This window comes from Equus quagga, chromosome 12, assembly GCF_021613505.1.
Source record: "Equus quagga isolate Etosha38 chromosome 12, UCLA_HA_Equagga_1.0, whole genome shotgun sequence".
NCBI lineage: Eukaryota > Metazoa > Chordata > Mammalia > Perissodactyla > Equidae > Equus > Equus quagga.
In genome coordinates, this window is record NC_060278.1 from 27,312,960 (window position 1) to 27,385,048 (window position 72,089).

The 72,089-nt window shown below is 39.1% G+C and overlaps 2 protein-coding genes across 3 annotated transcripts; both read left to right on the forward strand.

The window, feature by feature from the left end:
- Nucleotides 1-12,152: 12,152 nt before the first annotated feature.
- LOC124248708 (aldo-keto reductase family 1 member C15-like) lies at nt 12,153-24,571 on the forward strand. Of its 2 annotated transcripts, XM_046679084.1 has the most exons (9): nt 12,153-12,320; nt 15,001-15,168; nt 16,062-16,178; nt 17,090-17,167; nt 17,971-18,093; nt 19,732-19,841; nt 21,355-21,520; nt 22,417-22,499; nt 24,355-24,571. In XM_046679084.1, the coding sequence occupies exons 1-9, from the start codon at nt 12,234-12,236 to the stop codon at nt 24,395-24,397; spliced, it is 975 nt and encodes a 324-aa protein (XP_046535040.1). In that variant the 5' UTR covers nt 12,153-12,233; the 3' UTR covers nt 24,398-24,571. The 2 variants fall into 2 exon arrangements, with proteins under 2 accessions (XP_046535040.1, XP_046535039.1); XM_046679083.1 differs by lacking the exon at nt 15,001-15,168 and having other exon boundaries at nt 12,166-12,320.
- Nucleotides 24,572-29,749: 5,178 nt separating this feature from the next.
- Nucleotides 29,750-44,179, forward strand: LOC124248139 (aldo-keto reductase family 1 member C23-like protein). Its single transcript, XM_046677995.1, is given in 10 exon segments — nt 29,750-29,767; nt 31,773-31,940; nt 33,314-33,430; nt 34,704-34,781; nt 35,230-35,287; nt 35,290-35,351; nt 38,115-38,224; nt 39,593-39,758; nt 42,374-42,456; nt 44,137-44,179. Coding segments are annotated over 10 exon segments (903 nt in total).
- The last annotated feature ends 27,910 nt before the right edge of the window (nt 44,180-72,089 follow it).

Below are 72,089 nucleotides of genomic sequence, written 5' to 3' on the forward strand. Positions count from 1 at the left end.
TAAATACGTCATTACACTGCCTTATGTCCTGTAAAGTCTCTGATGAGAAACTTGTTGATAATCTTATCCAGGATCCCTTGTGCCCAGTGAGTCATGTTTCCTTTCCTGCTTTCAACATAGTTCCTTGAATTTGTTTTTCAACAATTTGAACATAATGTATGTGGGTGTGGATATCTTTGAGTTTATCCTACCTGTAATTCTTTAACTTGTTCTTTTTGGATTTGTTGGTTATTCATGTCTTACATTCAGCTTGGAGAGTTTGCGTTCATTATTTCTTCAAATAATCTCTCTGTTCCATTTTTCTTTTCACATTTCTTCATCTTTTTTTTCCTTCTGTTCCTTAGGCTCCACAATTTCTATATCTTCTTGATATTATCATATTATTCATATTTGATTTATCTGGTTTCCTGTACTTCTTTGTCCAAGTTTCGCTTTGTCAATTTCAGCATATATAAGACAGTTGTTTTAAAAATCTTTGTCTACTAAGTCCAATGCCTGTGCTTGTTCAGGAACAGTTTCTGTCAATTTTCTTTTTTACTGGCTAATGGTTTTGTTTTGTTTTTATATTTTTTTGTGTGTGCTTAATTAGGTGTTAGAAAAAACAACCACCTTTCCCACTCTTTGCATATTTGTTCTGTATCCTGACAATGCTTCACTTAACAGCTTGGCGTGCTCCTAGTCTTGGGATCAGCCCAACGTGACAGCTGAAGGTCTATTCAGTTCTTTTCTGAGCCTGGATCATGCCTGGCCTGTGTGTGTCTTTTTCAATTCCCCTGAATGGATAGCTGAATAGATGGCTCCCACAAATTTGCATCCCAGCTTCTTCTCAGGGCTTTATATGGTATATTCTATGTCTCCACTCTTAATCTCTTGCCCTTAGCATCTGTGCATCTGTAGTCCCCCTGCAGCTGTAATGAGCCATTCCAGCTGCTTTTCAGTTCAAGCTTAGAGTTAGGTGAAACAGACAGCACTTTCAGGCAGCCACCAAATAGCTTAGAACATTGCAAACCAGATTCTGATCACTCTGGTTTGAGGGAGGTAACTGGGAACTGGGCTGATGCCTCTTACAGACCAAGCCTGCACTGTGCCAGGCAGGGGGAGGGGCAAGGGTGAGTAAAAACATGATGAAATTTCCTACCACTTTGAATCTGGCATTTTCCTAACTGATGTTCACTTTCTTGCTGTAGATCTTTGATTGTTTTCCAGAGCTGCTACAAGGTTATTTCAGCCAGTTTCTACTTGTTTCCTTATGTTTCCATGGGAGAACTCAGAGCTTCCTAGTCCATGATTTTGTTGACATCACTCTGTGTGTTCAGTTTTAAATGGCTTCATAATATTGCATTGTATCAATCCACCCTAATTTCCCCACCTCTTCATAAGTTTATTGTAATTTAAGTTGTTTCCAGTTTTTTCTTTCATGAATACTGTTGAGCAAGACAATAAATTTTATAAAATATTCATCAGTTTTTTTGGCGGTTACATCAGGAGAGTTTTCTTAAAGTTATATAATTGGTTGAAAGATATAAACACTCTAAGATTCTGTTTGCATACTGCAAATGATACCCAAAAACTGTTAATAATTAACTCCAATAATGACTTTGCCAAAATGTCTTTATTGAACAGGCTTTTCAGGATTGCGCTATCATTCCCTTTTATAATGGTATATTCTTTTTATAAAGCAAAGGAAAAAGAAACAAAAATAATTTTGCCAATGGGAAAGATAAAAAGGGAAATTTTCTTTCAATCTGAAGCTTTAATTCTTCATTGAGGGCCAACTTTTTGAAAAACGTTCATTAACATTCCTCTAAATTGTGTGTGTATATATTTATGTATGTTTATGTGTGTGTGTGTGTGTGTGCTGTAAAATAGTTTCTTGTTTCAAATGATGTACGATCGTGAATGTGCTTCATAATGGCAAAAACCAAAAAAGAGATTGGTATCTGGAGGTCTCTAGTCTAACATGCGGTCAATAATTGTTCAGTAAATCTGTTGTAATGATTTACTAAGGAATTTGGATCCTGAATTAAATATTTACTTGTGCAAGAAATTAATCATTTCTTTATTGCTATATAATAGCTCATTTACAGTCCTCTTTGTTAAAACCTAACCAACAAGTTAACTGGTTCTAATTGTCTTCTCACTCCTTGTGTTACTGCTTTAACCTTGCTCCTCCTACAGCGTTCTAGGGCAAGGTGTCAATTCTTCATCCTTGTTATTACTTTTGAATGAAGTAAAGAGGTAGAATTGGACCTTGAACAGAAGTGGGAGCAACATGGACAAGTCACTAGGCTGAAAACCAAAAGTTTGCCTTCAAATTTTGTCTTTAGACTGGTTGTACGACAATTGACTAGTGCTTAAGGTTTGTCTCACTTTCCCATTTATAAAACAGAAGGAAATATTCAAAGAGATGTTTTGGAGACAGATGACAGGACTTGTTTACTTTGTGGTGCAAGCTTGGATGAAGAGGATGGGAGAGTCAAGGATGCCACTGAAGCCTCGGCTTTGGTAAAAATCTTCATGCCTGTACACCTATGGAAAGAGCATAACCAGCAGAGGACAGTTAGACCAATTATCTATCTCCTAATAACATCATTGAATAAAGGAAGCTTCTGAAATACTTAAGAAGAAATGGAATATTATTCAGCCTTAAAAGAGAAGGAAATCCTGCCATTTGCAACCACACGGATGAGTCTTGAGGACATTGTGCTAAGTCAAATATACCAGACACAGAAAGACACATACTGCATGATCTCACTTATATTTGGAATCTAAAAAGGTCAAACTCATAGAAGCAGAGAGTAGAGGAGTGGCAACCAGGGGCTGTGGGAGGGGGCAGTGGGACAAAAGGGAAGATGTTGGTCAAAGAGTACAAACTGTCAGTTATAAGATGAATAAGTTCTAGAGAACTAATGTACAACATGATAACTACAGTTAATAGTAATGTATTTTATTCTTGAGATGAAAAGGAGGATTGGCTATCGGAAGCAAAGTTGCAGACTGGCACTGTGAAGGGAGAAGACGTATTCTATACTTCAAAGGTGCTGTGTCTAAGGTGTGTGTGTGTGTGTGCACATGTGTGAATGTGATTGTGTGGAGATGACAATTATATCCTGAGACCAGTAGTTGTTTGGTGAGTTATGCTTATTTGTACAAATTTCTTCACACATATTCATGTATTAAATCTAGTCTCAGAAAAAGATGATGGTTTTCTCATCATTACATTGCACAAATTTTATGATTTTAAAGTCAAGTCACTTCACTTTTCTGAGCCTCAGACCACATCAGTGTGATTTACCTTGGACTACTGAATCAGACAGAAGTGTGATTGGATTATAGCCTTCTTTATCATTCCAGTGACCTACTAAAATTTCTTAACATTCTGCATCTCAATTCTCACCTCCATCAGTAAGAGAGAGCAATATACGAGGCGCTCTGTGTGTGAAACAAGATGTTGCTAAAGTGTCTTGAATTGTGTCTAGCACATATCACTATGTTCAAAGTACTTTTTCCCTACAATTATCTAAACCAAAATGATACTAATTTTTCACCAGAGGGATGCACATTTGATAGAATTAGGCAATGTTTGTGAACTCCTTTACTGTAAATTCCATCAAATAGAATTCAGATAATGGGCATGGATATTATTTGAAACAGGTTTTATCTTTTGGATCAATTACCTCCATTGTTAGTAGATGTATTGATGATATATCCAAATAGATAATAGAGTTTCTATGGATGAGGCAGATCAAAAGGGGATGCACAAAGGAAAAAAGCATTTTTTCTTTTGGTCTTCAGTTTCCAACCAGTAGAAAAATGTCTAATTCTTAGGTGAAACAAGAAAAATAAAATGGATTGACATATTAATGCAAGACAACTTCCATTCTTTAATCTGTGCAGCTTTGGGCCACTTTCCTTTGACTAGAGTTGCTCCAACTAGCCTTAGTAAAGCCTCTGAAAAATCTTCAACTGGACTATGTTGATCTGTGTATTATTCATTATCCAAAGGCTTTGAAGGTTGGCAATTTGCATGGTCACAGCTATTCTACTTCTTGTGTCAGAATGTCTATCTACTTGCATGGATGGTTGCGTTAAGATTGTCCTTAGAAGGTGTGGAGATCATTACACTAGAGAAGAACCCCCAAAATAATTCCTGATTAGCTTTTTATGTACTTTTTTTTAATCTTTATTTTCCTTTGCATGTATCCAAGAGAGAAGAGTTCAACAATCTGAAATCCTCTGCTCCCAGAGCTTGAGAAAATAAAAATAGGCATGTTCAACACACACTCCTGAGTATCACTCCTGATCTCTTGTGGATTTCATAAACACAGAGTTTCTTGCAGCTCTAGTGAGCAATGAAACTTCCTTACATTTGAGCTTAATGTGTTGATCTCCTCTCTGGCCTCTTAAGTTGAAGGCAGATATAATGATGCTCCACCTAGGTGGGTCTAAAGCTAGCAGCCTTCACAGGGACTTGTGAGACCTTATCTTCACTCTTGGCTATCTTCACAATCGAATTTTGTAGACTTCACTTAGCCATTAGCATTTGTGTTAGATAGAATTCTTGATTTTAAGTTGTAGAAAGCTACTCAAGCTATCCTATGCAAAAGAACTTATTAGACTATGTAAATGGGAAGTCCAGATAATAGGTAGATTAAAGGATTTGGAATAGTTTTCAGAAATATCTCTTTTTCCTTTAACTTTGCATTACTCTTGGCTTGCTTTAGTTTTGTCACAACATTTTTCCATTGGTGGCAAATATGGCCTTGGGAGAATTCAAGGCTCATGGTCATTAAAACTTGAGAGTGTCTCTAGATCTTCTAGCATACATATTAATCCTTAAGAGAAACTCTGTTGACCCTGTTTGGTTCACGTGCCTGCCCTCAGATCAACAGATGTTCCATGTGATAAGGAACTCTGATTGTCTAGGCTGGGTCAAGATTATAATAGTCATTCTGGGTATAAGGCCGTGTAACTTACTGTCATTGCCAGTGAAAGGGAGGTCTTTTGCAAGAGGAATTTATAAGGGGAAGAGAGGGGTAACATAAGACACTATGAGTCCCCTTTCAACATCGGAAAATGGTATTTATTAAAACATGTAAAGAGTGTAAGAGATTAGAGGAAATTTTTCTCCTACAGACATTCCTTACAACTCCATATGCAAGTCAGTTTGCAAATATTAGTATCTAGAATGTTATACCACCTACCTCACGGAGGTTTAGTATCCTGGCCCTAGATGTACCTGGCAGCCTGGCTAAGTGTGGAGAAATCATTTTGTGACACCACTAAAATGATGACTTGTATTCCAGCAAGGGGATTAACTTTTTCCAGAAAGTGAACATGAAAAAGTAGTATTTCACACAGTTGATCTCTGTGCCACGTGGGAGGTGAGTGGTTGAAGGAGAGAGCACAGAGGAGGAAGACAGAAAAAGGGGATTCTGGTTCATTTCTTCCACTTATGAGAATGGGCTCTGCATCTTCCAATTTAGCAATTCCTAAACTTTGAAAAAATGAGCATGCTGTAGTGGTGTGGAGGAAATCATTACCAAAATGTTTATAGAGAGGAACAGAGGTGAAGTATTTGAGTCAACGAGGATAGGCATCTCTTTCTTCAATGTGTAAGACTCTCTCCAGTTTTTCTAAGGAGAAGAGAGTAGTTCTTATTTTTGCTGTCACTACGTTGTTTCCCTGTTTAATTTACTATTTTTTCTCTTCTTGATAATCATGCTAATTGACTCCATCATCATATCTTTTTTTTTTCAGGAAAAGTTTTGCTCTGTGCTCGCACCTCTTGTTAATCTTCTTTTTTTTTTTTTTCTTCCCCAAAGTCCCAGTGAAGAGTTGTATATCATAGTTGTAAATCCTTGTAGTTCTTCAATGTAAGCTGCCACCCCAGCACGGCTACGGACACACGAGTGGTGTGGTTCTCCAATCTCAGGAACCAAACCCTGCTGCTGAAGCGGTGAGAGTGCAGAACATAAACCACTAGGTCATCAGGGCTGGCTCCATTTTCGGTTCTTAACAGTTTTCCTTTTGATAGATTTTTCTTGCATTTATTCTGGATCTATAGCCAATTACACAAATGATTCTCCACCACCTCGTCCACCCCAGGCCGTGGAGATGACAGCTGGAGAGGATCCTGAAAAAGTCAAGGCTCAAGTACATACTTCAAAACTCTTAGAATTGTTCATATGGGCACGAACTCAAATTAAAAAAAAAATGGAAGAGAGTTTGGCATGTAAGAGAGACTCATTAACTATTTACTGAGCTGAATTCTGGTTAGGATATGTTATGTAGCCCCACCTGTGCTAATCCCAACTTTTGGCTAAGGTGACTTGAATCCTGTGAGTGCTGAAGAATTTTAGCCATTCTCCAAGAGTAAGTTATAACATATTGTAGCTACCCTCCGCAGTTCACACTCTAACACTTACATAATCCAGTGTTCTGGCCCCGTCTGCATGGAGTAAAAAATGAAGGGGCCCAGAATGAGCCTCTCAGAAATATGCCACTTTGGCATGTGAATTACTTTGAGCTGAGGTCAATCAAGGCCCCAAACTCAGAAAGAGCTTTTTACTTCCCACTTTAACTACTTAAATAATTTAGGTAGAGGGCCTGGTCCAGGAACGGAACTATCAGCACAGATAAATACAGAGCTGTGGGCTAGCTGTGGGAAGCTGGAGGGGAGCCTGACAGGGCCTCTTTGTTCCAAGTCTTCTCTGTGTGGATTGTCTTTGCATGCATGACACACATTTGTTTACCTACCATTTGCTTTTATCTTCCTGTGAATTGTCTTTTTTCCCTTTGTAGCTCCAGATCGCTAAACCCTATTCCTTATCTCAGAGTGGCATATAAGCCTCAATTGTCTGACTGTCAGAGAGCCTCTCATGTCTTTATGGGAACCCTTATGTACATAACTAAAATTTGTTTTTCTCCTGTTAATCTGCCTTATGTTAATTTAATTAATAAATCAGCCAAATGAACCTAGAATGGTAGAGGAAAATGTTTCTCTCCTACAGAAAGGAGGCCATATTTCATCAATACCCAGTTTAGGATGATAGGTCAGGGTCAGCTTGGTTGATTGATGCTAAATCACCAGCTCTCGGAGCTCTTCCTTACCCTTTTCCGGAAGCCATGACCAGGAGGGCTGATCTCTGCAGGCTGGGGCCTGGCTTCCCTGTCTCCTGGTTTCCAGCTGGGTTCGGGTATTAGGAGGCACTGATGAGAGACTAGAAAGGGAGGGAGATGTTGGGGTGATATCCCTCCTTTCTGAGGGAGGCAACAGCAGCTTCCATCCTTCCAGTAGTTCTATTCCCACCTATTGGGAAAGTGGGAGATTGTTATGTCTTGGAAGGCAAATGAAGAATCTGTTTCATGGAGAAGAGTCAAATGCTACTAATAGCATAAGCACAAGCAAGATGAAGACTGAAACTGACCATTGGTTTGGAATCTAATACTCAGAATGCAATGTGACCGGATCAAAGTTACAACAGGGGAATGGTGGCACAATAGCCCCTTGCATCAGGATGTAAAATTCCTTAGAAAGAGAGAAGAATGTAATTGTCCTGTTAAGGCTGGTATCAGGCTGTAGATAAACCGTAGACACTGTAGAGTTAAACTGTAGAGTTTAACAGTACAATCTTACCCACTTCTCAGTACAGTACCTTCACGGTCTTAGTTTATAATTCTTTCTCAGCATATGTTGACATCATCCTTGTTCACGCAGACAACTCAAGCTTCTCAGTGATTTGACATTGTCAGTTACCGAGAGTTTCTACTTGGACCTACATGACACGAGCTAGCTACTTCCACCTTTAACTCTTAGAACTGCTTCATCTCTGAAATCTTATGTTTAACACATTGTGCCCTGATCAGTTCTCTCACTCTGTGGTTTCTACTACACCTCAATCTATCAAGTTATTGATTCATCAAGAATTGTATTTGCTGAGTCTATTTTTCCCCCTTTTCATCCTTTTGGTTCCCATAGACGTTTACACATTCAAATTAGGTTATGTATTAAATTAAACTGAAGTAAAACCAGACTCTACTCATCCTCTACATTTCTCTTTTAAACAGATTGGTGCAGGGTGAGGCCTTCTTTCACCTCCTAGTCTGTCCATGTACCAATAATACAGGACACATATTTCTAAAACCGAGACAACTGCTCTGCTTTTATTTATGTGGACCCTTTTATCTGAAGCTGAGGCTCCCTACCCACTGGAGATTTCCATTCCTTTCACTGTAGCAAAGCCTAGGTATCACTATGTTTTAAACACTCATCAAGGAGTTCTAAGTGTGTCCAAAGTTACAGACATCTAATCTAAACACAATCAGATTCTGACTACCATTTCAGTGGTCAAGGTGTTTGCCTTCCCAACACCCATTGTGCTCCAAATAGTTTGTTTAGATGGCTCATGTTAACTCCACTGCCTTTGACATGTAATTGCCTTGGGAAGAGGACTGTGATCCAATCCTAGTCTGTGACACATGAGAGGAGCTGCACTGGGGGGCTTCCAAGAGAATTTCCCTCACTTCTTAACATAGCCAGCCCCTCTCCTTTGACTGGATATGTCCTGTTGAAATGTGATGTCTGAAATTGCTATGCTGTTATCACCCAGCCAAAGGATGATACCAGGACACAGAGGAAGGAAGAACCAAGAGAATATTGGAGAACATCTGGACCTCCTGTGACTGACCCAGAGCTGGCCCTTCCTCTTGACTTCTTGTTATGGGGGTAACACATTTCTATGGGGTTTAAACCAACTTGTGATAGGCTTTCTTGACCTGGTTGTAGGCTAACTGAAACAGTCATTGAAGTTATCAATTTTCTCCTTACCACTCCCTGCACTGTGGGCCCAGCCAGGAGTTTCACAATCTTGAAAACTGCAGAGTCATCCTCTGAGAACAGGAGCCCCAGTGGATTCTAAGGCTTTGATGATAGTATGGGGTGATTTTATTAAAATAAAAAAAGATGCGGTAGAGGCAGGGATCCCGCAAAGAGGCTCAGATTCCCTTTATTCATCTTGAAGCCACCTTCAGGGCTTGTTTTGTTCTTCAGACAAAACCCACCCCATGACTCAATAGTGAGTCAAGCGGATTGTACTTCACATTCCATGGGTTAGGAATTTCATCACCCAGCATAATTCAAACTTTATAGATATTCCTTAAACTTCTCTGTTTATTCCCCGAAATTTCTCCCAAGGCAAAAACAATGCCTCATATCCTCTCTCCACCCTGTCTTCCTTCTATCCCTGCTCCCTTACAGCCTCTTCCACCCCTGCCTTTTCCAAAGCTATGTTCTCTGACCTTTGGCCTGGACAGCCCCTCAGCCCCACATGCCATACACATAAGCCTCTCTCAAGTTCAAGTGTACTCTACTTTTGTTCCCACAGAACACCATATGACCCAGTTCTCCTGCCAGAGAATCATTAAATGAAACAGACCACTTCCTAGGGATGAGCACTGCCGGCAACATAATTTTATTTTTTTAAACCATGTCCAGATATCTTTTCCTGAGAAAATGTATGGTATTCTCTATACAGTGACAATTCTTCTGTAGGGAACGGGTGAGGAGAAAATAAAGCAATTATTTACTGGTGGCACGTGAGCATTACTTATTTATAACTTGAGGATGCCAACCTCTCCCTCTTCTCCAGGACTGGGAAATCCTGAGGTCTCTGGACATAGAGTTTTCTTGTTCAACTTGATTGTACAAATGAGGGAAAGTTTGAATCCTTGCCAACTTCATTAAGCTGGGCTGGTCAAATGCAAGCCCCAGTGGACAAGCAACTTTCTCCAGTGAACCTTGGGAGGCTGGAGGATTCTGTCTGGTCATTGTATTAATAAGGGAATGTCCAGCCTGGGCCCTCTGTGATACACAGTGTATCCTACCAGTCAGAGCCTGGCCTAGGATCCCCAAAGGAGCAGCATGCTGTGGATGCAAAATGGCCATAAACATTCTGTAGATAAGAGAGATAAAGTGAGTTTTTCTTGAGCCAAGCTGAGCATTATAACCTGAGAAGATAGCTTCCACAAAGGAAGAAAGTGTTCTGGAGAGCATGGTGTCCAGTACACTTTCATATCTTTTTAGAACACAGAACATACATTAAACATGCCAAGGATACATATTCAAAGTTTCATACAGGTATTTAGTTAAAAATCAGCAGGTCAACATGACCCTGTTGTGTGGGAAAAGGAACTTATCTTCAGGAATACTGGTGGGTATGCGAAGGGAGGTATGGATTCCTACCTTAAAAGAGTGAGTTCTTTTACTTTGCGATAACGTTTAATGCACTCTTTCCTTAATGGTTAGAGCAAATGTACAATATATGTTTGATAAGCCATAAGTCAGGCTTCTTTACTTCAAGCCAGAAAGGTTTGAGCCAGAATAGATACCACATATATCTCCATATGTGAAAATCTTTTGGCACCACCAGGACTCAGGTCCCTTCTGTCCTTCCCTCCAAGTGTCCGTGTCCAGTGAAGGCAGAAGTTGCTAAGTGTCCCAGGCTTTTCCTGCTGCTTCCAGTCTCCATGAGACACCTATCCATACCAAAACCCACACAGCTTCACATAGTCCTTGTCGTCCCTACTCATTCTTTGTCTGCACAAGTGGGACAGCACATTATAGAAGGGGTGACATTAGTGCCTGATAGCCACAGGCATATTGATTGTAAAGTAATCTTCCAGATTGGAGATGAACTAGAGTAGCTGCTGACCGCAGTCCTGGCTTGCTGGAGGAGTCCTCTGTGGTGTTGAACTTGGTTCTCCTGGTATCTCTGTAAACCTGCATCTCTTCTGGTCCACGCCCTCCCGGAGGACACATCAAAAACAGCTCCTGTTAGCTACAGGTAGCCAGGGTGAACTCCCTGGTTGTTGTCTCCTAAATCCCTAGGTGGGCCCAGAAATATGAACTTTCATCAAAGGTTTAGAGATGAATGTGGTTATTTTGGGTGTTCTAATATTTGGGAAATCTTTTTTATTTTTTTGGTGAAGAAGAATGGCCCTGAGCTAACATCTGTTGCCAATCTTCCATTTTGCTTGAGGAAGATTGTTGCTGAGCTAACATCTGTGCCAGTAGTTTTCCATTTTGTATGTGGGATGCTACCAAGGCATGGCTTGATGAGTGGTGTGTAGGTCTGTGTCCAGGATCTGAACCCGTGAAGCCTGGTATGCCAAAGTGGAGGGCACAAAAGTAACCACTACATGATGGGGCCAGCCTCTGGGAAGTCCTTTTCAAAGACTTTGAGTAGTTTGTGGTTTTTGTTTAGAACCATCCAAGAATGCCTACCAGAAATATTTCATAAAGCATTCCTGGCTTCTCATCTTTAAGGAATTGTACTGGTGCAATGGGCTGTTGTGTGACCAGTCCCTGTTCTAACGCTTGCCCCCGTCACACTGCATTCTAACAATTAGATTCTGAATAAGCATAGGAAGGAAGCACTGAAAGGAGTAATAAAGGACAGGAGCAGGACACCTGCTCTTAGGATAAGCAACAGTTCATAAGGCTGAGGGGAACAAGGGGGAATAGAGGAGGCTACGCCAGGAGGGGCAGTAGCTGAAACTAAGGCCCAACTGCAGAAATTCATCCTTGATCTCAGACCAGTTTTTTCTTGTAAAAAAGATTCAAAGAAGCAAGATACAGAAATCAGAAGGGGAAATGAGTTCTTGAAACAGGGAAAAAGATAATGGAATCAGGGATGGCAGCTCTTAAGGCATTTTGTTCCATGTGTGCTTGGGACCATGTGTTGGTCTTTGTTCAAGACATTCTGAAGAAGTCTTTTTGATGGGATTGTTAACAAAATGGAGGATGAAGTATTTAACTAAAGTACTATGATGGAATTAGTGTTTAGAAATGACAAGTCTACCGATTATTTTGCATCTTGTAAAGTAAGTCTGATGTAATTATCAAGCAGAAATTGACATGGTTAAATTTGTTTTTTAACTTAGGAGTCATGGATGAGCAAGGCTGAAGAGAAAATTCAAATTCCCATAACATGCATGACATTTCTGCATGTTATTTCTGTAAGATATGCCTGCAGAGACCTGAAAGAAGTATAGGGCAGTCAGTGGCCTGATTCTAGTTTCCTTTTGAGATCATTGGCCTCTGCAATCCCAGCCCCACCTATCTTATTGTGCTTAGTCGAAATAAAGAATGCTGGAGCCTTGTCTTCTACTCAGCTCCCAGTAAGGGAAAGGAAAGAAAGACAGAACCAAGTCAGCCAGGACTGTGGACGGTGATGGCCCTCAACCATAGTCGCTCTGTGAAACTGAATGATGGGCACTTTATGCCTGTGCTTGGATTTGGCACTTTTGCTTCAGATGAAGTAAGTGGAGCCCAGGGGACTAGAGGGTTGAAACAACCCTGGAAACAACCTGGAAGGGTGGTCAGTAGACTTGCAACCCCATGCCTGGTACACTGTGGGTGATTTGGACTGACTCTTTGAGCCTCCGTTTCACCATCTCTAACTTTGCACTAAGTAGGATGACAAGCAGTTGACTCTGGGGATTCAGAGGCTGGGAATTTTGAGGGTGGATTATCATTATTATTGATGTGGTGACTTAGCATATGTTGAATGTTTACTATGTATTTTGAGTACTTTCCACGCACTGTCTTGAATTCCTCAACAACTGTCCTAGGTAAATTATTATTATTCTTGTTTCTTACACATGTGAAATCTAAGCTCAGGCAGCTCTTCTTGCACTCACTGCTGCCTCAGTCAGAGTCATTCAGCTCTTTATTACAGCTCCCTCACGGGCAGTGGGCACAGAAGGAAAGTACAAGTAACATGACTACTTTGTAGCAGCTTTGCTTTCGGTTCTTCGGGGCTGGAAGTATTTGCCAATGGTTTCCTTATTTCATTTCAGAAGGCATTCTTATTCCAACTGTTAGGTATTAGAAAGGAAGACTTAAGAGGCACAAACTAACAATGGAGACAGAATTGTGCTTTTCACCAAATGTATTCTTTATACATCCACATGGTGAAGCTGCAATGCACTCTAAGTGTTACTGTCTGGTCACGGTGAGGTAGGGGACGCTTTGGGGTTGCTTGGGAGGGTTGCCCCCATAAATAATGGAGATTGATATGCTCCATCTTTCTATGAAATATGACATGAAATATCAATAGCTAATAGCTGTCAGACAGGGACAATTTGTTTGCAATGACATAATTATCATTGTATCCACTAGTATAGCTTAAGCATAGCATATGTCTTACCTATGTTATATCCAAATTCTATTACTGTTTTAAAGACAGATATGGACCACAGAGAAAAGAACATATAGACAATGTTACATGGGATCCTAGATTGGTAAATCCAACTCTCTGTAGCCCCTCCATAGTAATGCTGTCAGAAGGACTGTGAAAAGAGATGGCAAACACATTCATAGAATGTTACCAGCTTCACTAAAGATGAATTGCTTGCTTCCATCCCCAGTAACATGGAGAGTTTAATATTGTCAACTTGCCACCCAGGGGCTGGCTTGTCTCCCAGAGGAACTGTACTTTACCAAGACTTAGTGTCAGTCTTTGTTGCTGCTGACAGGTCACTCATCTCAAAATAGTGGTAGCTCAAACAGCCTTGGTAAGAAGTAGCTTGTGCAGTTGGCCCATGCATAGTCTTAATCCCTTTAACCATGGCCATTTCATTCATGGGCCCAGGGTGTAAGTACTGGAGTGGTCATGTATACAGGCTAAGTAGCATCCATTGGACAAGATCCCCTCTTTACCTAATTATTGGTGGTCTCTTCTAAAGACTCTGGTGGTCATAGAATTCCCCCAGACAGAGTCATAGGTGTTCGCAGTTGGAAGCCTGTATCACAGTACACAGATATGTTGAGTCCCAGGCAGATATAGGTAGAGTGATGACTGTGTCTGTTACAGGATAATACATTTCTCACTTAATCCTCTCCACAATCCCCTCAAAGTCAACTATTATTCTCCCTTTAATCCAATTGGTACACTTTATTTCTTTTTAATTCTTTTTAGTTTTATTGAGGTAAAACTGACAAATAAAATTCTAAGGTGATTAAAGTGTATGGCAAGATGATTTGGTACATGTAGACATGGTGAAAAGATTCCCTTCATCAAGTTTAACACTTCCATCACTTCATATTTTTTTTTTCTTGGTGAGGCTATTTAATTTCTATTCTCTTAGTAAACTTCAATTATACCATATAGTGTTATTAACTATGATTACCATGTTATAGATTAGTCCTAAAATCTGATTTTTATAATGTCTGAAAGTTTTTATCTCTTTACCACCCTCTCCTCTTTCCCCCCAACCTTCAGCCCCTGGCCTTTCTCCTCTCTGTTTCTTAGAACTGGAATTTTTTTTTCAGATTCCACCACGTGGTATTTATCTTTCTCTGTCTGGCTTATTTCACTTAGTATAATAGCCTCCAGCTTGATACAGGTTGTTGCTAATGACAAGCTTTCCTTCTTGTACAAAGCTGAATAATATTCCATTGTGTGTCAGGCACACAGATGGCCTGTAATAAAGGCTTGTTGCATAAGTGTTAAATGAGAGCATTGGGGAATGAAGGATAAAAAAATCATAAATGACTTTAAGAGCTCATTTTGGTGGAAACTGGATGGAAGAGGTGCCAGTATTATGGACTCTTTTCCAGTTCTACACTAAAAATAGATATTGACATATGTATCTTTAGAATCTATATCTATATCTCTCTCCATCTATATATGTCGAAGTTTCATCCCAGAATCAGAAGATTTCCTATGAGTTACTTCCTTACAACTAATTCTTTATTGACTGAGACTTGACTTTTTGTGTTCTATGGTGAAGCCCATTTCCTGAATTCATTTCAACTTAGAGGTCACATTGGAGTTTGGTCTTTGCCCCCGGAAGACAGGTTTGTTACTAAGGCTTGCAACATCAAACAGGGGAACAGGAGACATGGAGAAACAGCTGGTGAAACTCTATCAAGGAAATAGATTGCTTCTCTCTAAGTCAGGTGGATTACCAACCCTCCTGATTCATATTTCATAGGTTCCTAAGAGCAAAGCTTGGGAGGCCACCAAAGTGGCTATTGATGTGGGTTTCCGTCACATCGATGTGGCATTCTTCTATCAAAATGAAGAGGAGGTCGGCAAGGCCCTCCGAGAGAAGATGGAGAATGGCACTGTGAAGAGAGAGGACATATTCTACACGACCAAGGTGCTGTGGGTGGAGTGACTAGAGGCTGCTGTCAAGATCAGATATTTTATTTTTTTTAAAAACCCCACAACTTGATGTTTATCGGAATAATTTATTTACCTTCTAAGATTGCAGAGACTCCTTGCAGAAAAGCATAAAACGGAAAAAAGCTTGCTTTGCCCTGAAATGTGTTAAAGGTGGGGCTCAGTTGTTCAGCCTCTCTGAATATCAGTCAGCATGCATATCTGGAGCATCAATGATGATACTTTTCTTCTAGAGCTGGTGTATGAATTGACTGAGCCACTATGGAGTGAGTGTACACCTTTTATCTTTCAGCAGATCCTCTCAGCACATATCCAAGTCATGCTGACGTATTATTCAGAAAAGGGAATCAGACTGGGAAATACTTTTTTCAAGTCAGCATTGAGTTTGCTGAAATGTGTACAGTTTTCTTAGGTGGAAAATCCTGTTTCCAATGTCAAGAGAGCTGAAGTCTCTACAGAATGATCCTATGTATGTCAACATCAGTGATAAAATTGTTCTTAGAGCGCAGGCCTCTCAGCAGAACTGTTTCCTGGCATTTATTATAAAGGACTGTAAATTCCACTTCCCTTTGCCTGGCATTTCTTGGCTCCCCTTCCAGAGATGTCTTTTCTAATCCTTGAAACACACAGGTCACTTTTCCTGGGCCATCCAAGTATTATTCACAGTTTTCTTACAGCCACTCAGGCAAATCCCAGGTCCCAGTAAGGAGCTCATTTATACTAGGTCACATAATTTTAGCCCCAGAATTTCTTATTTTTAGACCACTACAGTGGTTTGTGTGCACTTCTCAGTCTGAACTACGAGGTTTACTTTGGGTCCCCAAATGTGGGAAATCATAAGACATTTAGTATTTCTTTTGGTCACTGCAGCTTTGGAGTACTTTCCTTCGACCAGAATTCGTTCAGCCAGCCCTGGAAAAATCACTGACGAAACTTGGACTGGACTATGTAGATCTCTTCATCATTCATTGGCCAGTTGCTATGAAGGTCAGCTTTTGCTTTCCTTGTCACACCCAAGAGTATTTCATCATTGCCTTTGTACCTCCGTTCTCTTATTCCGGCTGGGTTTTCTCGGTTTTTACTGAGAGAGGTAGGTTTGAGTTTGGCTGATAGAATTGCTAAATGATTTATGTCTCTCCTTAATAGCTGTGCCACTTCCCCACCAAGATTTTTTTATCCTCATCCCGTAGGCTTCAGAAAGATTGAAGTTCAGTATTCTCACTGCATCCACCTCAAAGAGTTGAGGACGTCACCTTACTTGTCTAAGTGATTTGCTATGTCTGTAGTCAGTTAGTGATTAGGGTCCTCAAGAAAGTTGAGTTACAATAGACTGCAGAGATGCAGTGGGAAACTCCCACCTCTTTAAGGGAAAGTCTCTCCAATTTGGACCTCTCAGCCCTAACGAAGAGTGAGGTACTCTGTGATGGTCCATGTTGTATAGTTAGGTTCGTTTGGGCTTCACTGATTCAACCTCACATCGTAGTGGATGTTCACTGCGCAGACCTGTGATCCTCACTATCTCTGAGTCGGGTAATCATAAAGCGGAGCTAAAACGCATTGCTCGGTAGTAAAGATAAGTCGAGTCATCCAGACCAGCCTGTCCTAGGGAAGTAAAATCTATTACAGCCCTAGGAGAATTCATTCTTAGGTGAAGTTCAGTGGTGGATGTGGATAGGAGGGCAGTGTCATTGGGAAAGAGGTGCTTCACTGTTGTGTCTCAACTGCTGATAATCTTCCTTTCCCGCATCTCTTCTCTTACGCAGCATACACACACACGCACACGCAAACACTCGGGTTAGCCTCTTGAAGGTTTTGGGACCCAGCTCCTTGGGCACCTGGAAGTTAATTTTTTTAAAAAAAATACCTCTTCTTCATCCTTTTCCCTGTCTGTATTCCAGCCTGGGGATGACCTTCTGCCAAAGGATGCCAGTGGGAAAATTATCTTCGACACAGTGGACCTTCGGGACACATGGGAGGTAAGTACTGCCACTGACACCTAAGAGGCACTGGGTGACAAGATAGAAATCACTGGTTGGGAGTCAGAAGAAATGGGTTCTGGCCCCATCAGTTGTCTAACCTTGACCACATCACTGTACTTCTCTGTACCATGATTTTCTCATCTGTTAAGGAAGGGAACTGAATGAGATGACCTGTAAGGATTGTTCTTCATCTGAATTTCTATGTTTATAAGTAGGGGTTCTTTGCCCCACTGATTAGGTTGACCATGGGAGTGCTGTAAGGGGATTGTCAGAGGAAACTCAAGAGGAGTTAGAGCGCCTTCCAAAGATGGCTAAACAGGCCCACCAGGGATGGAAGGCTATGTCTGACTTAGCAGAAGGGTGGACTGAGGGAGAGTGAAGCCTGCCCTTATGTAGCCTTTCCCACCATGTTTTTCACCATTCTAGGAAAGAGGAAGCAGCCAAACCCTCTACTAGGAAAACCTGAGAGTTTCTCTTTGCTCTTGACTCTGACACCATTTGCTAAAGAACAGTTAGATGCCTAACAGGAAAATAGGCACATGGAAGAGGGCAGGGAGGGGAACTGAGAAACATCTTCATGTTTATTTATCATCCTGGGTGTGCATGTAATAGAAGCAAGGAGACAAAGTAGACATGCATAGCAATAAAGTATATTAGGAGGTAATGTATTCAAGCAATAAAATGGGTTCAGTCAAGTTGTGATAAATATGATGACAGATTTCCTGTTTTTAAAATGTTCACTAGAAAATGAAAGGGCCAAACTACATGAAAAGTTTACCACACCTTTTCCTCCTCTGCAGGCCCTGGAGAAGTGTAAAGATGCGGGTTTAACCAAGTCCATTGGGGTGTCCAATTTCAATCACAAACAGCTGGAGATGATCCTGAACAAACCAGGGCTCAAATACAAGCCCGTCTGCAACCAGGCAAGCCCAGAGTCCACCAGAGTTTCCTTGCTTTCCACCCTTCACATGTTCCTCCTTAGCTAACAATCCTCAAGTTCCCAGCTTGATGTCAATTGGTGTAATGATAGTTCCTTTTACTGCCATAGGAAATGCCAAAGAAGGAATAGGTTGAATGGCATGGGAAGAGTATTGTTTCAGTTCTTCAGAGGTGGGTTTGAGGTTCCTATGAGATGTCCAAGTGGAGATGCTGAGTTGGAAGATGGTGATACTGGTCTGGAGCTCAGGAAGGTGTTTAAGACTAGAGGTACAGATTTTCGAACCATTTCCTTATGAATGGTAATTAAACTCACAAGAGTCGATTCCCTCTCCTGGAAAATTTCATAGACGGAACATGAAGAGGGCAGGAAAGTCAGCATTGAAGGACAAGGCAAAGAGGCAATGGTTAGGAGATTGGGGAGGAGTGATCAGACAGGGAGAGAGAAAATGAAGAGAGTGTGGTGTCAGGAGAGCCACCGAAGAGGGACAAAATGGATTGCGTGAGCCATAGGGTGGATGCTGTCATGGAGCAGACAATCCAAGAGGAATGGAAACAGTTATTGCATTTAACGACATGGAGTTTGTGGGACCCTTGCAGGAGCAGTTACACAGAGGTGAGAAAATAAGCGAGAGAAAAACCAAAACAGTAGAAAGTGAGGAAATGAGTAATTATAATTGAAGGATGTAATTTCTAAACATAACACCCAATGCTGTCAATTTTTAAACACTATGACATTGTACATGTCTAACAAAATGTCAAACAAAAAAAGCATTTTTGCAAATGAGTTTGAAAATTATGCAAGAGACCATTCAAATATTTCTACTCTATGTCTTCATTATTTCATTTCTAGGAATCTATTTGTAGAAAATAATTCAAGATATGTTCAAATATGTCCCTCTCTTTTTCCCTCCTCTTCCTTCTCCTCGTCTTCCTTCTTCTTTTTCTCTTTCTCTATAATTTCTTTGTGAAAAAAACTAAGACTTTTTTCCTTTAACTTTTTCCACACTATTGGTATTACTGATTGATCCCAGTGATTCAGTTTGATGTGAAACTTTTGTACCAATGTAAATTGGAGGTTACATCTAAAGACTTGATCATATATGTATGTCATTGTGAATTCATGAATTTTAACAAATATGATATTTTCCTATCCAGTGTTGTTCCTTTTCTTATTGATGATCCAGTTGTCAGAATTTTATTGCCTCTTCACGTGAGCTCCTGGTTCCTTTGACATGCCTCATCATCTTTCCAGTCTTCTTCACTTTCTAGAGTGTATAATTTTCTAGGGTCAGTTTGTAGCTTTTTGCCCAGACCAGCTATCAGCCATTTTTCTAAGTAATCTTGGTTTCTCACAGTAGGAAAAGGCATTTAGAGGCCACAACCTGGTTCTGTGGGTCTTTAGTCATTTTAAACATTAGTAAAAATATAAAGAGAATTGTTTAATTATTTCTGAAAACCAACATCATTTGCAGGTATTTCAGAAAGTGCATGGGCAAAAGTACCAATCTGAACCCTATAGTATGTGTATTAACCTGATGTTAGATATTCCTTCAAAGGACTTTTCAAATGTACGTGTTATTGCATCATGGATTCTGATACCTTTGGTTCTTGGCAACTTACAGGTGGAATGTCACCCTTACCTCAACCAGAGCAAACTGCTGGAGTTCTGCAAGTCCAAGGACATTGTTGTAGTTGCCTACAGTGCCCTGGGGTCCCATAGAGACCCAAACTGGTAATGAGAATGTTAGGGTTAACGTATGTCAGCAACTTCATTGATGAAGAAATCCTTTTTTTCAAGTTTAGTTTTAACATTTTATCATGGAAAGTTTCAAGCAAAAAAGTGGACACAATACTGTGATGAATGGATAAAGAAGAAGTGCTATGTATACACAATGGAATAGTACTCAGCCATGAAAATGATGAAATCTTGCCATTTGCAACAACATGGATCTGCCTTGAGGGTATTATGCTAAGCAAAATAAGTCAGAGAAGAAGAAAATCAAATACTGTATGATCTCATTCATAAGTAAAGATAAGAACAACAACAACAAACAAACATGTAGATACAGAGATTAGATTGGTGGTTACCAGAGGGGGGGGAAGGGGAAGGGAGGAGGGCAAAAGTGATGACAGGGCACATGTGTATGGCGATGGATGGTAATTAGTCTTTGGTTGTTGCACATGATGTGGTCTACACAGAAACAAAAATATAATGATGTATATCTGACATTTATATAATACGATAAAGCAATGCTACCTAAAGAAAAAATAATAGTGTGAATTCCCAGGTACCATCTGTGAACTTCAGCCATCACCAACATTCTTTCATTCTGTTTCCACTACGTGTCCACCTACTCCAAACCCCACTCTGAATAAGATTTTTTTTAAAGTCACTTAATGGTGAAATTTACACAGCTTGTCTTGCAGGAATTTAGCAGTCTAATTTTGACAAGTGGATATACTGTATAACACAACTCGTATCATGAAACAGAACTTTTCTATCTCCCAACAAAGTTCTTTTGTGTTCCTCTCCAGACAATTCTTCCTCATCCCAAGGTGACCATCTCTATGATATCCTTTTTCTTTTTAAATTTTTCTTTTTTTTGAGGAAGATTAGCCCTGAGCTAACTGCTGCCAATCCTCCTCTTTTTGCAGAGGAAGACTGGCCCTGAGCTAACATCCGTGCCCATCTTCCTCCACTTTATATGTGGGATGCCTACCAAAGCATGGTGTGCCAAGTGGTGCCATGTCCTCACCCAGGATCTGAACTGGGGAACCCCGGCCGCTGAAGCAGAGCATGCACATTTAACCGCTGCACCACTGGGCCGGCCCCTGATTTCTTTTTTCAACTTAGATTAGTTTGCTATGTTATAGTGCTTCACATACAAAAGAAGTCATAGACTATTTACTCTCATGTCCACCTTCTTTGACTCAGCATAACAACTGTGACATTTATCCACATTGTTGCAAATATCTAGTTCAGTCCTTTTTACTGCTGAGTAATATTCCTTTGCATGGACATAAATATCACAGGTTGTTTCTCCATTCACCCATTAATGGACATATTAGTTGTTTCCAGTTTGGCACAATTGTAAATGAATCTCTGCAAATATTCATGAAACGCTTTTAAAATCATACCATAATGTACCTATTTCTCTCAATTATCTGAGGAACTTGGGGAAAATGTTACTCTAGATTTTCAGTCCTACACTATTCAAATATGAGTTCATGATTTTTGTTTTCAGGGTGGAAAAGGACAGTCCATATCTCTTGGAGGATCCAATCTTGAATGCTGTTGCCAAGAAACACAAGCGAAGTCCAGGCCAGATTGCCCTGCGCTACCAGGTGCAGCGGGGGGTGGTGGTCCTGGCCAAGAGCTTCAATGAGAAGAGAATCAAAGAGAACTTCCAGGTACAGGCTGGACAGTCTCTCCAGAGTGAGGACTGGATGCTGTATTGGGTGCCATCTCTCTTGTCTTTCAGTACCCAGCCGTGTTCATTCATTCCCATGCGTCTCTCCCCTGCATGCTCTGGGGGCAGCTTGGAAGAAAGGGAAAAGAGAGCACTGGCCTCAGAGTCCTAATCTTTAAGTCCTCGAGGCCTGGCTTTGCTGCTTCCATATTGTTTGACACAGAGCACATTTCATCAGTGTTTTTTTTTAATCTGTTTTTTTTTTCATCAGTTGTAAGAGTCCTATGCAGAGGAACTTTTAAAAACCTGCTTCCTCTTCTTCCCCTTGTCTACCTGATGAACCCCTATTTGCATGTCAATGTCAAACCAAATAGTATTAGCTGCTTTGTTTCTCCATTGGGACACCCCAGCACAGTTGTTGAACACCATGGCACTTGGCATGGCTCTGTTAGTGAGTTTTTCCTTATTAAACGAGAATTGTTTGTTTATATGTCACGGTCTTTTCTAGAATTTGACAACCTCTAGATTCTGGGGAAGGAATAATCTTACTAAAGTTGGGTCAACTAAGCAGGTATTCTCTCCAGATTGTCCAACTCTGGCATTGTTTGTAAAAGGGGGATATTTTTCTTTTCTGTTGCAAGCAATTCACTTGGAAAGATTTGGGACTGATGAGTTGTGAGCCTTACTCTTGTGAAGTGGTTAGAGGAGAGGGAGTGGGCAGGGAGAGGTGGAAAGCCCAGCAGAAGAGTTCTCCGGCCAGTAAACCTGGAAGCTGATGACAGGGAAGGCTTCCCTGGATATCCTCCTTTCTCCATCAAGTGGGAAAGTCCTCAAGATCTCAGGTGGAAGACAGCTGCCTTGGGGGAGAGTTTAACGTGATCCTCTTCTTGACTTTAGATTTTTGACTTTGAATTGACTCCAGAAGACATGAAAGCAATTGATGGCCTCAACAGAAATTTCCGATATGCTAAGTTACTCTTGTAAGTAAACTGTAGATTGTTTTTCACAGACTGTTTCTGTAGCATGCAGGTTAGTAGAGGAACTAAGCTTCTCTCGATCAGGAAGACAGACCTGATTTCCAGAGTAGGAGTAAAACAGGAGCTTACTGTAGACCTCAGACCAGATCTGACTCCTGGGTGGCTCAGTCTCTGATCCAAGAGAAATACAAGTGGGGCCCAGGACAGAGCACAAGTAAAATTGCCAAAATTTCCATCATGGGGAATTTACTCCCTTTTTGCCCCTAATCTCTGTGTCTGGCGAGCTTCCACACAGGGCTGACTTACCCATTCAACATGGAATGCACAGTGCCTTTGCTCCAGTATAATTTTAGGGGACCCATAAAATATTTCATCTTTAGTTACTTTTATAGTCAGGAGAAAAAAGTGATTATATTAATAATGCCTTCATAATAATGAAGCCAGCCTGGATGCTATTCATTTTTATCCTAACACAATAGTAAAATGCAATATTAATATTTTTTACAGAGGAGGAGGCTCAGGAAGTCAGATGTGCTTAGGTGCTGTGAAAGTAATGCTGTGGCCCTGCTTCTGCTTTCTCTTCTTAGTGTCCACTGGCATTTCGCCTTAACGGACATTCCTGTCCCCAAACACCATACATTTCTTCCAAATTTATCTCTTCGTTGGCCTTTTTTCCCTATCACAACTCTCATTTCCTCAGCTGTGTTATCTCACCAAACTGAATTATAAATGGGTCATGAACTTAATTGACACTAATATTGGTGACTGATGTGTCTCCAGTGGCCCACACCAAGATAAGATCCTCTGGATTTCTCTGTTTCTTAAGTCAAGGCTTTCTTCACAGTGGCCTTTGTCCTTCAGGAGACTCTCCCCTGGGACCCTCCATCTCCTTTGACTTTAACTTGTTCACAAACATAGCATTCCAGTTGTTCAGTTCCTGCAGGAGCATCTCAGGAGGAAGAGAAAGAAGACTAATTGAACCAAGAAGTTTGGAAGAGAGTTTAGAGATAAGGGGAATAGTATTTTAGTTATAGAATAAAGATTTACTTCTAAAGAAAGATCTCAAAATTCTCCTTCTGTTAAAACTAAATCGTGATTCTGAGAAAGTACCTTTTCTATTTCCAAAGACTTTTAATTATAAGTCTATCATCTCCTTCATTAGGCTGTGAACACATACTTCCACTCATCCGTCTGGCCCTATGTCAACAGATCAAGTCCTGCCCCATAGAATTGCTCAAAATGAAGTCTTCAATGATATTGAGTTGAAAAGGAGAAGTTTAAAAAGGAAAATAATAACATGGAAACAAATCGAAATCAACAGTAATAACAATGATTGAATAACAAATATTCTCATAAATTATAAATTAAGAAAACAGTAGTCCCATTTTGTAGGTGTGGTTATGTAGATGTGTATGTTGTCTCCACAATAGAAGTTCCTTGTTGGAGGGACCCTGGATTTCTGAGGGTGATCGGTATATACTTGTGGAAAGAATGTGTGAAAAACAACAGCAAAATGCTTACCGTCATCACTCTCATTGGCTAGGGACGAGAGTGACACCTGCGGCTGAAATGACCACAACATTTTAGCTGTAGTTCTTACTTATAAATAAATATAAATCGTAATTTAAATCAAATTACCTGTCACTTCGGCATTTCTCTATGTGGGGATGTGGGAATCGGGCACGCAGGTGGAATGTGCACACGGACAGGGAGCCTGCATGGATGTGTGTCTGGGTAGAAGGAGGGATGTGTTCGTGAATTTAGTTTTGATCCCATCCTGACTGCATCCTTAGAGAAACTCTCTCTTTGACAGTGTGAAGACAGATTTAATGCATTAATATCCCTCCTTCTCTTTCAGTGCTGTTGATCATCCTTATTATCCATTTTCTGAAGAATATTGACCACGAGCTGTGCACCATGAGCTCTAAGAATTTCCTGTCTAAGTGTGTGGAGAGGATTTCTGTACTTGGTGGAGGTGATTCAAACCAATGTCTGTAGTTTCAGGGTGCTCGCTTTCCTTTATTCTCATTTTCATTTCTTTTGTAATTTATGAAATAATAAAGACTTAAAAATAAGTATGTTTGCTTTTCTTGATTATTAAAATAACACATACAAATTACAGAAAACTTGAAAAATAAAAGGGAAAGTAGGGAGAGTAAAAGTAACATAATTAATCCATTTAAAAATTCTTGAACTTTTGGTGCATTTTCTTTCATGATTTTCCTATAGAAATGTGGGGTGTGTGTTTATTTACAATTTGAAATGATCTTCAATACACAGATTGTGTACTGTTTTTTCCTTAACATATAAATATTTTCCAAAGCTATCAAATATTATTAAAAATTTCAGTATCATATTTCTCTTGTTGTAAAGCATTGCATCTTATTAATTTATTTAATTCGTTAATCATCTGCCTATGTTTTGGCATTTTGACTCATTCTTGTATATTTTTTCATTGATTCATTTATTCATTCAGCAGAAACCTTATTGAACATCCTTATGTGCCAGACATTGTCTTATCAATCAATAAAATAGACAAGAATTAAATTGAGATGAGAAGTGTCTTGAGTTTACAGGCTAGTGGAGGGGGAAGAAGATCATGAATGAAATAAATACTTAACTGTTAGAAATGGGTAGGTGTCTGTTGGGAGATAATTCTGCAGATCTCATACTTCTGTACCCCTAATAAGCAGAGGAACTCTCTACCCTGCATTCTACTCTACTTTTTCAAGATGTTTGTGCAGCAAACAGCCTTGGAATGTAGAGTTAGTGGCTCCCTCCAAAGAAATGGAAGTTGTGCCTGCTGTGAAGCAATAGAAAGAAAATATCTCCCTCTAGAGAAAGGGCAGGGGCAAGCATGCTCAGGGCCTGCTAGAGTGCATCCGAGTTCCCTAGATTCAGGTTTTCCTCCTGTAAGCCAACCTGCAAGATCAGGTCTCATGTGGGCGCCTTCAGTTCACCCTGTAGAAATGTGGGCTCAAGGACCTAAAGCAGGAATCCTTAACGTGGGAAACATTTTCACAACATCTGTTTACCAAACCCCCACATTGTAAATCATAAACTTATACAATGTTATGTGCCAACTATATTTCAATAAAGCTGGGAAAAAATGTTATCACTTTGGCTACAGCAAATTGTTGTGAGTAATAAATAATGGTCCTTCTTCTCTGACCCACAAGGTTCATGACTTCTACCAGCATCCATGAAACTGTGGTAAGTTAATTTATTAGATTGCAAGTCAGGTTAAAATCTTAAATCCTTAGTGATGCTTCATAGAGATATGGAGAAAAAGTAAGCAGGGAGGAAAAGAGATGGTGATGGACAATGGGAGTGCCGGGTGCTATTTTAAATAAGATGGTCGAAAAGAACTTCAATGAAAAGGTGACTTGAGCAAAAATTGGGATGAGACAAGAGAGTGAGTTATGTGGATGTGTCAGAGAGAATTCCTGGACATGGAACAGAAAATACTAAGGCCAAGAAGAATCAAGGTTCCTATAATACGTAAGTGACAACACGTAGGCTAATGAAGGTGATGTTTAGTGAGCAAGGAAGATAGTAGTAGAGGATAAGTTCCAGATCTGCAATAGGGGACTTTGTCATGTTGGCTTTTGAAAGGCCTTTAACTTTTCTTCTGAGCAAAATGGAGAATGATTGCAGAGTAACTACATGAGCTGACTAGCTTAAATGGATCACTCTGGATGTTGCATTGAGAAAATACAAGGCAAAAGACCTCTCTGTTAGGGCTTTCTGCAAAAATTCAAGTGAGAGATTGTGTTGGATAGATGATGGTATGAGCATTCAAGGTGGTCAGATGTTGTTAAAATATGGATATATTATAAAAATCGAGTCAAGGAGGCTTTCCAACATATTGGATATGTTGTAAAAGGAAAATAAGGAGTCAAAGTTGACTCCAGACATTTTAAGATAAGGAAGTGGAAGGAAGAAGTTGCCATTTGATGAGATGGAGACAGTGTGTTAGGAGCAAACCTTTGTGGGAAGATGATGAGTTTAATTTTAGATATGTGTGTTTGAGATGCCTGTTAGGTATCCAGGTGAAGATGCTGTGTCGATAGTGGGGTATGCAAGTTTAGAGGAGAGGAGAAGTCTAGAACAAAGATATATATTTGGGATTTGTGAGAATATAGTTCTCATTATAAAGCTACAAAGGAGGATGATCAGAGATTAGATTAGATGAGTAAGTGTGGACAGAGAAGAGAAGAGCCATGAGGGATCCCCTCATTGAGGATTTGTTTTAAAAAAGTGGAGGAACCACCAGAGGAGTCTGAGAAGGAGGGGCTAGTGAGGTACGAGGAACAGTGGGAGATTGTTCTGTCCTGGAATGCAAATGAAGAAACTGTTTCAGGGGAAGAGTCAAGTGAATAAGTCAAAACTTGTTCCATAGAACAAGTAAGGTGAGGACTGAAATGGACTCTGTAATTTGGCAATTGACCTTAACAAAGTCAAGAGCTGTTTTGTTAGAAGGGTGGAGACAAAAGCCTGAATACCGTGGGTTCAAGAAAGTGTGGGAAGAGAGCAATCAGGGACAGAACATAGACAATTTTCAAAGAATTTGATATAAAGAGGACCAGAGAATTAGGCAGTTGCTGAGGAAGAAAATGAAGCCAAGTGAGGATTGTCTGTGATGGGAGAAATAACAGCACAACCCTCTGCTCTAAGACGCCCTAGTAAGGAGACAGAAATCGATGATGCAGAAGAGGGAGGGGAGACTTGATGGAATCATCTATGTATTAGTTTCCTGTTGCTACTATAACAGATTATCACAAACATTGTTGCCTGAAACCGTGCAAATTTATCTTATACTTCTGGAGGTCAGAAGGTCAAAATCAGCATCAATGGGCTAAAATAAAAGTGTCTGTGGGCCTGCATTCCTTGAACCTCTAGGGCAAAATCCATTTCCTCACCTTTTCCAACTTCTAGAGGACAACTTCATTCCTTGTCTCATGGACTATTCCACCATTTCCAAAGCCAGCTGCACAGCGTCTTAGAATCTCTTATCTACGCTTCTATCATCACATCTCTTCTTTGACTGACACCCTCTGAGGTTCTACTTAAAAGGACTTTGTGAATACATCAGGTTTCCTGAGATAATCTAGGAAATCCTCCCATCTCTACATCCTTAATCACATCTACAAAGTCCTTTTTGCCATGCAAGGGGACATATTCACAGGTTTCATAGATTAGGGCATGGACATCATGGGGACCATTATTCAGTCTGCTATACTAGTTCTGTGGTTAATTTGGGGCAACTAAGCTTCAGTTTCCTCTTCTTTCTAGTAGGAATAATTATATCACCAGGTGCTAAGTAGTAAAACTGTAGATTTTCATCTCAGATATCAAGAAGGAGGCCACATGAATGAAAAACTGTCCTTTTAAGGCTGATATCACTTTGACTTTACCATCTTACCCACTTCTCGGTACACTCCCTTCTTGGTTTTAGTTTATAATTCCGTCCCAGGATGTGTTGACATCATCCTTGTTCATGCAGACAACTCAAGCTTCTCAGAGTTTCAACGTCCTCAACTCCTAAGAGTTTTTACTTGTACCTACACTATGTGAGGTAACTACTCCCACGTTTACTTCTTAGAACTGCTTCATCTCTGATCTTAACTCTAACACATTCCACCCTGATCAGTTCTCTTATTCTGTGGTTTCTACTACATTTCAATTGATCAAGTTAGTGACTCATCAAGAATTGTAATCATGAGTCTTTCTCCTTCTTTTTCTCCTTTCAACTCTCGTAGAAGTTTGCATATTCAAATCAGCTTAAGTAAGAAATTTCAGTTAAATCAAACTCCATTCATTCTCTACACTTCTCCTTTAAACTGATTGGTGCTGGGTGAAGCCTCCTGGCTTTTTCACCTCTTAGTCTGTCCTCGTACCAATCACAAAAGGTAAATGTCTCTAAAACCAAGATAATTGTTCTACTTTTACTTATATGGACCCTTTATCTGAAGTTGAGACTCATACTCACTGGAGATTCTCGTTGGTTTAACTCTAGTAAAGCCTATGTTTTAAAAACTCACCAATAGTTTCTAAATGTGGCCAAGATCTGAATTGTCTAATCTAAAGACCACCACATTCTCACTATGATTTCAGTGCTCAAGGTGTCTGCCTTCCAAACACCCACTGTACTCCAAATGGTTTGTTTAGGTCACTCTTGTTAACTCCATTGCCCTTGACATGTGATCGTCTTGGGAAGAGGACTGTGACCCTATCCTGTTCAGTGACACATGAAAGGAACAGTGCTGCAGGCTTCTAAGACAGTTTCCCTCACTTCCTAACACAGGTGGCCCCTCTCCTTTGACTGGATATGTGCTGTTGTTATGTGATGTCTGAAATTGCTGCCCTGTCTTCACCCAGCACAAGTATGATGCCAGCACACAGAAGAAGGGAGAGCCAAGAGAATACTGGAGAAGATCTGGACCTCCTGTGGCCAATGCCAAGTTGGTTCTTCTTCTGGACTTCTTGTTATGGGGCTAACACATTTCTATGGGGCTTAAACCAACTTGAGAGAGGTTTTCTTGATCTCGTTGTGTCCTAACTGAAACAGTCATTGAAGTTATCAATTTTCTCTCCACCACTCCCTGCACTATGGGCCTGGCCACGTGTTTCACTGGTGAGTCATCCTCTGAGAACAGGAGCCTCAGTTGACTCTAAGCGTTTGAGGATAGAATTGGGTGATTTTATTAAAATTAAAAATGATGCAATAGAGGCAGTGATCCCCAAAAGAGCCTCACCTTTTCCCTTCACTCTTCTTGAGGCCACATTCAATGCACATTTTATTCTTCAGGCAGAACCCACTCCATGACACTATAGTGAATGAAGTGGATTGTAGTTCAGATTCCATGGGTTACGAATTTTATCAAACACCATAATTCAAACTCCATGAATATCTGCTTAATCTTCTCTGTTTTTTTCCCTAAAATTCCTCCTAGGACAACAATAGTGCCTCATGTCCTCTTTCTACCCTGGATCCCTTCCATCCCTCCTACCCTTCAGCCTCTACCATCTCCTCACTTTCCAAAACAATGTAATCTGCACTTTGGCCTGCACAGCCCCTCGGGCCCCTTGCCATACCCTGAAGACTCTGTAAAGTTCAGGTGTACTCTGGTTTTATTCCCATGGGACAGCCCTTGATCCCACTCTTTCTGGAGAGAAGTCATTAGACAAAACATGTCAATTCCTAGGGATGAGAACTGCTGGCAACATAATTTTCTTTATTTTTTTAAACCATGTCCATATATCCTCTGGTGAGTAAATATTTACTGTTCTCTGTGCATTGATAGTTCTCTTGTAGAGAATGAGCGAGGAGAAAATCAAGCAGTTATTCACTGGTGAACACAAGCATTGCTTATTTATAGCTCAGGGATGCCCTCTTCTTCTCCCGCTCCTACAGGACTGGAAAATCCTGAGGTAGATAACCACCTTTGATTATTACCTTTAGTCACGCACTGCCCCTCATCTATTGTTCCCACGACGACAAGAGTTAGACCACCTCGTGTGATTTTTTCCTATATAAGTGTACCCTGTCCCCGAAATAAATTGGACTTGCTTGCAACTGCGTCGAGACTCACGTCTAGCACTTACACTTCCGCCGACGCCGTCTCTCCCGCGGGAACCTGGACTCTGCCGAGGCTGGACCCCGGCAATTTGTGTTGGAAGGTCCTGGAGATGAGGTGAATGACAAATTACGGGAGAGAGTTGCTGTTCTGCTGTGGGGTAGCCTGCTGTGTGCTAGTATATAAATACTCTACCTGTAGTTTCCTTTGGACTTCTCCTATTGCTTGGGGATTTATCCCAAACGGAAAATATAATATCATTTGAGAGAATAAGGCACAGCATTCCAGGGCAAGAATTCTTGGTGCTTGTTATTACTTTCATGTGAAGCAAATAGATAGAGTCTGACCTTGGAAAGGAGAGGGAGCAAATTGGACAAGTCACTGGAATGGAGCCCTACAAATCGTGTCTTTAGACTATTCACTTGTATGACAAGGGGCTAGCACTTAAACTTTGTGTCTGACTTTCTCATCTCTAAAACAGCAGGAAATATTCAAGGAGATGTATGGAGACAGATAACAGGACTTGTCTACATTATAATACAAGGTTGGCTGAAGGAGAGGGAAGGGTCAAGAATACCAGTGAATCTCAAGCTTCAATAAACTTTTGAATACCCTTCCAGCTAAGGGAAGAGCATGACCAGCAGTGGACAGTTAGACAAATTATCGAGTCCCTAGCAATATCATTTAAAAAAGAAAGTTTCAAAAATTATTTAGAAAGAAACGGAATATTATTCAGGCTTAAAAAAGAAGGCAATCCTGCTACTTGCAGCCACAGGGATGAAGCTGGAGGACATTGTGCTAAGTAAATTAAACCAGACACAGAAAGACAAGGATTGCCTTATCCTAATAATATATGGAATCTAAAAATGAGAGTAGATAAAAATCTACTTGTAGGAGTAGAGAGTAGAGGATTGATGACTAGGGGCAGGGGGAGGGGGTCCCTGAAAAAAATGAGGAAATGTTGGTCAAAGGGTACAAACTGTCAGTTATATGATGAGCAACATCTGGAGCACTAATATACAGCATGGTGACTATAGTTAAAAAAATGTATTATATTTTTGAGAATTGCTAAGAGGAGAGGTCTTAAGTGTTCGCACCACAGACACACAAACGTTAATTATCTGATGTGATGGCTATTTTAATTGGCTTAATTGTGGTAATAATTTCACAATATATACATATATGAAACATTATTTTGTACACCTTAAATATGTACTTCTTTCATTTGTACACAATTTTTATTCAATTTTATTTCATTTGTACACAGTGTGCCTATGCAATTACACGGTTAGAGGACTCTTCGAAGCTTTCACCCTGTATCTTGAGATTTCATTCAATGTACCTTTTCCTTTTGTTGATTTTGCTTAGCAACCTCTCACAGTATAAATCATATCCACAACTACAACTATATGCTGAGTCCTGTGAGTTATATTAGCAAATTACTGAGCATGGAGATGGCAGTGGGGACCTCCAATGCTTGTGATCAATTAGTGATTGCCCAGGATTAAAGAGGTACCTGTGATGCCCAATTTTTATGACTTATCAGGAAAGACTCAGGCAAACTGCCCTAGGTTCATGACCACATATGCAGAACTAACCTAAGACAGGAGGAAAAGTTGATTTTTGGAAAGGTCAAAGTTGCCTTAGCTATCTCTCAATCTTGTGGATATCTAACTACTACTTGCTCGCTCAATAGGTTCCTAAAAGCAAAGCTGTGGAGGTCACCAAATTAGCTATAGATGCTGGGTTCCGCCACATTGATAGTGCTTATGTGTACAATAATGAAAAAGAGGTCGGACAGGCCATCCGAAGCAAAACTGAAGATGGCACTGTGAAGAGAGAAGACATATTCTACACTTCAAAGGTGCTGTGTATGTGGTGTGTGTGTGTGCACAAGTGTGAACGTAATTGTGTGGAGGTGACAAATGTAAGGTAGGAACAGTAGTTATGTGGTGAATTGTGCTTATTGGTACAACTTTCTTCACATATATTTACGTATTAAATCAAGTATCAAAAAAAGATGACGGTGGCCGGCCCGTGGCTAAGTGGTTAAGTTCGCCCGCTCTGCTTTGGCCGCCCAGGGTTTCGCCGGTTTGGATCCTGGGTGTGGACATGGCACCGCTCATCAGGCCACGGTGAGGCGGCGTCCTACGTGCCACAACTACAGGGACCCACAGCTAAAATATACAACTATATACTGGGGGGATCTGGGGAGTAAAAAAGCAGGAAAAAAAAGATGAAGGCGTTATCATCATTTCTTTGTTCAAATTTTATAAAATTAAAGTAACGTCAGTTTACTTTTGTGATCCTCAGATCATAGCAGTGTGACTTATCATGGACTATTGATCAGACAGAACTTTTTTTTTCCAAACTCTTTGTTTCATTTTTCTTCTTTGTTTTTTTTTTTTAAAGAATTGCACCTGAGTTAACAACTGTTGCCAATCTTTTTTTTTTTTCTTCTTCCCAAAGCCCCCCAATACATAGTTGTATATTCTACTTGTGAGTACATCTGGTTGTGCTATGGGGGATGCTGCCTCAGCATGATATGATGAGCAGTGCCATGTCTGTGCCTGGGATCTGAACTTTTGAACCCCTGGCCGCAGAAGCAGAGCACCAGAACTTAACCACTCCACCACAGGGCCAGCCCCCAGGCAGAACTTTGAGCAGATGATATCTTTCTTTATCATCTGGGTGACTTACCACAATTTCTTAGCATTCTACATCTCAATTCTCACCTCGATCCTTAAGAAAGAAAAATACGTGAGGTACTTTGTGTATTAAATAAGATATAGCTAAAGTGAGTTGAATTGTGTGTCCTGCACATACTGGTATGTTCAACGCACTTTTTCCCTACAATTATCTAAAAAAAAAAGGATACTAAATCTTCCCCATATGATTGAAAGTTCCATAGAATTAGTCTATATTTGTGAAATGCTTTGTAAACTGTATCAAATAGAATTCAGATAAAGAGCCTTGTTATTGTTTGATAATAGATTTTATCTGTTGAGTCATTTCCTTCCTCTGTTAGTAGATGTACCGATGATAAATTCAAACAAATGATAGAGTTTCTATGGGTAAGTCAGATCAAAAGGGAACACAAGAAGGAAAAAAGTATTTTTCCTTTGTGGTCATCAGTTTCCAACCAGTTGAAAAATGTCTAATTATTAGGTGAAACAAGAAAAACAAAACTGACTAAAGTGTTAATGCAACACAACTTTAATTGTTTATCCTTTGCAGCTTTGGGTCACTTTTCTTCGACCAGAGTTGGTCCAATCAGCCTTGGAAAAGTCTCTGAAAAGACTTCAACTGGACTACGTTGATCTCTATCTCATTCACTTTCCAACAGCTGTGAAGGCTGGCAATTTGTGTGGTCACACCTATTTTGCTTCTTGTGTCAGAATGTCAATCAACTTGTTTGAATGGTTGGGTTAAAATTTTCCTGAGAAGGATGTAGGGATTATTACACTAGAAAAGAATCTCAAAATAGTAATTTCTAATTATATTTTACTGACTTTATTTGAATCCTTAATTTCCTTTCCATGCCTCCAATACAAAAGACTTCATCAATCTCAAATTCTCTGCCTCAAAAAATTTAGAAAATAAGAATAATGTATTCAATGCACAGTCCTGCTTATGACTCCTGAATCTCTTGTGATGTTGTACAGACAGTTTTATGCAGCTGTGGTGAGCAATGAACTGCCTTACACCTGTGCATAATGAGTTGCTCTCCTCTCGCACCATTTCAGCTTGAAAGCTGATCTGGTGGTGCTCTCTCTGGGTGGGTCTAATACCAGCAGGCTTCATAGGGACTTATGAGCCCTTGCCTGCAGTGTTGAGTACCTTCACAACGGAATTCTGTGGATTGTACTTATCCATTAAGGACTGTGCTATGTAGAATTCTTGATTTTAAGCTACTCAAGCTATCCTATGCAAAAGAGTTTATTGGATTATGTAATTAGGAAGTCCAAGTTGGATAACTTTAAGGACTTGGAATAGTCTTCAGGAAAGTCTCCTTTTCTTTGCATTACTTTTGGTTTGCTTCATTTTTGTCACAACATTTTCTGTTGGTGGCAAATATGGCCCTAGTGCTCTTCAAGGCTTATGGTCATTAACACTTGAGAGTATCTCTGGATATTTTGGCATTCAGATTAATCTTGAAGAGAACCTCAATTGACCCCTTGTTTGGTTCATGTGCCTGCCATTGGTCCATTGAATGTTTGGAGGGATAAGGAACTCTGATTGTCTAGCCTGGGTCAAGATTACAATCGTTATTATGGAAATAAAACAATATCACTTACTGTCATTCCCAGTGTAAGGGAAGCCTTTTTCACGAGGAAAATATAAGGGGCAGAGAAATGTAACATAAGTCACTGTGAGTCCCAGGTAAGACCTAAAAAAATGGTTTTTATTAAAATATATGACTGTATAAGAGATTAGTGGGAGCCTGTCTCCTAAAGACATTCCTTAAAGCTCCATATGCAAATCAGATTGCAAATATTACTGTCTAGAATGCTGTACCACCTACCTTATGGAGCCTTAGTGTCCTAGCCTTAGATGAACCTTGCAGACAGGCTAAGTGTGGAGAAATTGTTTTGTGACATCACTGAAATGACTGCTTCTATTCCAGCCAGGGGAGGAGTTTCTTCCAAAAGATGAACATGGAAAAGTAATATTTGACACAGTGGATCTCTGGGCCACATGGGAGGTGAGTGCTTGGAAGAGAGGCCACAGAGAAGGAAGCCACGAGAGGGGCAATCTGGCTCATTTCTTCCACTGTTTAGAATGGGCTATGCACCTTCCGAATCAGCAATTCATGGACTTTAAAAGACCTGGTATGCTGTATTGACGTGGAGGAATTCATTACTGCAATGTTTATAGAGAGAAAGAGTGGAGAAGAACTTGCGGCAATGAGGCTAGGCATCTGTTTCCTTCGATGTGTAATACTCTCTCATATTTTCTAAGGAGAAGACAATAATTATTCTTGGCATCACTAACTTCTCCTGTTTAATTTACTACGTTTTTCTTCACGGTTATCATGCTGGTTGGCTTCATGTCATTTGTGACAGTTTTTCTTTTCATCAGATTTCTCTTACATTTATTCTTGATCTATAGCCAATTGAACAAATGATTCTTCACCACCCTTTCCTCCCCAGGCCATGGAGAAATGTAAGGATGCAGGATTGGCCAAGTCCATCGGTGTGCCCAACTTTAACCGCCGCAGCTGGAGATGATTCTGAACAAGCCAAGACTCAAGTACAAGCCTGTCTGCAACCAAGTGAGCACCCTTGGCTTCCTCTCCTTTCTATGCTTAACTTCCTTCTTCTTGCAGTACTTTCGGATGTCTATTTGCCCTCCCCTCCTATTCATCCTACCTTTATGGAATAGAAGTTCCTAGAAAGCATAACTTCTGTCTAGAAGGGTGTGAACATAACCCATAATTGTACCTGTGCTTTATAATATCTTAATGAAAAAAGTGGTGATATTTTATTTCTTAATTATGTGTAAGAATTTAGGGAAGGTTAGAGGAGGGGACAGAGGGCTAAAATAGCTACCAGGACCTTCAAAGGAAGGTGACATTGCCCTGAGCTGTAAAGGATGGTCACAGATGGGATGGGTGACAGTGATTTGTAGGGAATTGTCTGCAAAAAGGAAGGCCATGAAAACGTGGAAGGCACAATAAACAAGGAAAGAGTGAACATGAGATGAGTTAGACGTTAGGGGTTTGGATGCCTGAATCCTTTGTCTTGGGATGTCTGCTTTCAGAGGTCTTTGAGTAGGAAGCATAAATATGATACAAAGTAACTGGAGACTCTGAAAGTCATCTAGGCTAGCTTGATGAAGTAAATGGTTTCTGTTGATACTCATGGTGGATGAAATCCACATTTAGGAGCATTTAGCAGGAGCATAGAGCAGACCTTGTGATTTGCTCAATCTTATTTTACTTCTCCTCACCGATTTCTACCCTTACATTAACTGTTTAGACACATTATGCTGAGTCTCTCTTGGTGCTTTTATTTTTTCTAATTTTATTTTCATTTTTTCTTCCTAAGAACTCTTCACGCAAGATCTAGCCTGTTGACAATTTTTTTAGTGTAGCCTACAATGTAATATTGTTAACTATGGGGACAATGTTATAAAGCAGACCTCTAGAACTAATCCATCTTGCACAATAGGAACTTCATGCCACAATTAGGAACTCCTGATTTCTCCCTCCTCCTAGTTCCTGGCAATCAGCGTTCCGCTCACTGATTCGATGAGTTTGACTATTTTGGATTCCTCATATAACTGGTATCATGCTGTCCTTGTCTCTATGTGAATGTCTTACTTCATCGACCATCATGTCCTCAATGCGTGACTTTGAGTCAAGGAGTAATAGTCTTTGATTGGAAAATGTGGCTTATGAAAGGCAAAAATTTGTCATATAGTGATATAGTACTATTGATTTTAAATTATACATGTTAAAAAAATTCATGCTACGCTAGCATTAGTTTGCTCCCAACTTTTATTATGAAAATTTTGAGACATTCAGAGATGTTGAGTATGATAGAGAACATCCATATTTTCATTCCTATATCTGAAATTTTTCGCATTTTGCCACATTGCCAAATGTATCTATATATATGTGGATCTATCTACATGCATACATGTAATATTTTTCTGACTCTCTATAAAGTAAGCTGTAGAAATGACTATTCACCCCCACAGACCTCGGAAAGCTTATGGTCTACTATCCTTTCCATATTCAAACTTTTCTATGGTTTTTCCAATGTGTTTTATAGATCTTCTTCTCCAATCATAGGCTGATTGTGGGTCACATATTATTTTGATTCATGTTTCTTAAGCACTCTTAGCCTAGAGGGTCACTCAACACTTTTTTTTTTTACCGTGACCTCCAGATAGGTTTATGTCAAATATTCTGGATTTACTGGTGATTCTCTTGTGATGCTTATTAACTTGTTTCTCTATTCATAGATTCTGTAAGTCAGAAGTTAGATCTGAATGCCTTATCACATTAAGGATTAACATTATTGGCAACAAAATGTTCTTTGCATTCTGTGTCCTTCAAATCACACTGAAGTAGGAAGCTTGTCATAACAATTTGTCCCGCTATGGGATATGCCAATTTTATTTTCTTGATCAAGCTAGTGATAGCCAGGTCTCTTCTTTGTAAATGTGTATTATCCCCTTTCAAATTATATAGCAATCTGTTTGGTGATAATTGTCATCAGGGCAAGGCACACTGCCCATAAATTTTCATGTAATTTTTGAGTAGCTATCAGTGATTTCACCCTGGATTAATTATTTAATTGGGATATATACATCATTTTCAATTTTAAACACTATCTTTAGTTTTCTTTCCTGAACTTTTATTGTAAAATGAACATTTCTTCAGCAAGTCAGGTTTAAAATACAATTATTCTTATAAGGCTGGGTAAAAGCTTAATTCCTTCCCTTTAATAACCAATGTTCTCAGAATGCAGGTACTGTAATAATCACCATCATTGGGATGAATTATTTTTGTTCACTCTCTCTCTCTCACCACTATGGTCTCATGTATTTTTATTTACTCTTTGTTTTATGGTTGCTTTTAGTCATTATTCCTTTTGATGTTCTAATCTACTGAACGTCACCAGTGGGATCCCCATCAAACTGATTCTTTTGTCCTTTAGACATTCCTTCATGGCCCTTTGACTTATTTCTTGCTTTCCGGCACAATTTGATGTCCAAAGCTCAAACAGTATTTCTCCCGTCCCAGATGAGAAATTAGCCATGTCTTCTTGTAGTGTACAATGGTACTGAGTAACCAACATCTGGTCTAGACTTATTTGTTCTCAGGAACATCGTTTTCATTTTTTTATTCCTTCAAGGAAGAGAGATATAATATTTATTTTGTAAAAATCATTACACGATGTTGCTTTTTCCAGTTTAAATTTAATTAAATTGTATTTCATTTATCTTTTTATCTTTTTAACCTATCTCTTTCATATTAATATTGCCATTTCATATAGTCTGACACTTCTCTCTTGCCATTCTACAGGTGGAATGTCATCCTTATCTCAACCAGAGCAAAGTGTTGAATTTCTGCAAGTCAAAAGATATTGTCCTAGTTGCCTATAGTGCTTTGGGAAGCCAGCGCACAGAAGGATGGTAATGAAGACAACAAAGCATTTACCTACAACACCAATTCTTTTTCCTTTTGAAGCCCAAGCACATAGATGTATATACTAGTTGTAAGGCGTTCTAGTTCTTATATGTGGGATACTACAACAGCATGGCATGATGAGTGCTGTGTAGATCAGCGCCCAGGATCTGAACAGGCAAACCCCAGGCTGCTGAAGCGGAGTATGTGAACTTACCCACTGGGCCTTGGAGCCTTCCCTTAAAACACCACTTTTGATGATTTTATTTTTTGGGGAAGATTAGCCCTGAGCTAACATCCACCGCTAATCGTCTTCTTTTTACTAAACAAGCTTGTTCCTTAGCTAACATCTATGCCCATCTTCCTCTATTTTATATGTGGGACACCTGCCACAGCATGGCTTGATAAACAGGATCTAGGTTTGTGCCCAGGATCTGAACTGGCAAACCCAGGCCACCAAAGCAGAACACGTAAACTTAACCACTACGCCACAAAGGGGACCTCTTGATGAAATGTTTTTAATCATACCATGCTCAGTTTCTGGGATTAACTCTCAACCAGCTTGGAGAAAGAGAGAGGGAAGGAAAAGATCCTTCTCCTTTATAATCCTATCACCCAGCCAATGCTTTTACAATATAATTGTCCCGTTATAGATTTATCAATAACAAATGTTGGCATTAAAATCTATATGTAATCCAAAAATTGAAAAAAAGACATAAGCTTAAGTCATGATTTAGATATTTATTAACTAATTACCATATTTCCAGTGACACATTCATGAAGCCTTACTTACTTTATGTCTCAAATCAGGATAATAATATATAACTCCCAGGTTCATCATGTGAGAAAAAAACCACAATCTGAATCATTTTTGTAAACTTCTATAGGAATATTGCACACTGTAAGTAATGAGAAAATGAATAGTTCTCATTTTGTCATGACTCAATTTTTATCAATATCTTAGAAAAGTTAAAATAAAAACTATAGCATTCTTTTTATTTCCCTTTCTCCTTTCATACTCTCATTCATACTTTGTGGGATATGAGCAGAGAAGGAAAACAGCCACTGACAAGTAGAGAAAAAATCCATGAGTTTGGAAACCTTGGTCTGAACACAAGCATGCATCAAAATGACTAGAGGGCTTCGTAAGCACAGACTGGTAGGTGCCACACCTGAGTTTCTGAATCAGGTGGTCTTGGATGAAGCCATGGAATTTGCCAGCCCAGCAAGATCCCAGATGATACTCATGCTGCTCGTCCAGGGACCACCTTTGTGAATCAGTGGTGTAAAGTGGACCACCTTGGTCTATTTGGGGAGGCTTCTAAAAAACTGAACACTCAGTCTCAGGTCCTCAGCATTTCTACATTTCCTTCCAGGGTAGACAAGAGCTTCCCAGTTCTGTTGGAGGATCCAGTTCTTTGTGCCATGGCAAAAAAGTATGAGCGAACTCCAGCACTGATTGCCCTTCGCTACCAGCTACAGCGTGGGGTGGTGGTCCTGGCCAAGAGTTACAATGAGAAGCGGATCAAAGAGAACATTCAGGTGATGAGTGAGGCTGTGGGCATGAGCCTCTTAAGTAAGATCCTTCACATTTGTACTTTGTAAGGCTCTCAAGACCTCTTTGGGTCCAGATGAGGTACCTCTTATTTCCCACGCGTATGTGCCTTATGGGTATCCCCACCAGTTTCTCCTATTTTGGCAACAGGAGTAATGACTGGATGGAATTAAGGTTGGACACAGAGATTTTAGCTCCCTCATTAAATCTGCAATGTATTCCAGAGCCCTGTGCAAGTAAATCTCCTTTTCTTCATTTTAAAATGAGAGACTTAGTTTATGTGATTTTCTTAGTCCGTTTTGGCTGCTATAACAAAGTATTACAGACTGAGTGTCTTATGAAGAACAGAAATTTATTTCTCACATTTCTAGAGTCTGGAAGTCTGAGAGCAGGATACCAGCATCGTTGGATGACGGCACTTTTCTGGGTTGCAGAATTAACGTTGTACCTTAACTTGGTAGGAGGGACAAGGGAGCTCTTTCAGGTCTCTTTCATGAGGGCATGAATCTCATTCAAGAGGGCTCCACTGTCATGACCTAATCATCACTCAGTGACCCCACTTTCTAAAACCATCACAGTGGGGGTTAGGTTTCCAGCAGATGATTTTGGGGGCACACAGTTAGACTGTAGCAGTGATCTTCAGTCTCCAAGTCATTGTGGTTTTAGTTTGCATTTCCTTGAATACTAATACAGTTTCACTTTCACATATTTATTCTCCTTGACTTTCCCTTTTGGTAATTGCCTGGTCATTTATTTCTCAGTGTTTTTAAGTTTTCTGTATTTTTCTTATGTGTAGGTGACCATTATTTTACCACTAGCTATAGTCGCATAACTAATGGAAGCTAATTTAGAAATTTCCTACCAAAGTCATGTATTCAGCTCATGGTTCCTTCTCAAAGCAGTTCTCTTCTTGGCTGGGCTGTCTCATATATTTGCAGTTAAATGCAGAGCAACCTGGCAGTTCTGCTTTAGGAGGATGATTTTGTTGTTTTCAGTGCTGTTTATTCTTTTCCATATGGTTTTTTATGTATTTTGGCTAGACTATAGCCAACTAGCCTGTTCTTTACCTTATCCTAGTGGCATGATCTCAGACCAGTGAGTGGATACTTGCAGTGTCTATTAATGTCTGGGCTCAGAACAAACTCACCACTGCTTCTGGCAAATTTTCTTTTATAATGCCAGTTACAATCTAGGCCAGATTCAAAGGGTAGAGGATCTTGCAAAAGCGTTTTTGTTTTCTCACTCAAATTTGTGTTCAATATACCTGGACTTGATTTTTTAATATGATGTTAAAATGGATCCAAGTATACTGATGTTTAAATGAAAATCCAAAGGTCCATATGTTACCACAGATTTTCAATGTCATCTGTGTCATATATAATGTCCCTACATGCATTTCTGTCCTCTCTCTTCTATTCAACTACTTACTTTTCTGAACTGGCTAACTATAGTGGAAAATAAATCTTACTTTTCATAATGGTAAAATTTTTTCTTTATTCTTTTTCTTCTTTAAGAGTATCTTGGTTATTCTTGACTAGGTGTTCCCTTATGTAAAATATAGTATCACTTATGAACTTTCACAAAAATGAATGGAAGTTTTGTTTCATATTGCATTGAAACTGTAGATCAATTTGGAGAAGATTGTCTTCTTTCCAATATTAACATTTCCAATCCATGATCATGATATGAATTTTTTATTACTTAGGTACTTTTTATGTATTTTTAATAAATTTGGTAACTTTCTCCACAAACACATTTTCATAATGCTTTTGTTAGATTTATTCACAGACAACTAGTAAGTTTGACATCCTTTTGCTTACTTTTTCACGTTTTATTTTGAAGATTTTCAAATGTACAGAAAAGTTGAAAGAATAATGCAATAAATGCCTTACTTAGATTCATTAATTATGAAATTGATGACATTTTGCCTGCTACCTATGTATCTATCTATCTATCTATCTATCTACATATCTATCAATTTATTCATCTACTCCACCTATCACTATCTTGGAATATTTCTATGCATTTATTTGGTTTGACATGTTAGCCATTACTGACATTCTTTCTGATGCTTAAAGTGTCCCACATTTTGTCAGTGATATCTTCTTCAAGACAGTTACTGTGCCCTTTTAACATGACGTCTTTAGTATTTGGACAATCATTGGTTTATATTATCTTAAAATTTTTTTGACATTCTAACTGCTCACTGATAGGATATAGAAATCCATCTAGATTCAACCAAATTACTAAATTATACTATGTAATTTTCAAATGTATCTCTAGATTCTTCTGGATATTCTAAGGACATGACCCTATCTCTTTGAATAATGTCAGCTTTATTCTTCCAGCTCTTTTAAAGATCTCCTTTGTTTCTGTAGTCTTGTGGTTGCAACATAGTATATCTAGGGATGGATTTCTATTGAATTTTTATCTGATTTTTATTGAAACTTGAGTATTTTGCTTGATTTCTTTAAAAACTTTTGGAAACTTATAAGACATTTTGAGTATTGCCTTTATAACATTCAGTCTGATTTGCTGGGATTTTCCAGATTTGCAATTATGCTACCTAAAAGCCATAAAAATCTTTCTAGTTCTGTGATAGGTTTTTGAATTCCAGTTGACTTCAGAGGACATGAAAGTCCTAGATGGCCTAAACCGAAATCTTCGATATCTTCCTTTACGCGTGTAAGTGACTTTTGTAAATATGTTTGCCTCAATTTATTTCCTGATAGTGAGTGTATGATGATTGTTAAAATTTGCCTCAATACCAAGAAGATAGAGGCCAGTTTGAGTCAGAGATGAGACAGGAGATTTGTGGAATTTCAGGCCTGTCTCACTCCAGAGCTTTGTTTACTGACACAACAACAGGGTGAGTGGACCCGGGTCAGCTTGGACTTACACACATGCATCCTGCACCCATCATTCCATGGAACTTTCCAAGAAGCTTGATATCCTTACTGAATCTAGGTCTTCCATGTATGGCTCCCATTTCTACAATAATCTAGTAGACATACACTGTGGATATCAGCAGTATAGCGTAAATCAAAATTTCTCAAACTGTGTTTATCATCTTCTTCTCCCAATTTCCCAATTCTTTATCAGATTAAAAGTTTCTCCATCAAGCTTGTGGTCAACCCCAGACATGCCCATCACCCCCATATGGAATTTCCATGAGATCCTGCCAAATTTATGTCCTTCATAAGTTTCCAAATCTCTCCCTTCGTTTTCATTGCATGTTTGTCAAGGACCCAAATACTGCATTTCCCTCCAGAAAGGCTGTCCACAGGAATTCTTGGTTTAGATTTTCTGAAATATGGTGATCTCAATGCAGAGGAAAACGTCTCAAGAAGAGAGATTTAAACCAAAGGAAGAGTTTGGAGGCAAAAGCACCATTGCTGGACAAAATTTGCAGCTTTCAAAAGATCTTGACTATTGTTTCGTGCTCTAAGGTTATGGAATTTTGAGAAAAGACCTTCCTTTTAAATGATGGAAAGGGAAGAATGCATTTTCTTTTTGTCTGTGAGAATTTTAATTCATAAGAATAATAAATGTGATATTGTATGTTAAAGAAGCAGCATAATGGAAAGCTGTGAGTACTCTAAAGTTGCTAGATGTATTATTATTCCTGATAATATATTTACTGGTATAGAGACAAATGAAGAATAAGATGGGGAATGCAGAGAGAAAGACAGAGTGGTATTCAATCAGTCATTCTTCCAATAAATATTTAATAATAAGCAATTTAATAATAAGCAATCATTTTTCTCTCTCTTTCTATTTGGGGTCATAATTGAATTGAGATCTCCTTACTGTAGAGTAAGGTCCTTGGAGATGAGACCCAATGTTTACATGATGTTCTTTCCATGTCTGAATCTCACTCAATATGTTGCAGGTTGTGGGCAGCTATTAAATAATTAATAAATTCAAAAGCTGGAAGTGAAATTGCATTCAGTAACATGTATCACCCTAAGTATTTATTAGTGCCAAGCATGTGGCTGGACTTGTCCTGTTAAAAATAAGCCAGAATCAGTTTCTTCTTCCACCAAGGATTTGAAATAAGAATGGACAAGCTATCTTGTTGCTGAATTCATGAAGGTAGCTAGGGAGGGGAACAAATTTGAATATTTGACACTGCGTGTTCTGTGTGTTAAGTTCTGAACAGGGAATATGATTTGAATAATTTAATTATCATTTAAAAAATTGTTATGAAGTCTTGTTTGTGAAAGAAATAAAGGCATCCTTCAAAACCGGACAGGAGATAAAATGTTTATATTCATTCTAATGACAGCGCTGTAGAAATCACGTCTCTATCACCTAACAACAGTGTCATCGAACCCATATATACATTTTGCTTTATTGTTTCAGTGCTGCTGACCATCCTGAGTACCCATTTTCTGATGAATATTAACATAGAGGCCTTTGTCCTGACTTGTACCAGAAGCCATGCATGTGGATATTAAGGCAGGAAGTATCTCAGATGTTGGTGACCACACACATCAGCATGGGTTCCATCCATCCGTTTGGCAGCTCATACTCAGCTAGAGTTAAGTCTAAATTTCATGAAGGAAAGACACTCAATTTTTGTCACTTTCTGTGAAAATTGAAGATGTTTTCCCTAAAGACTCTTACCTACTCCAGTCTCTGTTTTGTATACCTTCTTTCCTTTTGACTCATGAAAGCCAAAAATCTGATTTGCCTAGAATTTAGGGTGGGTGGAGATGGGATATGATAACGGCAAATTTATAAAGACTTCTGGAGCAGGATAGGTAGAGTTTCATCCTCTAAGGGAGTAGTATTTAGCAGGTGTTTATCAGTCAGTGTTCCTTTATCCTTTCAAGGATGTAGAGGACACACTGGATATGACTACGAGGTGAGGAACATATTAAAAAGATGACCAGCAATGCACATACTCCCTTCCATGAGAGATCCAGGAAATCCAAGAATGTGGAACCCCTGTGGCAGGGCTGGTGCAGGAGGTGGAAGGGGAACCAACATGGAAGGATGATTAGGACTCAGACATAGAGATAGTTTATGAGGAGAGAGTTGAGCACGCATCTTTTTCAGAAACTTTGGAAAATATCTCTGTGCTACTTATCTCATTTTTCTATCACTTTATGTTTTGTGTTTTTACTGAATAGAGATCTCCCTGCTGTACAGTAAGCTACTTGGAGATAGGATCCAGTTTTTATGCGACATTTTTTTCATTTCTGAATCTAACTGGACATGTTGTGTATAGTGGGCAGTTAGTAAATAATTAATAAATTTTAAGAATGGAAGTGAAATTGCATTTAGTAACTCGTATCACTTAAAGTATTTAATAGTGCCAAACAAGTGGCTGGACATGTCCTGTTCAAAACAAGCCCGAATCAGTCTTTTCTTCTACTGAGGATTTGAAATAAAAATGGAAAGGTTATCTTGTTTTCTTCACAGAAGTAGATAGGGAGAGAAACATTTTCAAAGATTTGCCTTTGCACGTTTTGTGTATTAAGTTCTGGGCAGGGAACACCATTTGAACAATTTAATTATTACTATTATTAAAATTATTGTAATGTCATGCTTGTGAAAGAAAGACAGATGAAGGAAAGGCGCTCCATTTTTATCACTTGCTGTAAAAATTAAAGACTTTTTCCCTAAAGACTCTTACCTACTCTATTCTCTGTTTTATGTATTTTCTTTTCTTCTGACTCATTAGAACCAAAACCTGATGTGCCTAGTGGGGTGAGGGGAAAGATGGGGTATGATAATAGAAATTTTACATAGATATTTCTAGAGCAAGATGGGTAGAGTGTTCTGCCGCTAGGGAGCAGTAGTTAGCAGATATTTGTCAGTCAGTGTTCCTTTAGCCCTTCAAGGAGCAAGAGGACACACTGCACATGCCTGCAAGGTGAGGAGCATACTGAAAGGATGCCCATCAATGCGAACGATCCCTTCCATCAGAGACCAGGAAATCCCAGAATGGGGATCTTTGTGTCAAGGCTGGCCCAGGAGGTGTGAGGGGGACCAACCTGGAAGGATGATTAGGATTCAGACATACAGAAGGTTTAAGAGGAGGCAGTTGAGCATGTCTCTGCTTGAGAAACTTTGGAAAATGTCTCTTTACTACTTCTCTCTTGAACATAAAAAGAAACTTTCCATGGGATTTTACCAAAGGGCTAGAACTGAGAGTCAGGACTAGAGTGACTCATGTGCCCAGATAGTAATGAGCTCTCTGGGGTGTAGTTGGGCAGGAATTCAAAGAAACGACTGACTGATCAAATTACCCTGAACATTAACACCATGTTTTTCAAATTTTATCAGATTCAAAAAAGTATTAATTTGATACACTTGATCATTTTAAACATTTCAGAGACAAAGGAAGGCACACTTACAAATACAGAACTCAAAATATTCTTAAGCCACTAAATGTTTCCTGTAAGGACAATATTAATATGACAAACACATTTAGTAATTCCAATTCTCATAAATTTTCAAAAAGCATTGGACAATGCATGCATGGGTAGTAACTCAAAGAAACAACTGACTGATCAAATTACCCTGAACATTAACTCCATGTTTATCAAATTTTATCCAGTTTAAAAACATATTAATTTGATATACAACTACAACCCAGAAAGCTCATTACTATTACCTTCTTTGGGTTCAAGTGCAGTGATTGCATAACACTCTTAGAACAAAGGTGCCCATCAACATTACTGCCCTGTCTAGCCTATATGGCTCCCTAGCGAAGTGCCCTCCCCCTGTACACTCTAAAAAATTACAGGAGACTTTTATTTGCCCCAAAACATACCGGAAGGAGGCCTCCACAAATACCCCCCTCTCTCTAGCACTAGAGAATACTCATCCCAACATGAAGCCTCCTCTGGCACTTTCTGTTTCTCTTACATCAGAGAATATTTTCCATTCATGAGTCCTCTACTATCACCCAAATCCAGTCTTACATGATAAATTATTCATTGCTGCATGCGGACTCCCCCAGTACCCTCTCTCTTTTATACTAGAGAATACCCACCCCTGCATGAGGCCTTCCCCATAACCCACACTCCCTTTTACATTCTAGAACACCTATCCCAGTACCAGACCTTGACTAACACCCACTTTCTGTCACTTACACTAGCGATTCATAACCCCGACATTAGGCCTCCAAAAATAAGTACTGTCTCTGGTACTGCAGACAGTATCTATCACAACACTAGGCTTCCACTGACATCCACCCTCTCAATTACACTAGAGGATACACACACCAGCAGGAGGTCCCACTAATAACCACTCTTTCTAGCATAGGAGAGTACCCATGCCATCGCATGGACACCACTGACAGTCCCTCTACGTCTTACACTAGGGCATATGCATTCCAATACAAGACCTCTAATGACACCCTCTCTCTCCTACCACACAGAACAATAAGCCCTGCTCTTTCGTGCCACACTGTGCTGCTCACGCTCTGACCTTATCCCTCCCATTGCTGTTCCTCCCTGCTGCCACAATAATACCACCAACATACATGTCCATCTTGCTCAGATCACAACCAGGCCTTTAAACAAGTGCATCTGTTGGGCTTGCCCTGATCACTGTCTTTACACATTCATCTATGCAGCCAGTGTCTAGATCAGTAATGACATATATGCGGATATCAACACCACACTCAATGCCTATCTGTCCTCTATCATGCATTCCTCTCACCCCATCCAGGCTTCCACTAATTGCTTACAGCAATCCTCCCTATGGGTGAAGTACAAAATCCCTCTGGATGACAGCACCAAGTACACACAGTCTGTGTGTGTGATACCCCATCTACTGTGCTCCTTCCTCAACTCTTGACTCATATATCACCTACCTCACTTCATGCCACACTCTCTTACAGATCATTCCAGAGATGGGATATCAGATATACTGTGGAAATGATACCTCCACCGCACCCTGTTCATATCCAATCTATTTTCTGATCTCCTTTCCCATAGATAAGCTATCAATCACTTGCTTCCCCATCACTGTAGGATGTGCTTTTCTCATTGAGGGCAGTCTTACCCAGTCTGCATCCTTCTGCCAACACCACTTGTGTGCCCTTTCTATCCCAGGTATACTCCATGGTGTAGAAGCATTGCCCATTCCAAAGAGGACTGACAGAGCAGGCGAACTTTTAGAGGCCAAATGGCAGTGTCTCCCACGCTTTAATCTCTCAAATGACACAGACACCACAAGCCCTTGGCCTGTTAAATCAGGTAACATCGCTCTCACAGAATCTATACATGCAGGAATTATCTTTCACTCTGAACACATTTATTCAAAATAGGACAACTGGAAGGATGGGAGCAGGAGTTTCTGAAAGATAGGGAACCAGAATGTTGAAAGGGAAGGTAGGGTGATGTTCGAGGCACTTTTGACAAACGTCACAAGATACCAAACACTAAGTCTTACCTTGTCAGAGAATCACTTAATAAAACCTTTGACAGTGGTCAGAGTGTGTCTAATGCATTGTTATATCTGGAGAGGAATGGTATTTACAATTGATTATGCTTAGTTTCATGCTAAGTAGATTAAAATTACTCCACCAATTACAACATAGAAATTAATTTTCATTGAATAGCTAAAAATTGGTTAAAGTTTTGAAGAATTGTATCTCTGAGGGCCAGCCCACATGGCTTAGTAGTTAAAGTTGGTAGGCTCCACATCGGCAGTCCTGGTTCAGTTCCTGTGCATGGATCTACACCACTCATCAGTGGCCATGCTGTGGCAGTGACTTACAGCAAAAAGAAGAAGATTGGCCGCAGATGATGATAGTTCAGGGCCAATCTTCCTCACACACACAAAAAAATTGAGTTGGAGTTAAAAATTTTAAAAAGTGTCACAGATGACATGGACCTACTTGTAAATCCCAAAGAATCCACAAGAAAATGACTAGAGCTAATAAATGAATTCAGCAGAGTTGCAGGGTGCAAGATGAACACAGACAGATCACTTGTGTTTCTACACATCAACACTGAACAATCCAAAAGGAAATTTTTTAACAGAGTTTCTGTTGCCTACAACAAAAATATTTGGGGTATAGGTAATGGTGATGATTCTAAAGCATTGGGAATATGTTTAATGGCACTGGATTATACACTTAAAGATGGTGAAAGAGGTAAATATTATATTATGTATATTAAAAAATAAAATATACATTTTAAATTTAAGATATACATATAAATTTTAGTTAAAAATTGAAATAATAATCTATAAAAAGATAATTAGAGACATTATAATAACATCTAGTAATTATATAGCGCAGAGATCCACTAACTATGGCTGGTGGGCACAACTCATTGCCTGTTTTTGTAGAGCCCATGAGCTAAAAAGTTTACACATTTTTTAATGGCAGAAAAATCAGTGGCAGAAAAATTTTTAGAAATGAATGTATTCCAAGACATATGGAAATTATGTGAATTTTAAATTTCAGCATTCATAAAGAAAGTTTTTCGAAAGAAAGAAAAATTAGCCCAAAGTGCTGAATTTGGATGTTTGATTTATTTCTAATAGGACCCCAGTATGGTTGCCTCTCCAAGAATGATTCCAGGGGGCCGGCTCCGCGGCCGAGTGGTTAAGTTCGCGCGCTCCGCTGCGGCGGCCCAGGGTTCGGATCCTGGGCGCGGACATGGCACTGCTTGTCAGGCCACGTTGGGGCGGCGTCCCACATCCTACAACTAGAAGGACCTGCAACTAAGATATACAACTGTGTACGGGGGGGTTTGGGAAGATAAAGCAGAAAAAAAAAAAGAATGATTCCAGTCTAAGCCACTATCATCAAACTGACTTCTCTTTTTATGATAAAAGTTTACTTTCTACACACTTTTAAAAATGTCCATGCCTTTTTCCTTTCTCATAGATTTTAGTACTTTTGCAACCTGGTGTCTCCTGAATTGACACAGCTTTTAGAGTTTTCACTTACAAGTCTTACATAACACAAAGTATTTAATTAGCTCTCTTTCACACTGTTGAACTCGTCTTGGACTTAGGAACGTGACTGATCGCAGGGGTGCTTAACTTTCCTTTGCTGTGGCTACAGATAGGATCAATAGTCCCTCTTGTACTTGGCACACTTTCAGAACCGCTTGGCTTGCTCTCCATTTCCTGCTTACAAAACCAGAGAAGTACATAGCTCTATTTTAGAACCTGACATTAATATAGAAGGAGAAAAATTACTCATATAAGTTTACATTACCAAAGTTTACCTTAACTTACCAAAATCAGTGAGAAATTAAGCATATTTTATTTTTGTTCATCTTTCTTTTATATTTCAACTGTTTTTTTCCGAAATTGACTTAGTTTTCTCTTTTTAAGTATAATTACAAACTCATAGCTTTTCATAGACTCAACTTTTTTCAAATGAGAATGCTAATATTATTTTCATTTTCAAATTGTCACGACTAGTCTGGCAGGATTCCCTCAGTCAACATCTTTGTTTTCTCAGAGATGTTACTGGCAGCCATTGTAACAAGCCTTGATTTCTGGCAACAACAGAATACTCAGTCACTTCCTGAATTTATCTGATGCAATATAAAAATAGCTACTCTCCAAGAGGCAGATTTCTTTTAAAGGGAAATAGAGTTAGAGACTGTTGACACAAATAATCCATGACCAATCTATAAACCAAAATTGGAGTGAGTTTATTATGAACTACCTCCAAGGATCATATAGCCCAGGAGAATCTTTTTGTATAGGAAGGGAACACTCCAAAGAAGTGGGGTGTACAGAGTGGTTATATACCATCAAAGAGCAAGCGTCATATATGATAATATTCCTTTTACAATAGTCATGAGATTGCTTTTCAGACATAGCAGGTTGGTGGTCAGAAGATTGGTGGTCACAAAGTGAGCATGGCAGGTCAGCAATTAATCCTTAGTTTAGGGAGAGATGCTTTTCCTTAAAGAAATGCCAGTGTGGGGGAAATTACATCCTTATCTTTAATGGCATTGTTCTTGTCATTGGGACTTGGTAAATATTGAAAGCAGATATATAATGCATTGTCAGGTGGCATGTCAGGCTCTTTTGGAAAAACAAGGTCAGGTAAAATTAGCTTTAACCCAAATGGCTTCCTCATATACTCCCATATATCGTGCTGCTTCTCATTTATTTATCAAACTCTGATCGTTAGTGTCCCATATGAAATTGGTTCCGAGTAACTACGCTTCTGATACACTTTTCTTCCTTTAGGAGAAAGAGAGCTGGAAACATTGTTTTAAATGAATGATTTCACATAATTTTCCCATTTTAATTTATTATATTTCTTACAGTGTGAAATATCATCAACCACTAATATTTCCTACTATGCCAATAGTTATATTCTTAAGGAAGTTTTTTTTAAGGAAATAAAACTAAAATAGAGGAATCAGCAGGCAAATAGAAACTCAGGATTGAAGAACATTGAGAATATGTGCTGAGGGGAAATTACAGAGAAGATTTTCATAATCACACAATCCCTGGTCTGACCTGGGGAACCAAGGGGATGCGCCAGTAGCTGAGCTGGTTTTGCAAGCTGAAAGATCTCAGAAGAATTTCTGAACTCTGGAAGACAGAGATGGAAACAGTTCTAGACAGCGGCGCCGAGATCGGAAGTCAAAGTGCAAGAACAGGGAGTGGTCTGATCAGAGGAGGTCAAGCAGGTTGAGAAGGAGGCATTCGAGGCCGGTACATGCTGGGAGGTTCATCGTGACAAAGAGGAGCGGAATACTCCACCCTAAAATATACCATGCTGTCTTATTAATTATTTTGAGTTAAAGTTAATTAAAAAACATCTGGAGCAAGAAGGACACTCTGGCATTTCCTTTGTCCCTCTGAAAGCAGGAAATAAATCTCCCATGTGAAATTACCCTCCCTATACTAGGAGGGTGAAGGCATCCTTATCCCCAGAGATAGAGAATTCAGGGCCGAGAAGGCTGCATAAACAAACCTTGTTACTTCCTCACTAATTTGCTACCCCAAGCCCAAACCCTTTGCCCCGTCAATTTTTCACAAATGTATTGTTTAGAGTCTAAAACGTATAAAAGCTGCCTGCTTCGGTCACTTTTTTGAGTCTCATATCATTATAGGCTCCTGTATGTATGAAATTAAATTTGTTTTCTGGCTGTTAATCTGTCTTATGCCAAATTAATTGCTAGACTAGCCAAAGAACCTAGAAGAGATGAAGGGAAGAGTTATCCACACCTATCACGGCAAATTGCCAAGTAAAATCTGCAAATCCATGGAATTTAAAAATAAATTTTAGTCTGTTTCTTCAAAAATAATGCATTTTCCTTTAGAAATCTTAAAAATTGGTTATTATAGATAAAATAACAAAATCACAATAAAATAATAAATCATTTCCAAAGTCACAGACACCAAGCAAGGGAAAACATGTCTAATTTATTTTGGAAAGGGAATGAAAATTAAAGGGAAGTTTCATCATCACGTGTTGAGGTGGGTATTCACCCTCGCAGGTGCAGCTTGAGGACATACTTCCACGTTCATCGCCTGTTGTGGTAATAAGGCCTAAGCTCCTCCTAGGGCAGATATCTTCACATTAAAATGAAACAAAGGTAATCCATGGGCAGTTCTTGTCCAGTCTGTGCAAGCGTCACTCTTGTGGTGGGGTTTGGACTCGTTCAGGGCGGTTGGTGATTGCATCTCTTAACGTAATTGAAGAAGTGCTTTGGAAAATTCCTTTGAGTTGCTTGGAACAATTGGTCAGTGCCACTTGGTTAAATGGCAATAGCTGCTTAACGACAGGGTTAAACTCTGGGAGGATGACTTCCCCTATGCACAGCCCCTCACCTGTGACCATGGGAGAGGTGGTGGTGACCCCTCTACATGGCCCCTTGGAAAAGTTGGGAGCCCCTTGGGACAATGGCAGTGATATTATTATACAGATTGGAGCCCACAGGCGAGTGGCAGCATCCCACCTGCATCTAGCACATCCCTAATCGGGATGGGACAGAGCGCTCTGCTCAGTTGGCAGGGTTGAATCCTGTCCATTTGGCACTTTCAAGATGCACTGAAGAGAGATATATCTGAGGTCAGCGCTTTTTCTTATTCATGAGCAGCTGCTGATGGTCTCATGACATGGCCTGGAAAATGGAAAAAACATAATTTTTTATTAAAAGGGAAACCAGATTTGAGCAGTCCACATTTGGCAAGGGTTGGTACATTTTCTCCTCCCATTTGGGTAAGCCATATTTCAGCTCTCACCCAGTATGATTGGTACAAAGACAAACTAAGAGGTGAAAGAGCCAGGAGGCCTCCCCCAGAGGCAAATATGTTTGAAGGAGAACTGTAGAGACGATAAGTGGAGCCTGATTTCACTTCAATTTAATTTATTACTTAACCCGATTTGAATATATAAATTTCGATGGCAATTGAAAGGACAAAAAGGAGAAAAAAAGACTCCAATAACTTGATGGACTGAGGTGTAGTAGAAACCACAGAATAAGAGAATTGATCAGAGCGGAATGTGTTAAAATTGAGATTTCAGATATGAAGCAGTTTCAAGAAGTAAACATGGGAGCAGTTACCACATGTGTAGGTAAAAGTAGCAACTCTCAGGAGTTGAATATGTCAAAACAATGAGAAGCTGGAGTTGTCTGCATGAACAAGGATAATGCATGCATATTCTTGGAAGGAATTATAAACTTTACAAGCACATAAACATTATAAAGACGAGGAGCAGAGTGTACCGAGAAGTGGGTAAGATAGTGAGGTCAAGATGGTGTCATGCTTAATGAAACTGTCTAACGCTTCCCTATTCTAAGGAATTTAACATCCCTGATGCAATGGGCTATTGTGTGACCGTTCCCTGTTCTAGGCTTCACCCCAGTCACATTGCATTCAGAGTATTAGCTTCTGAATAAATATAGGAAGGAAGCATTGGTTGCTGATACGTCCTAATCATACCAATTCAGAACAGGGTACCCCAGCATTGAGATGTAGGGGGGGTAGGTGATGGTGGTTTGCTTATTTGGCATAGGCTGTGTGTCTCTGACCTTGGCACTGACAATGAGACTGGCAGAAACGCTTCCCACTACTTCCTCTAAAGTCACCTCTGTTCCCTGTCAGAGGTTGTAGTTCAGGAATCTGAACTTATTTCTTCATCTTCATTAAAGCTGTAATCAGAAATCTACCTCTTCTATTCTATCAGAAATTATACCTATCATACCTATATCAATACCATACCATTTTAAATCTTGCACATAGTTAAATGATATTCCTTATTTCTAAGGCAGTCCTAAATATCTGCCACCATATTTGCCTTTCAAACTATTTGTGTCCTTAGATTCAAGGTTATTCTCTTATAGGGAACATATACTTTGCCCTATTTTGTTTTTTTTTTAATGCATTCTGTCAATCTATACCTTTTGGCAGGGGGACTTTAATTATATGTAAAGTAATTAGTGATAGGGAAAGACTTACACGTTTTTTTCCTAGAGGACTTGAGTTCCTTATATCTTCCATCATAATCTTCTTTTGTGTTTAGATGAGTTTTGGGAGTAGCATGTTTTGATCCCTTCTCATTTTCAATTGTGTGTATTCTATTGTTTTTTTTCTTTGTGTTTACCATGGGGATTACAGATAACATTGTAAAGTTAAAAAAAACTGCATTGAATTGATACCAGTATAACTGCAATTCCATAGAATAACTCTTCTCCTATGCAGCTCTGTTCTCCTCTCCCAATTTATGTTATTGATGTCACTCATTTCATCTTCTATTGATAAATATGTATTTATTGCCATTTTGTTACTTTTATTTTTTTCTGGGTGTTTTAATGATTCTTCTCTGTTCCTATCTTTTTCTCTTGCTCTCTTTCCTTCTGGTTTGATGGCTATCTTTAGTAATATGTTTGATTTCTTTTGTCTTACTTTTTTGCTTACTTATTATAGGTTTCTGATTTGTGATTACCATGAGGATCCTATTTAATATTCTATGGATATAACAGTCTATATTGAGTTGATAGACTCTTTAGCTTGACCTCTTTCTAAAAGCTCTACTTTTTCACTCCCCTCCTTCCACATTTTATGTTTTTCAAATCATATATAGTCTCTTGTTTAGTGTGTGTCTATCCATTACCCTCTTATCATTGAAACAGGTGATTTTAATGTATTTGTCTTTTAACCTTCGTATTATCTTCACAGGTAGTTAATCTGCTACCTTTACTATATTTTTACATTTACAAGTGATTTTATTGCCTGGTTTTCTTGTTGTTGTTTTGTTTTTTGATAATATATATTTTTAAATCTCTATTTGTGGTCATTGCTTTCCCACTTAAATAAGTCCCTTCAGCATTTCTTGTAGAACTGGTTTCTTGGTGATAAACTCCTTTAATTTTTGCTTGTCTGGGAGTCTCTTTATCTCTCCTTCCAATCTGAATGACAACCTTGAGGGACAGAGTATTCTTGGCTGTAGGTTTTTTCCTTTTAGCACTTTACATATGTTGTGCCATTCTCTTCTTGCCTGTAGGGTCTCAGCTGAGAAGCCTGCTGATAGCCTGATGGGCATCCCTTTATATGTCACTTGTGGCCTTTCTCTTGCTGCTTTTAGGATTCTCTCTTTAACTTTAATTTTGGACATTTTAATTATAATATGTCTTGGTGTGGGCCTCTTTGGACTTATCCTGTTTTGAGCTCTCTGGGCTTCCTGAACTTGGATGTCTGTTTCCTTCCTCAGATTAGGAAAATTTTCATCTGTCATTTCTTCAGATAAATTTTCTGCCCCTTTGTCTCTCTCTTCTCCTTCTGGGACACCTATAATCCGAATGTTAGCATGCTTGATATTGTCCCAGAGTTCCCTTAGGCTGTTCTTATTCTGTCTAATTCTTTTTTCTTTTTTCTGTTCTGTTTGGTTGATTTCCTCTAGTCTTTTGTTTAGCTCTCTGATCCGTTCTTTTTCTTCTTCTACTCTGTTATTGAGTCCCTCTAGTGAATTTCTCATTTCCAGTATTGTATTCTTCATTTCTGATTGGTTTTTTTAATATCTTCCAGTTCTTTGCTGATGTGCTCACTGTGTTCATCCATTCTTCTCCCAATATCTGTGAGCATCCTCATGATATTTTGTTTGAACTCTTTTTTGAGTAGGTCACATGTTTCTGTTTCATTTAGTCCTTTTTCTGGGGGTTTTGTCCTGTTCCCTTCCTTGGAAAGTATTCCTTTGTCTCCTCATTATGCCTCTTTCTCTGTGCTCATTTCTATGTATTAGCTGAGTCGGCTATGTCTCCTGATCTTGGAGAAGTGGACTTATGTATGAGATGCCTTATGAGGCCCAGCAGTGTGCTTCCCTTTTGTCACCAGTCCAGAAGATCAAGGAGTGACCCCTTTGTGGGCTCCTTGTGTCTTTCTGCTGTGGTGGGGTTGCTCCCACTCCAGGTACCCAGGGACTCTAGTCTTTCCTTCCCTGGCCAGCTGCTTGTAAATCCTGTTTGGGGAGCCTCAGCACCATTGGCTACAAAGTCTTCCAGCACACTCCTATTGCAGTTTTCCTCTTAATTGGGTTGGTACCCAGTGTAGCTGGTTGCTATGCTCAGGGGCTTACAGTTGTGATAGGCCTCAGGCCTACAAGGCTGTTGTCAGTTCTCTTAGGAGTGCAGCTGTGTGTGGCTGGCCCTAGGCAGGAGCACTCAATTGTTTCAGGCTTTAGAAGGTGGGGCTGATCCTTTTTATGGCTATTTGTGAAGCACAGGTCTTCTGCCACTGATAATCCTCAGCCCAAAGGGACCACACACATCATCAACGTAGTCCTGGTCTTTGCACACTCCTCAACCCCCTGGAGCTACCCCCACACCACACTGCAGAGGCCCCCACCTCTCCACCAATGCCCCCCACAGTTCACCTGGTCCTCACACAGGCCCTGACCCACAGAAGCAGACACCCTTGCCTGCCTGTAGAGGATCAAGGGACCTAGTCAATGCAGGGTTTGTTGTTGGGCGGGGCCAGTCACTAGGGCGGGTTGCCTGCCCCAGCTGAACTGGATTAAATCTGTGCTCTAGTGGGCGTGGCAATCCCCTGGGCTAATAGGCCAAGGGATGAACCTCAGTGGCACCAAAGAGGTCTGTGTCAGCACGCCTGGACCAGTTCAGAACAATGGCCCCCACCAATGTCTCAGTCTCCAGAGAGGTCCCTCCTCTTACCAAGATGCCCCCAGAACCCACCAGGTGAGTCTCCTTTCACCAAAGGCTGTCAGGCTTCTCTCTGGTGATTTCAGGTTGCTGCAATGAGTGAGTTTGTGGGGGGGCCCTTTAAGACCCGGGTCTTTTTGGCTTTCGGCTGATAGCTTTTCTGGGGATATCCTCGCTGCAGTTAATAACCAGCAAAGCCGGACACTAAGACCCTTGTCTCAGTTGGGCTGAGTCTGAAGGATGATTTTAGCAGTATCACCCCTGCTCCTGACCTCATCCCTCCAGGGAGGGCTGCCTACCTTAGGATGGCTACTACCTGGCCAGCTGAGAAGCTCCGCTGCTCCCAAATGTGGCTTTTTTCCTCTCCAGCAGGAATTTCTGCCTGTTCTGCCTTAGTCAGGACTGTCCCTTGTTGTGGGGCTTCTTTTCATCCACTTTTCAGTTTTCTCTCCGGGGTAATTTTTCCAAAACTAGTTGCAACGTGGTTGTGTTTGTGGGAGGAGATGAGTTCAGAGTCTGCGTATGCTGCCATCTTGACGAGATCTCCTCTATTATTAATTTAAAATTCTTATAAAATCATGCTTGTGAAAAAAGACAAAAGAAAGGCACTCCATTTTTATCACTTTCTGTAAAAATTAAAATTTTTTTTCCCTTAAGACTCTTACTTACCCCATTCTCTGTTTTATACATTTTCTTTTCTTCTGAATCATTATAGCCAAAAACTGACTTACCTAACATTTGGGGTGAGGGGGGAGATGGTGTATGATAGCAGCAATTTTACAGACATTCCAGCAGTGAGATGGGGAGGGTTTTCAGCCTCTAGGGAAGTAGTAGCTGGTATTTATCATTCAGTGTTCCTTTAGCACTTTGATGAAAAAGCGGATGCATTTAATATGAGCTGGAAGGTGAGGTACATGTTGCAAGGATGATCAGAATGCATAGGCAACTCAAGGGACCGGAGCTCCAGGAAATCCCAGAATGAGGTTTCCCTGTGGCAGGGCTGGCTCAGGAGGTGGGGGCAGTACCAGCCTTGAAGGATTGATTAGGACTCATACAGCAAGTTTAGGAAGAGGGAGTGAAGCTCATACCTTTTTGGGAAACTTTGGAAAATGCCTCTTTGCTATTGTTCTCCTGGAAGTAAAAGGAAACATTCCACAGTATTTTGCCAAAGGACCAAAGCTGAGAGTCAGGACTAGACTGCCACACATTCCCAGGAAAGAGTAATGAGATTGTTGTGTTGTAGTTGAGCAGAATTCGAAGAAACAACTGGCTCGTCAAATTATCCTGAACATTAACTCTATGTTTTCCAAATGCTCTCAGGTTCAAAAACACATTAATTTGATTTCCTTGATCCTTTTAAATGTTTGAAACACAAAGCAACGCAAACTTACAAATACAAAACACAAAATATTCCTGAGCCATTCAATATCTTCCCTAAGGCCAACATTAATATGGCAAATACATTTAGTGATTCCAGTTCTCCTAAATTTTCAAACAGCATTTGAAAATACATGTATGTGAAATAGCACAATGTTTGCATTTGTTAACTGTTAGGAAAATATTTTATAGAAAATAGACATTTATTTTCTACAATTTTCAGTGGTACAAACATAGTCATGTAATTTGCAAGGACCCAAGTTTTTATCTGGAAACAGTTTGTTAAAATTTGGGGCAATCATGGACCCAACAGGGACAATCAAAGAACTTTGAGACCGATGCTTATTTAGGACCTGGGTACACATTCTAAAGCTTCACCTGCAACTACTGCTTCCTCTCATGACCACATCCATCTGTCATAACTACTAGGCTTTCTAAAGCCATGCTCTTCAGCTGGGACCTAACCAAAAAGCTATGCAACCCACAATCTTTCCTGAAATGGTGCATCTTTTAAATTAGAGAAGGCCATATATGTTCTGAGATTTTAGGTAACATCTGTATGACTGTAGTGTAACCTTATGTTTTTAAGATCTAGTGCATAATTCTTGGGATTGAATCCTTTCAGTAGGATGCAATGGTACCCCTTTTATTTTTTATAATGTCTCTTTGGACTTCTTTTAGACAATATATTAAAATTCTTCTTAAAGAATTGCTTCCTTGGGAAGATTAGCGTGTATGACAAAGGTAGCCAAATAAACTCCCTAGGCCTGCTTCAGGCAGGAAAAAGATAAGGAGAAGATGCAAAGGCTCAGAAACTGTGTTGTCTAATTCCCAATTGTTCATTTAAGTGGGGGCCAAATACTAATAGTCTTGAAAAAGCCAGACCTCCGGTTTCTGGTCTTACAGGTGAAGACCTTGGGAGTCATCACTTCCATCGTTGTAACAAGAAACAGGAAAAGCAAACAGAAAAATCAACAACTCTTCTTAGATCCATCAGAACTGAAGTCACAGGGAAAATTGCAGATCCCAAAATTGGAGAGACAGGTGGATACAGAGAATCATGACTCACTGGGTGCAGGAGAATAACAGAGTGAGTGGACCAATGTTACTCAATTTCAAAGTTAACTAGTATGCTGCAACAATCAAGACAGTGTCGTACTGGTGAAATAGATCAACGGAACAGAATAGGGAACCCAGAAAGAGAGCCACACAAGTAGAGTTAACTGATCTTTGAGAATACAGGAAAGGTAATTTAATGGAGAAATAATACTCTTTTCAATAAGTGGAGCTGGAACAACTAGACATCCACATGCAAAAAATGAATATAGATCCAGACTTTTTACTTTTCACAAAAGTTAGCTCAAGATGAATTTTAGACTTAAATATAAAATGCAAAACAATAAAACTCTATAAGATAACGTGGGTAAACATCTAGACGACCTCAAGTGGGGTGATGAATATTTAGACACAATTCTTAATGCACAATTCATGTAAGCAAAAGATTTAGATTTCATTAATATAAAAAAAATTCTGCTTTGTGTAAATCATCATAAAGGGAATTAAATGGCAAGCCACAGAATATGAGAAAATACTTGCAAAACTATACCTAATAAAGGATCAGTATCCAAAATACACAAAGAATGCTTAAAGCTCCATAGTAAGAAAACAAACAATCCAATTTAAAATAAGCAAAAGATCTGAAAGACGCTTCACCAAAGAAGATATATAGATGGCAAATAAGCATATGAAACTTTACTCAACCTCATTTGTTATTATGGAATTGCAAATTAAAAAAAAATAAGTGATAACACTACACATGTATTAGAATGGCCAAATCTGAAACAGCAACAACACCAAATGCTGATGGGGATGAGGAGCAACAGGAACTCTCTCATTCACTGCTGGTGGGAATGCAAAATGGTACAGCCACTTTGGAAGATAGTTTGGAAGTTTCTTACAAAATGAAATATGCTTTCACTATATGGTCCAGCAATCATGCTCCTTGGTATTCATCCAAAGAAGTTAAACACTTGTGTCCACACAAAAACCTTTACACAAATGTGTATGACAGCTTGTAATGATTGTCAAATTATTTATATAAGTTCATTGTATACAGACACATAATTATATCCATATTGTAGAATTGTATTCAGTAATGAGAAGAAATGAACTATCAAGCCACCAAAAGATATAGAGGAATCTTAAATGTGTATTACTAAGTAAGATAAGTCAGTCTTAAAAGACTATGTACAGTATGATTTCAACTGTATGGCATTCTGGAAAAAGCAAAACTATGGAGACAGCAAAAAGATCAAGACTGCCAGGAGTTTAGAGGAAGAGAGAAAGGGAAAGATAGATAAGAGGAGCACAGGGGATTTTTAGCGTGATGAAACAATTCTGTAAGTAGACCAGTATTGTTGGACACACGTCAATATGTGCTTTTCAATATTCATAGAGCTGTACAACACAGAGAAACCCTAATGTAAACTATAGACATTAGTTAATAATGTGTCAATATTGACTCATCAGTTGGTACAAATGTCCCACACCAAGACAGATGCTAATAATAGGGAAAATGGGACGTAGAAGGGTAGAGAAAGACTGTGTGAGAACTCTCTACTATATGAGCAATTTTCCTGTAAATAAAAAAAACTCTAAAAAGTAAAGTCTATTAATAAAAATTGAAAAGTATGGTGTAAGTTTTATTCCAACAGTTTATTCCCATTAATTAAAAAAGTTTTTGAGCACTTGCTAAGTGTCAGATTTTGTGGCTGTCTCATGACACAACTGCTAAAGGATCTGATACTTACGTAGTCAATATGTTGGTGATTCTGATAATTTTGAGGTCTGTGAAGGTGAACTGAAACAGGAGATTAGGTCATTATCTGAAAACCACCTACATCATGGTGAACTAGGCTAGCAGGTTGCCAGGCTTAATTACATGAGCACATGTGGAGTCATTTTGGGAAAACTGGTTCCCAAGGGCATATTTCCATCGTAAGTAAAGTGGAATCAGACCTGAATGGACCATCCACATTTGTGAATTGACCTGCTTATCTCTGAAGGTTTCTGGCAAGTCTCCCAGGCTAGACACATTTTCTCCTGTACAGCATTTAGAGATAACCTCTCAAACAAAGTAAGGATATCATTCCGTCCTGGCTTTCTGTAGCATAAAGGTAAAGAGTAGATATCCCCTGGGCCTATAGGAAGGTTCAGAAATGAAGCCTGAGATGGCATGGTCTCTGAATGGCACCTATGCCTGAAGTAGACTGCAAGAGCAGTGTTGCAGTGGTAGAACTGAGCTAACTGTACAAAATCTCCAGCTTCTCAGTAATTTCTGTATTGTATTCTGTGGAACTGAAGTTCTCTAAAATAGTCTTTGCCAATAAGAGGCCATGGAAATTGCAGTCCCAAATATAAAGGGGTTGAGAAATCATCGAATTCCTTACAGAGATCCAGTGAAGATGCTCCAAGTAAAAGGACAAAGACTTACACCAATATTGGTTTATTTGGAATCAATGTTAGGAAGCTTGACATTCAGAAGAAAGAGTTCAATCATCCTGAATCCTAGCCTAAGACCTGGAACCATGAGAGTAACCACACAACCCCATGACACACAGGAACGAGACTGTTTCTCCAATAAAAACTAATGAAACAAGCAAATCTACCACCATGAAAAAGAGCCAAGAGATCCAACAAATGGGAAAAAATTATAGAAGAAGAAATAAAAATAATGAAATCATTTGGGCATAACATGAAAACAAATTGCTTTAGCACTCTCAAAGGAATCAAGAAGGGACAAATATTTATGAAAGGAGTCAGAAACTAAGTAAGAAATGATAGATGGGAGAAAGATCTAATTGGAAAATATTAGTTTATGAAAAATAAATTATTTTAATAGAAAGCAAAAAGCCTCAATAGATATAATAAACAGGAGATTAGACACAAGAAATATGGATCATTACTTAAATTAATTGTTGCTTTTAAAACCTTGATTTCTCTTTATCTAGCAAAGCCAATGACCACTGTATATTCTGATGACTTCCATATAAAAGAGATTTATCACTGTTATTTTCCCAGTAAAAATTATTTTCCCTATAAAGCTTTCCGGTATTTGCATTCAACTGTTAAGCCACATTTACAAATGTTTAGGCTTCACTCTTTAGAACTGCTTTCAAGCTTCAATTCCATGCCTACCCATGGCTGTCACTTTTGGCTCCTTCTTCCTGACCTTCCTTCATGAGCCTCTACTTCTGCTCCGTAATGGAAAGCTGAATCAAGCTAATTCATACTTAAACAGCAAATTCAGTGATTCAGTCACTTGAGACTTAAAATTTGTCTCTTTCAGGAACTTTCCCTTTAACAAATATACATGAAGGTAACTGCATACCCCCTCACTCCTTCCTTTGCTCACTCTCTGGTTCTGGCCATAAGATAACGGCAATCCACGGGCTCTGTTTTTTTCCTCACAGGTCACTTTTTCCCCCCTCAAAACCCATGGAAACTTTCACATGTCATGTTCTCACCTGGGATATGATCAAATCACTGGCATTGTTGTTGGCACACACAAAATGGGAGCCTGTGGAATTAGGTTCACCAGAAAAGTTGTAAATACTTTCCAATGCCATCTCTGACAAGGTATGGAGAAATAATACTCCATTACTAAAGATCTCTTTGCTGTAAATCTTATAATTCAAACAGTAATTCTCTATTTAATATCCCCCTATGGCCAGTTTTAAAGGCAGACAAAAACCGAGTGGTGACTCAGAGCTGACTACTGTAACTTAACTGTTATAGTCGAGCCAAATATTATTGAAGTCACCCAGGACATCCAAAGGACTCCAGGTGACTACCTTGCGGGCATTTATTTGGCTGCTATGATTTACTTGATACCTATATCTAATTTGTCCTCATGTATGAAGCCATGCAATTGACATTCTCCCAGCCTCCTGTGGGTACCTCATTAGCCTTGCCCTATCACACAATCTCTGTTACTAGGACTAAAACAGTTAAATACACCACATTTTGGCATTTTATGGAAGGTATCTTTTTTGTGTCACCCTGCTTTAGAAGAGGTGACCCAAGATCTTATTTCTCTCAAAAGTTATTTAAAAAACAAAGCTGGGGCATTGACCATCATGTTTCAAGGGCCTGCCACATTGGTCAAATTCCTTGGTTAAAATTATATGGTCCTCCGAAGGGCAAACAATCCCCTGAAGACCACCGAGAAACTTTTTTTTTTTAGGCCACATTGAAGCTGAAAACTGGCACAACACTTCCTTGGCTTTTTCACCTTTAGAGTTATCACATGTTCTTCTCAATTTTACTGTAACAGTTTCTAAAATTACTAGGGAGTCTGCTTCTTTCCAGTAGGGGGACTGCAGCAGTGGGTCTTGCAAGGCTAGACTCTGATCCTGGGTTCTGAATTTCCAGTGAGACCCTGGGTACCACACACTGTGCCTCCTGGATTTTATGGACCAACCACAGCCTTAAGGTCACCCATGGGTTTGGGGATCAAATGACTGTCACAAGGCACCTTGTAGGAGATATCTTAGAAAAACAGTTACTTGAGCTTACTGGGCTGTTTTGAAGACTGAGGCCCTGGGCCCCATGGAGTGGTCTAAGGGCTCAGATTCCTCCTTGCTATGTGTAAGAGACCTTTCACATGGGCAGCTGGGCCCAGACACAGAGTCTGCGTGGTTACATGGCAACAGCTTCTTCAGGATAGGGTAAAACTCCAAAAGGATGACTTCCTGCATGCTCTCCCCTCACCTGGGGCCATGGAGGAGGTGGAGGTGCCCCCTCTGACTGTCCTGATAGCAAAATGAGGAGCCCTTTGGGCCAATCATTTAAATCCAGAGCAAAGTACTTAAAATCTTATCTCAAGCCAAAATTTTGAGAAAAGCTTTGGTAACTGCAGCTGTGCATACCTAGCATAATCAACTGTTATTTAAAACTAACCAAGTCTTTCTGTCCCTCCTTAGTATATGAGTGAATTGTTTTTCACAGGAAGTTAACGTCCAGACATCAAGATTCAGCTTCAGAAAGCCACATGCAGGCTGAAGATGAAAAGCAACCAGAAAAGTCCAGGCAGTCAAGGGAAAAGAAATTCAGTCTTCAAGGTGAAACACAGGCTCGTGGGAAGATCCAACCTGCAAGGCCACATGCTCCACCTCCCCTATCAAAAATCCCAGCAGATACTGCCTATCCCCCATGTAAAACCCCAGAGAAAGATATCTATCTTATTCCCTTTGAGGAGGCAGTTTTGAGTTTTAACTCCCTTCCCCTCATGTGGCTGTCTTTTGATAATAAATCTCTTTCTTTGCTACAAGCCTGGTGTTCCAGTTATTGGCCCTTTTGTGACTTGAGAAAACAAACGTTAGTTTGTGTTTGTTAACAATTTAGAAAGCCAACCAGGAGGCTCTTTGCTTGTGGCTCCATGGCCCTAGGTTGACTATGATTTCCTGGGAAACAGTCCAGCAATTTCTTAGGCAATTTGAAGTGGGGATTATCCCTGGTACTTTCCATCAAACCCAGCACCACTAGCCCTGGGTGCTCTTTTTTTCTGACAAGGAAACAGGCTTTAGGTTTTTTGTTTGTTTGTTTTCACTTATGGTCTGGAACCTCCTTTTGGTGAGTTTCATCATTAATTTAGTAATGATAATATGATGAAATATTATTGAAATATGAAATATGATGAAATGATGATAATGATTGTAATAATTTTAATAACAATAATAAACTATTATTTTTCTTTTCACTTGTTTGCCTTCAGGATTTTTTTCAGGTTGCTAGGATTTGGGCAGAGGAGTCTTCAATCTTTTTTAAAGGGCTAGGTACCTCACTCAGAGAGAAAACTCTGGGCCCCATTTGTTTTGGTTGAGATGTCTCATTAAAAATGACTGTGTCTTACAATTTCTTTCCTTTGTTTCAGGGATTTTGTTTCAGGTAGTAAGGGTTTTGCTCTCATAAAGGAACTCTTACCTCCATTTGTTTTGATACCTGTGTGTATGTGTTTCTTTGAGTGTGTATTTTTTCTCCTTTGTTTCAGGGTTTTTGTTCCAGTTTACTGGACTTCATTTGTTGGAGTCCTGATTTGTTGAAACAACTAACCCTTGGCTCTATTTGTTTTGATACTTGTGTGTGTATTCGACTGTGTATAATGTGTGTTGGGCGGCGGGGGAAGCCATGCCATGATGGGAAACTAGGATTCAATTCCCAATGTCAAACCTCTGTATTATCTATTGCAAAACTGGAATGTTTTCAGATAAAAACCTATGAAAAAGAAAAAGAGGAAACAATCAAGTTTGGGGTCTCAGCTTCCTCTCATGGTCTGACAAACCCTAATGAACACATTAAGTTAACCAAAAATAAAAACAGCCTCACAAAGCCAAACACACGTTAAAGATGAAAATGAACCAGAAAATCCAAATAGTGAAGGGAGAGGATATTGTTTTCAAGGTCAAATGCAAACCAGTGGAAAGGTGCCAACCAGCAAGGCTACATGCTCCCCCTCTCCTAAAGCCCCAACACATTCTCCCCTTCCCCTACATAAACCCCAGCACGTACTCCCCCTCCATTATGTAAAACCCCAGATAAAAACCCTTACCTTTTCCCATTCAAGGAAGTGGTTTTGAGTTTTAACTCTCATCTTATCATCTGACTGTCTTCTGATAATAACCCTCTTTCCTGGCCATGTGCCTGGTGTTTCAGTTATTGGCCTTCCTGTGTGGTGAGTAAACAAGCCTGCATTTCCCTTCAGTAACACCATTACATAGAATGGAGCTAGCAGACCGTTGGTCCTAGTCCACCTACAACGACTACGTCCCTAACTGGGATGGGACAGAGAGCTCTGATCAGTTGGCAGGGTTGAAAACTGTACATTTGGCCTTCCTAAGGTTCCCTGAAGAGAGGCCTACATGAGGAAAGTGTTTTTATTTGTTCTTTGGCAGCTGCTAATGGTCTTGTAACATGACCTGGATAATAAAAAAAGCATAATTTTATTATTTCAAGGGAAAATCACATTTACAGCCCATAGTTGGCCGACATTGGCAGATTTTCTCCTCCCATTTGGGTTACCCATGTCTCGGCTTTCACCCTTCATGACTGGTACAAGGACAGACTGAGAGGTGAAAGATCCAGGAGGCCTCACTCAGTAGCAAACGTATTTGAAGGAGAAGAGTAGAAAGAATGAGTGGAGTCAGCATTAACTTCAATTCAATTTATTACTTAACCTGATTTGAAAATGTAAACTTCTATGGGAACCAAAAGGATGAGAAGGAGAAAAAAGACTCAGTAATTACACTTCTTGGTGAATCGATAACTTGATGCATTGAGGTGTACTAGAAACCACAAAGTGAAAGAATTAATCAGGTGGAATTTGTTAACATTAAGATTTCAGAGATGAAGCAGTTCTAAGAAGTAAAGGTGGGAATAGTTACCTCATGTAGTGTAGGTACAAGTGGAAACTCTCAGAAGTTAAGAACACCAAAACACTGAGAAGCTCGAGTTGTCTGCATGAACCATGATGATGTCAACCTACCTGGGAAGGAATTAGAAACTTTATAAACATATGAACATTGTAAAGACAATAAAGGGAGTGTAGGGAGAAGTAGGTAAGATAGTAGGGGCAAGATGATGTCAGTCTTTAAAGAATAGTCGCCTGCTTCTTTCTTTCTAAGGATCTTAACGTCTCTGATGCAATGGGCTACTGTATGACACTTCCTTGTTCTAACCTTCATCTCATCACGGTCACACTGAATTCTGAGGATTAGCTTCTGAAAAAACATAAGTAGAAATCACTGATTGAGATGAAATCCTGATATTGCCAACTCAGAACAGGGTTCTGTAGCAGTGCAGTGTAGAGAGTGGGTGGGGGTGTTTTGCTAAGTTGGTGCAGGCTGTATGTCTCTGACCTTAAAATTCACAATAAGAATGGTCAAGCACCTTCCCACAAGTTCCCGCAAAGACACATCTGTCTCTTTCAGAGGTTGTAGTTCAGGAAAATGGACTGATTTCTTCCTCTTCATTAAAGCTATAATCAGAAATTCTGCCTATTCTATTCTATTAGAAATTATATCTAATACTATTCTATTCTAACTCTTGCAAATAGTTAACTGATATTCATTACTTATAAGGAAGTCTTAAAATATCCTCTTTTCTATATTTAATGTACGAAATCCACTTATCAATATTACTAACTACGAGGAAAGTTTCTCAACCAACACTACATAACCACCAAAAATAAAGAGATTAGAAACTATGATGTTTTTTATTTTCAGAAACTAACTAAAAGAACAAACACCATCCCTTCCCAAAGCATGGGAAACTGACCATGACTCAGGTCTGTGAAGAAGTAGAGGAAAGTAGGAGTAATCTTAATATTAATGCTGATGCATTATATATATACCAACACTATAATAAGTATACAGTTTGTCGAATTAAGACCTCATCCAAAGGAGTGCATCATTCCTATGGTTATTAAAAAGCTAATACTCAGAATGCAATGTGACATGCACAAAGTTTTTAACAGAGCTATGTTTATTTAATAGCCTGTTGCATTGGGTGTACTGAATTCCTTAAAAAGGAGAAACAGGTAACTTCAAACAGCTACTAGCAACACTATAATTCCCTTTGACTGTGTCTGGATATTAAAATTTAACAGTATTCTGACGGGCCACCTGCCATTTAAAAGAGTGACTTCAGTAGGACAGATGGCCGGGGAGTTGTATAATCAGAGGGCTGACTAAGGAAGAAAATTCGTCATGTGAAATTCTGATAACATCCACAATCAGAGAGGATACAAGGGAAGGTGAGGCAGTGGAACATCAACTAGTATCTTCTTGATATACTACCAACTAGAATACCCTTTATATCCCCTGTTCGAGGTAGTCAATGTGGCCACCCTATTGTGGACAACCTCCTCACTTGTTGTGAATGATCTTTGGAACATCTAAGCTGGTGGATCTTACTAGCGTCATCACACGTGGGTGCAGGAAATCCACTGTGATCAGAGAGGATCAATGGCTGCCTGTTAAGATATAAATAAGGATTCCATTGAGTGTGTAAATCATTTTGATTAGTATTGCTATCCTAACATTAAGTGTTTCGTTTATGAATGTGATTGTATTTCCATATATTTGCACCTTCCTTAATTTCTTTAAATAACTATAGTTTTGATTATGCAACTCTTTTCCCTCCTTGGTTGAGTTATTCCTAATTTATTCTTTTTCATGCTCTAGTCAATGAAATTATTTTTTAAACTTCCTTCTCAGGTTAATTGTTAGCATATAGAAATGCAATTGATCTGTGTCAACTTTTATCCTGCACCTTTGCTGAGTTTGTCTGTTAGTTCCAACAGATTTTTGTTTGATGATTAGGGTTTGCTACGTAAAAGATAATATCATCGTGGAACAGAGATAATTTTGCTTCTTCCTTCCCATTTTGGATGCATATTATTTCTTTTTCTTTCTTATTCCCATAACTGGACCATCCAGTTCCAAGTTGACTGCGAGTGGTAAAAGCAGGCAAACATTTCATGTTGTTGATCTTAATGGGAAATGCTTCCATTCTTTTACTGTTGAGTATGTTCTTTGCGGGTTTTTCATGTATATACTTCATTATGTTGAGGAAGATTCTTTCTCTTTCTAGTTTGTTGAGTGTTTTTTTTTTTTTTCTCATGACTGTGTGTTGAGTTCTTTAAATTGCTTTTTCCACATCAACTGAGAGGACTGTGTAGTTTTTCCTCCATCCTGTTAATTTGGTTTGTTTCATTTAATCATTTTTGTATGTTGAACATCCTTGTATACCAGGAATGAATGCCACTTGGTCATGGCACAAAATTTTTAGTATGCTGCTGAAATTAGGTTTCCTAGTATATTTTTTGAGAATTTTAAATTCTTAAACATATAGAATAATTGTCTTTATTTTATTTTATTGGAGTATTCTTGTCTGGCTTTGTATCAGGGTAATGCTGGTATCATAGAATGAGTTAGACACTGTTCTTCCTCTCTTCAATTTTTTGCAAGAGTCAGGAATGATTATTGTTAATTCTGCTTTAAAGGCTTGGTGGAATTCACTAGTGGAGTAATGTGGTCCTTGGCTTTTCTTTGGGGGAGGTTTTTAATTACTGATTTAATCTACTTAATTGTTATGGATCTACCCAGGTTTCATATTCATTGATGATTCAGTCTTTTTTGGGTATGTATTCTAGGATTTTTCCATTTCATCAGCATTTCTCAATTTGTTGACATATAATTGTCCAAAGTACTCTCTTTTCTGTTTCCTTATTTATCTTCTGTTGGTTTGTTTTATCAATTATTGAAAGTGAGGTATTGAATTTTTCAACTAGTTTTGTAGTGGTATCTATTTTTTACTTCAATTCTGTCAATGTAGGTTTCATATATTTGGGGGCTCTGATGTTAGGTACATATATGTTTATAATTATTCTATATTCTTAGTGGATTGACACTTTTGTCAATATATAATATCCTTTTTGCCTCTTGTCACAATTTTTGTCTTAAAATTATTTTTTGTCTGTTACTGGTATAGTCATGTCAGCACTCTTTTTGTTAGTATAAACACAGAATATCTTTTACCAACTTTTCCTTTAAAAATATTTGTGTCCTTTGGTCCAAAGTGAGTCTCTTATAGAAAACATATGCTTGATCCTGTTTTTTGTAAATCTATTCTATCAATCTATATCTTTTGATATGGGGAGTTTTAAAATGTATAGGAATCACAGATCAGGAAAGACTGACATTTTTTTTTCTATATTTTCCTCCATTTGTTTGTGTACATGATCTGTGTTTAGATGATGTACTTTGATATTCTTCTCATTTTCAGTTGTGTACATTCTACTGTTATATTCTCTGTGGTTGCCATGGGGATTACAGATAGCTTTGTAATCTTGTCAAAATCTATTTTTGATTGATACGAATTTAGCTGCAATGCCATACAAAAACTCTACTCCTGTACAGCTCTGTTCCCCTGTCCCAACTAATGATATTGATGCCACTAATTTCATCTTTATACATTGTGTACATATTAACATAGATGCTTAATTATTTTTATACATTCATGTTTTAAATCTTGTAAAAATGAAAATGTAGAGTTATAAACCAAAATTACAAAAGTACATGATTTTATACTTCCCCATATAGTTACCTTTTCCAGAGGTCTTCATATCTTCATATGGCCTTGAGTTACTTTCCATTGTCCTTTCATTGAACCTGAATGTCTCCTTTTACATTTCTTGTAAGTCTGTTCTAGTGCTAATGAATTCTTTTAGCTTTTGTTTATCTGAGATTATCTTAATCACTTTCATTTTTAAAGGACATTTTTACCTGATGTAGAATTCTTGATTTACAGGTTTTTCTTTCAGTACTTGAAATATATCATCATACTGCTTTATGGCATCCAAGGTTTCTGATGAGAAATCTGTTGATAGTCTTATTCAGGATCCGTTGCACCTAATGGATCATGCTTCCTTTGCTGCCCTCACGATAGTCTCTTGTCTTTGTTTTTCAACAGTTTAAAGATACTATATGTGGGTGTGGATATCTTTGAGTTTATCCTATCTGAAATTCTTTGAGTTTCTTGGATTTCTTTATTAGTCAGGTCTTAAATTCAGTTTGGAGAGTTGCTGTTCATTATTTCTTCCGATAATCTCTCTGTTCCACTCTCTCTCCTCTGCTTCTGGGCTCTGATTATGTGTATATTAGGCCACATGATGATGTCCTCTAAGTGCTTTAGAGTTTGTTAACATTTCCTTATTTTTTCTTTCTGTGCCTTAGACTCCATACTTTCTAGATTACTTTTGATATTGTCATTTTATTCATATGTGATTTACCTGGTTTCCTTTAGTTCTTTCTCAAGTTTTTCCTACAGAAATTTCAGCATACATAAGATAGTTGTTTTCAAATTCTTTGTCTACAAAGTCCAACGACTGCATTTCTGTTCTCCTCTCCCTATTAATGTTACTGATGTCAGTAATTTCATCTTTATACCTGGTGTACATATTAACATAGATGCATAATTATTTTTATACATTCATCTTTTAAACCTTGTAGAAAAGAAAAAGTAGAGATACAAACAAAATTAACAAAAGTACATTATTTTACCTTTGCACATATATTTATCTTTACTGGAGGTCTTTACATGTTCATATGGCTTTGAGTTACTGGCTATTGTTCTTTCATTTGAACCTGAATATTCCATTTATATTTATCACAGTTTTAATGGTAATAAACTCTTCGGGCTTTTGATTATCTGAGATTGTCTTAATTATTCCCTCACTTTTGAAGGACATTTTTACTTCATACAGAATTCTTGGTAGACAGGTTTTTTTTCAGCACTTTAATGTATTATCCCACTGCCTTATGTCATCCAAGGTTTCTGATCAGAAATCTATTGATAGTCTTATCCAGGATCCCTTGTACTTCATGAGTCATGTTTTCTTACCTGTTTCAAGAGAGTCTCTTTGTTTTTCAACAGTTTGAACATAATGTATGTGGGTGTGGATATCTTTGAGTTTATCCTGCTGGAATTATTTGAGTTTCTTGGATTTGTTGATCATTCAGCTCTTACATCCGGTTTGGGGTGTATTTGTTCATTATTTCCTTAAAGAGTCTCTCTGCCATTCTCTCTCTCTTCTCCTTCTGGGACTCTGATAATATGTATATTACTCTACATGATGGTCTCCTATAAGTCCTTTAGGGTCTGTTCACATTTCTGCATTTTTTCTTTCTGTTCCTTATGCTCCATAATTTCTATATCTTTTTTAATATTATCATTTTATTCATATATGATTTACCTGATTTCCTTTAA

Coding starts and splice junctions, on each gene's coding strand:
- LOC124248708 (XM_046679084.1), top strand. CDS start 12,234: ATGGCCCTCAACCATAGTCGCTCTGTGAAACTGAATGATGGGCACTTT. Junction 17,168..17,970: donor ACCTTCGGGACACATGGGAG/GTAAGTACTGCC, acceptor CCTCCTCTGCAG/GCCCTGGAGAAGTGTAAAGA. Junction 19,842..21,354: donor TCCCATAGAGACCCAAACTG/GTAATGAGAATG, acceptor TTTTGTTTTCAG/GGTGGAAAAGGACAGTCCAT.